The sequence below is a fragment of the Pinus tabuliformis genome, chromosome 6, assembly GCF_031772625.1.
Source record: "Pinus tabuliformis cultivar Carrire ecotype Pingquan chromosome 6, CPIR1, whole genome shotgun sequence".
Taxonomy (NCBI): Eukaryota; Viridiplantae; Streptophyta; class Pinopsida; order Pinales; family Pinaceae; genus Pinus; species Pinus tabuliformis.
In genome coordinates this window covers 1,287,139,088-1,287,211,176 of record NC_142292.1, presented here as the reverse complement: position 1 = coordinate 1,287,211,176, position 72,089 = coordinate 1,287,139,088, and the positions used below count along the sequence as shown (strand labels likewise).

General features: G+C 38.9%; 1 pseudogene; it reads right to left on the bottom strand.

Moving 5' to 3' along the window:
- Positions 1 to 21,156: 21,156 nt before the first annotated feature.
- LOC149263333 (casein kinase 1-like protein HD16 pseudogene) lies at positions 21,157 to 24,536 on the bottom strand (annotated as a pseudogene).
- Between the last annotated feature and the right edge of the window lie 47,553 nt (positions 24,537 to 72,089).

Here is a 72,089-nt window from a genome sequence, read left to right as displayed (position 1 = left end):
CTGTCCACTAGCTGATTTGTTGATGATGCCCACTAGCGGATTTGAAGATGCCCACTAGCTGCTTTTGATGATGTTGTCGAGACTTTCAATTTGAAAACCACCCGTAATTCCCCCCTTTTTCAGCTAAAGGGAGAGACAATCAATTGCATTTGATTTCTGAATTCTGAACTCCCCCCCTTTAGGTGTAGGAGAGTTTCATTGTTGTACTCCCTACTTTCATGTGCATGAGAGTACCATCTTCATTTGACTAATGGCTGCAATAGGTGAGATTGAATTCAGTTGTAAAACTTATACAATCATTTTATTGTTGATGACCATTCCCAAGGATCAATCCATGCGTAATTGATCTTTAATCTTGCAGGTTGGTCTCGTTTGCAGCATTTCTCTGATGATTGATTCCGCTTACCACAATGGTGACAAGGATGGAGATCAAAACAATGATCTTCCATGTGAACTTTTCTTTAACAATTTTTGCATGTGGGTTTGTCTTCCACTTTCTCATGGCTTGTTGATGTTATTTGATTAAGAAATCCGGCACTGATGAACTTGATCGGATTAGAAAAATCTGGGATATGCAAGTTGTTTTCATCTTTGTCATATCCTAATCCTCATCGATTTTTGTTACATTGGAGTTCTTCCCATGGCTTGATGATTGGTTTGGAATAAGCAAGTTCAATTTGATCATGAACAACTTCTACATTTGAAGTTGTTTGGATGAGTGACTTGGAATCAACATATTTATCTTCATCTATATGGTTGAGAGTCTTGGAAGCAACACTCTTCTGTTGCAGCTCATCTCTTTGTAGTTGCGACTCCAGTTGAAGGAACTCAATTGTTTCATGTGCATGTTATAGATTCATTAAAATATCAACAAGAGTTGCTTTGCTGATTTGCACCATGTCTTCCGCAGTTGAGAGGATCAAATTGTTAAGAACCTGTAACAACTGAATTCTTTTTGCCATGTGAACTTGCTGGAACTCACACTCGCTTGCTTTTAATACTTGTTGGATTTTTAGAACTCACTCGCTTGAATGCTTGAGCTTGCTTGCTTGAACTCATGCTCGCTTGCTGTAGATATGAACAGGCTTGATTGTTGTTTGAATATTTTCTTTCATTAAAGTTGAACTCGCTCAGTTTCAGGCTCGCTTGATGTTGGGAACTTTGCACTTGCTTGAACTCATACTCTTGATTGATAAAAAGAAGGGTGTCGAATACTATCGAAAAACACCCAAGAGAAACGTTTACAATGATTTGAACAACTCAGTGAAAAACAATGGATTCACTTGGTTTAATTGATTCCCTATCAATGCAAATCTTGGGTGCCGGTTTCAACCGAGAATGCACCCTTACAATTCAACTCAATTTGACTTTGATTACAATCCAACTTACAAATTATGATTTGCAAGTTACAATTTTGTATTGAGCTTATTAAAAAAAATGGTGCAAGTGCATTTTCCAAAAAATTGCTGTTGAATTGATGCAAATGTTGTTGATGTAGATGACAACTTCATTAACTTGATTGTATGTTGATGTGGAATTTTCTTTGACAACTTGATTATGTATTGCTGCTTCTTGATTGCTTGTAGTTTGCTTGATTACATAAGCTTGAATGGAATTGATTATGTGCAAGCATTGCCTTAATTTATTGTGTACTTCTTGTGTACCATATTAGAAGGATAGTGTCAAAACTAGACATAAAAAATAAGCTACATCAAGAAGCATGCACCATCACAAACATACACATGGTGTACCTAAGATCCCCTTATTCAATTTCGGGTGGATCTAGGACACATCAACACCACAAAAAATGTCTTTATTAAGTATTTGAGTACATCAACCTTTCATCTTTAAAACATCTTCATTGAAACTTCTCAAGCGCAAAGTTTGAGAACTTCTTGGAGGTAAATTGTCTTCAAAAAAGTGGAAGTTCACTCGCTCAATATCTCTCACTCACTCTATTTCTCTTCGCTGCAAGGTATACACAACTCTTCCATAATGCTAAACACAATATTTTTATTACAAAGTCTCTCAACTTGGCTTGGCTCCTTACAAATTTCATGGCAGTGATAACAGAAAAAGGATCGATATTATCTTCTTATCCTCGACAGATATGTGCATTTCTTTTTCCACGCAGCAACTGCAATTCATGACCACAAAATTGGGCACAATTTGCTACCAGCCAGTGAATCATACTCTTTAAATTATACTAGTTGATTTCACAATCTCTCTCTTTAATGTCCAGCGCAGGTCACCACTTAGCTACAATGCTCAGACGTCACGACAAGCACAAATTTCACAATATCACATTCCCTCTCGCCTAGGGCTATTTGGCTCTGATACCACATGTAGAATATTTAACAAAATTAACATACAAAAAAAATATCAGAGACGTAGAAATGGCGGAAAATGCCTCAGCCTTACTGTATTCCTCTCATTCTAAATGTAATTGTTTATGATACACATATAAATACATGAGGAAGTTTGTCTCAAGATAGTAAGTCTATCTTGGACACTATGGTTGAGCAAATCTCTCAACCAAACACTAATCTAGGAGCCTAACTAGTTGGAGAGAATCTCTCAACCAACTAGGCCTAAATTGACTCCTAACCATGAGGAACAAACTCAATCTAGAAAGGTAGGAATAAATCCTAACTTTCATGATTTTAATTAATTTAATTATTTGGACTTAGAATTGTTTTCATCACATGAGAGTGAGGCTAACACTTAGTTTTGGATGGCATATTTCCTTAAGTGGGAAGATATTGGATATGGATAGGTGGCGATGAGGGATCTAATCATGCTCCTATTTGAGTACAAATGGAAAAGAGGGAGCTAACCCGCCAACCCATTTCAAATTTAATCCCATGTGGAGGTAACGTAAGGAGTTATGTAATATAATTCATAAAGGATGGAAAATAAATGATACGAATAGAGGAGAAAACAAAATGGTCTAGTTCCATAATAATTGACATAATGTCAGACTAAAAATGAAGTAATGGTCATTTAATTTTTTTTGCGAATTCCTAGACACAACTAAGGGATGTTGTAGTAGGTTTTAAGGACCTCTTAATTATCAATAAGAGACTAAAAATTAATGAACTTGTGTTATCAAAATTTAAACATTTATAGAATGAAAGAGAAGATGTTAAAATGGGAAGAAGCAAAGTAATGACATAAGATAGAACTACATGGTTAAAGAGGGGGATGAGAACATTAAATTTTTTCATAGATTTGCATAGGATAGGAAAGTTTGTAATACAATTTTGTCCATTTAAAATAATGACAATGTACTTTGGAGAGACCATGGGGGCACTAATGTCTTATTGTAAGAGAGTATATAGGAACCATATAAGGGAAAAAATAAGAGAGGTATTGGCCCTATCATCTTGCCATGGAAGAATGGTTATGGATTCCCATGATAGATTCGATGGCATTAGTGGAGAGCATGAATATAGTAGAGGTTCTTAAGTTATTTCAATAGAATAAAAAGCCTAAACCAATGGGTGGATATTGGAATTCTTCCTTGAGTTCTATGACCTAATACGTCTAGATTTCATGACTCTAGTGGAAGAGTCAAGGTGGAAAGTAAAGTACCAAGGTCGTTCAATTGAATGTTAATAATAAGCATCACAAAGAAGGATTCCCATCTTCCTTCAATGAATATTAAATTATTGTGTGATTGCATTTATATGATAATATGCACGACAATGGAAAATTTTAAGGATGAAAAGTTATCTTAAAGTTTAGAAACCTTAGCGAACCTCACTAGTACATAATATGCAATATGTAAAATGTTTGGCAATATTTTTTGTAAAAATATTCAAATTTCTACTAAATTTATATAATCTATATATAATTTTTTGGTGATTTTTAAGATAAAATAATTTTATACTGTAAAATTTGGGTGAATCATATTTGCTAAAATAATGAATTTACCCATTTTTTTGGGAAAAAATGGAAAATTAGCCCACCTACAAATATTAGCCCCTAAAATTTTCCCTATCCAAGACCACGACAAGAAAGTTAAATCCTTCTAAAGGCATAGCTCTTAAGTAGTTTGGATTCCTTGAGGATAAAACCATGATGTATGCAGTTGGATTAGTGTAGGGCACCATACACTCAATTAAAGTTAAGAACCTAAAAACCTTTGTGGTTAAGATAAATCTCTCAGAGGCACATGATAGTAAATTGGTTATATTTGAGGATGATGATGCTTCATGTTCAATTTGGAGTAAACTTTGTCAAGTACATGGAAAAGTGCTTCTCCTTGGTTTCCTTTGTTGTATTAGTGAATGGAGCAACCTCAACCCTTTTTAAACCTGCCAAAGTATTTTGATAAGGATGCCCTCTATCTCCAATGCTTTTCCTACTAGTAATGGAATGTTTCAATTGATATATAAAGGAACTCAGGGAGGATGGCACCATGAAAAGAATCAAGGTAGCAAGAGAGGAGGTAATATCTCACCTATTAACCATTGATGATATATTGATTTTGTTGGCTTAGGTCAACCAGAGAGAACAAGGTAATAAATAAAGCCTTAAATTTGATTTGTATGGCCACATGAATGGATATTGACATTTAAAAATCAACATTGTTTTTCAACTAGGCATTAGGACAATAGAAATAGACCAAACTATTTAATAAAGTTTCAAATACCTAGGGTTTGAAATAAAATAAAATCATTATATGACAAGGGATTGGGAATGGTGATTAGTATAAATATGGAAAGGGAGATAGTTTCATGGTACAATTAATGGCTCTCTACTAGTGGACATATTACGCTAGTCAAAGTAGCACTCGAGGCCACCCTAATGCACTGGATGTCACTCTTAATTCTCCTAAAAGGAATTATAAACCACATCTAGAGGAGATGTATTTCCAATTTATAAGGGCCATGGATTAAATTATATTCATATTTTTGGAAAGAACCCTGCTATGATTACAATAAAGAGTAATTAAAGGTAAGTATATCAAGTTCCTTGATATAAAAAATGGATTTATAGCTAAAGGAAAAATGCTTTCAAAGAGTTAATAGTATGGAGCACTGTAACAATGTATTATATAACCATCAAAAACCATTTTACATGCCTCGTGAGGGATAGAAGCAAGTTGAAATTGGGATTGGATTTTAGGCGGGAGGCCTTTAGAATGAGTGTTGGCCTTCTATATTTATTTTCAAAATAGGAGTATCCACAGTCTTAGGGATGTATATTATAATGAAGAAATTCCCTATAATTAGGGTTATATGACCAATAGAGTGGTATAAGAAATTTAACTACTTTATATACTTAGTTAGGTTTTCCATGTAACTAATTGGGACAAGAAAAGAAAAGAAAAATACCTATTATTGATGGTTGATCCCTTGTATTTTTTGTGAAAAATCTAGGTAATATTGTTGAAGCTCTAAGATTTTATCTAGATTTTCACACAAACAGGAAAATAAACTTCCTCAAATCCCTCATTGAGCATACAAATATGAATTATAATAAGGATAAAAATCGATAAAATAAATTTATTATTAACTTATTCTAACTAACACAGGGCAATTATTTCAACCTCAAATCCTAAAATTAAAAACAAGTAATTAAACATATTTCTCAAGGATTTGAGGTAGGGGGGATGCACAGAGAGAAGATGGATGTTCGTAATTTAATTAAATGTGAAAAACAATGAAACCATATACTCGATTGATGCCTTAGTCACCTAAATTGGATTCCTCGTGCTTGTACCACTTAGTATCAACTTGTCCTTCGCTTACAATTTCCAACATTACTATCACTGAAAAATAAAAAAGATGTTTTAACCCAACTCAAAGTTAGAAAAAAAACTCTGAACCAAGAATCTATGATGAGGGGAAAACAATAAAAATATTGGGCAATTCCTCTAATATATACTTGTTCGAATGGGTAACACCCCTTTTCCCAGCGTAAAACTCTAATTATACCATGAGAAGGTAGTTAAATTAGTTAAGGATGGAGATCGAAATTGTATAGGTGTATACACTCTATTATCCCTACTTAGAAGCACATTTTGTTCATTTATTATTTTTTGGGCTATTTTTAGAGATACTTATGGATTTGATGAAGGAGACTTGCAAGCAACATGCAAGTTTCTTCAAGGAAAGCCACAAGCATTAGATTCAAGGGTAAAAAATACATGAAATGGCTAGAATAATGATGGCATGGTCATCAATAAATGGAAAATTAAGCATCATAGTAAAAAATGACCAAATGAATCTATAAAAATGTATTTAGGGAAGATGTGAGGGAGATAGTCAAATGAGGAGGATTTGGGGGAGTTGAGAAACCTAGTTGAGGAATGGGCTTTGTTTAGAATGATGTTAATTGAAGGATCAATTCATATCATTGACTGACATGAATTTTTAGTTTGAAGCCCCAATTGAAACAAAGGGTAATATAATATAAATTTGGGTTATACGGTGGCTTGCATATGAGGTTTAAGGGTTGATCCGAAATAATGATGGCATATTTCGTGGAAACTTAGGGTACCACACAAAAAAAATGTTTTGGATCAACATAAAACAAAATTATTACATAAGAGAATCTTCAAAGTGAGTTTGTGAGGGGCCAAGAATATTCCTACTATATAGCAAGTTGGGGATTCAATGTATCATCTACTTATAACTGGCAACTATAGTTTGGAATTATGGTACATTGTCAATATTTTAACATGTAGGAAGGATGAGTGGCATAAAATGATCTATTTTAAACTTTTGAGGGATTCCTAGAAGACCCTATAGTAGGTGAGCACCATTCATCACACGGGCTCTCAAAACAATAAGAAATTATCATATATTTGCAAATATTTTTCCAATTTATGTGCATGCTTATTATAGGATAGTTTTTTCTTACAATGATTTCCCTAAGGTTATAAAGAAGAAGCACCTTAGGGTAGTGAAGCCACTATAAGTGAACATATCACTAATTTGGGGTTTTTTATGATGGTGCCTCAACTAACAATCTAGGAAAATGTGGCATCAAAGATGCCTTCTTTCTGGTAGAACATTATTGGATCACCTTTGCACATGGAGTGAGGATATATACAAATGACATGGAAGAATTAATGGATGTTGAAATCCTCATGATGTTGGCATATCAGCTTAGTGAGAATGAACTCCAATTTTTTAGTGACTCTCGAGTAGTCATTAGGCAGATGAAAGGAGAAGTGGTAAGTATAAATTTGGATCTAAATAATCTACTTAAAATGTATTAGGCTTGAAGGGGCATTCCAACTATATCTCTTTTAATCAGATTATAATGAGATCAACCAATTAGTGGTATTCCTCTCAAAGGAAGCCATGGAAAATGAGTTTGGAGGGTTAAAGTAGTGGAGTACATATATGGAGAAGCAAGGCTAGTTCAGATGAGAAGGATCCTTCTACGATTCCATCATTGAAGACAAATATAAAATCTTTTGATGACCTATTTTAGATTTATGTTTGCCTTTATTTTTATGGACATGCAAATAGATGTTAAAATCCTGTAGACAACATGCTTAATTTATTAATTGTTTTGAATAAATTTCTCAAATGTAAGCCACATATGGTTACATGGGTGCAAATTGTTCTTTGTTTACTCTATGAAGCATTGCTTTAAGTTTCTTTATCTAAAACTTAGATATGGAGATAGGATGGAAGCCAATACTTTGATATAAAATAGTGGGGGGGATCTTGAAAAGTTTTCCTTGCAATGTGTGTGTGTGTTCAAAGGAAAAGCATGCTGATTATGGTACCTAAACCAATATGTATATGATATATCACTTACATACTCTCTTTATCTTCACACACACATTTAGAGAGAGAGAGAGAGAGAGAGAGAGAGAGAGAGAGAGAGAGAGAGAGAGAGAGAGAGAGAGCCACACAATATTATAGAGGTAATTAGTTGGGACAATTGATCTCAAGACCCCTTGCTTGTGTTATCACTCTAAAATTTCCCTAGAGTTGTTATCCTGTGTCAAAAGAAAAATTAGAGGCAACCACAAACCTACTTTTGAGATCAGGATCTAGCCTTCCTAATGCTCAGAGAGGGCCCTCTCGTTATGATTTAACTTTGTTGAGTTAATTGATTTTAGGCTAGTTATTTAAGCTTTGATTGGGTTTTGATTTTAATTTGGTGGTGGAATCATTGACTTATATGGATAGAGGGATGTCCTTTACCATTGGACTATGGGGTCAAATGTCAAGAAAACAAGATTGAATCAAGTTCTAAAGATAGTGTTTACAGGGGAAGGTAGTTGAGTAAATTCAGATCTTTTAGGTTGGAGGGTGAAGTGGTTTTCAATCGGGGTCAAGGAGTAGTCAAGGGTTCCTCAAACCGGATAATGAGGGAAATGATAGAGGTCAATCAAAAGTAGGGAGAAATGAAGGATTCCCTACTCTGGATATCAGAAGAAAACATTAAAATGAATAACTGTTCAGGACAGAGTGTACTTAAACAAATTCTGTAATATTATTCCAGTTATTTTATTCAATTTAGATAACATGCAAGTATGTGAAACACTTAAGTAGATAAAAATTTGACAAACAAAAAATACTTCACTGAAGTGGCCCAACACATGAATCCTGTAATGTAATGCCTTTATTACTTAGTCCAGTCTGCTGACTTGAAAAAATGGTACAATGAACCCTTAGGTTTCAGATCAATACAATTATAGAAATGTTAAGCAATCCACACTCTATACTTCGAATTATGAAGTATTTATACAAAAATAGTTACAAAATATCCTAAACTGTTCTTTAGGATTTATTCAAGGAAAAAAAAATATCTTCACGTAAGAAGATAGAGACGGATATGTAGCTGCAACAAGCTGTCCTTGTTTATTTGGCTTGTTAGATCTTTTGCTGCCTTTTCTCCTTTCCTCTTTGTCTTCCACACTGACTGTTCTTTTACTTCGCCTTTTGACTAATACTCTTTGACTTAGCCGATCTGTTGCTTTTCTTTAACTGCGCTGTATCCACTGTTTACCTTGCATTTTCACAGTAAACCATTTAATTTTTCCCAAGTCTCTATATTTGGTAATTTAATATTTACCATTCTTCTGTAGACTTCATCAAATTTTGTGTATTTTTCAAAGGTGGGCTTGTTTACAAAAAGATGTTTTACCTCATGCTGGAGGTAAAAGAGGTTCTCAAAAGTCTGGTACATAACCTTTCCTGTAGGCATCCCTTTCATAGAGGAACTATTGGTTTGCTCCCTTGCCACTTCTTTAATTTTCTTGTTATAGTCTTCATGTGGCATTAACTTGTCATTTATTACCAATGGATTTGGCAGACCTTTCTGCCTCAAAGCATCAAATTTGACCATGAACCTGCCTATAGCTAGCTCCATGGTTTGGAATTTATCTTCAAGCTACATCATCAAATTCCTCTTGGTGATTACCGTCTTCACCTCTAGTATAGTGCCAGTCCTGTCAGCTATGTCAAGTTCCTGCAATTCATATTTATTCTTTGGGTTAAGGAATTGGATTATTCTTGAGGCTTCTTCTGGCATATTTCCAAGTTCGGCCTCAACTCTTTGAATTGCTTCACTAGCCTCTTTGACTAAATCATTTTGTTCAAAGATAACTTTTATAGATGGCCAAATATCATTGACATAGTCAATGATATTGGCCCATAGCTTCTCTTTTGCTTGGGAAAGTGGCTCCTTCAATGTTAATTCTTTTTCCAAGTTCTTTATCCTCTCAGTCAAATTGTTTGACTTTTGTATTTCATTTTTATGCATAATTTGAGCCAATTTCTTCTCATCCTTTAGAATTCTTATCCGTTCTTTAAGTCTATTTACTTTAGTGGTCTGAATGGACATGTCCTCCATGGATTTGACCAGTTTACTTGCTTCATCACTTGGATGAGTTGCTACTTTTGGTGAACCTGTTGCTGATGTAGTTGATGTTGCAGTTGGCAGTGCTGTAGCTAGTGGAGCTGTTTGAGCCAATGAAGCTGCCAAAGTCGAAGGAACTGTTGTAGTAACTGTAGGGATAGCAGTGACAGTAGCTGTCTCAAGGCTAGCTTGTTTCAGCTATATTAATCTGTCCAATTCATTCTCCATTTCTTTCAATTGAGCATTTAATTGAAGAATGAGATCCATCATTTCATCCTATTGGGTTTGGCTTTCTAGGACCTCCTTGGTCTGCGGATGTTCAGAAGGAGGCAAATTCAGTTGTTTCTTCAAAGCAGAAATATCCTCATTTTTCTTCTTTATTAGTTTTTCTGCAACCTTGATATCATTTGGATTATATCCAATTTCAATTACCAAGTCTTCCAATGACTTGATTCTATTATCCTTGGCCTATGAGGATGCCTTCTCTAGCTTAAATTGTGTTGTGATGTTGTCTAGAGAACTTTGAAGCTTGTGCACACTCATTGCTTTGTTAGTCATTGTAGAGTAAATCATTTCACCTGCCTGCTTATGGAATTCAATTTGATCAATAGGGTGAACATCCCTGGCCAAAACTTCAAACTCTGTCTTCCTGTAATCTGTTGACGATCTAGGCTGCTGAACTGTAGGCTGCATAAAGGTCATTTGCATTTGACCAGTTTTAATGTCAAAGGCCGATATTAACCTATTTTGATTGGTAGGTGTTTGTTTGAAGTAATGGGCATATGTTTCAACCTTTAATGCCTCATTCCTCAACTTGATTTCTTTGTACTTCTCTTTTATACCTTTCTCTTTATCCACTGGTTTGTTGGATGAAGAGACTTCAATACTAAGATGTTTTTCAATAATTTGAGTATTTTAGGTAGAAGGTTGATGCGTTTCCTCTGAAAATGCTGGACCTTTACTCTTTTCAACCATTGTGTCAGTATCAATGATTTAAATTGTCTCAATGGTGTCCTCTTGCTCAGTTACAAGATTAAGCTTGGGCTTCTTCCTGTATTTGATTTCAAACCTGTGATCTGTAGTATCCATTTTGGAACTAGAACCTTCTTCCCTGGTTCTTTTTACATTTCTGTCCTACATGGATGGAGTCTGTAGAATGGGAGTAATACCCATTTTTTCCTGTAGGGTTGGAACCTACAGAAAGGAACTAGTATATATCTGCTTTTCCACATCTATTAAGGTATTTTCCACATCTATTAAGGTATTTTCCAACCACTCTCACTGGTTGGCATATCTTTCAATATTTGGCCTGGACTCATGCATAAAAGGGCTTAATTTGAACTTGAGCCTTAATTTGTTTATGACTCCATTAGGGTCATACTGCCACATGAAACTGCTACTGAACTTCATCTGTTGTAAATTTTTCTTCACTTCTCTTCTAGCTTCCCTATTATTACAAATAAAAGGGCCCAATTGGTTTTTGATTTTGAACTGTGTTTTCTTCCTAGCTGACAGAAAATTGACCTCATCTAAGTTTATGATCTGCCTGAAATACTTTAATGCAAATATCCTCATGGGGAGGTATTTGGGCAGCTTGTAGAGAATGAGATGGAATCCATATATCCCGATTTCTATGTGGTCCTAGTATAGATACTAGTCTCCCACTCTACTGTTTTTAGACAACTGTAAAACTCTCTTAATCTCATCATTGATCCTGGGTTGATTGCTACTCATTAGCATGTTTACAACTTGATGAACAAAGGAATCAATGAACTCTTTATAACTAAAGACAGTGGAATATCTTTGGATTAATGGTGTCCAACTTTGTGTAGAGTTCAAGTAAGGCTTCAATGGAAAGTGGGGTCTCATTTGGGTTTGGATGGATCTGCAACATTTGATTTATTGACTCTGCAGTAATGGTGAATAAAATATATTGGTTAGGAGAGACTATGGATCTTTGACTTGGGACATAGCAAGCTTGGCATAAGTGGATGATTTCTGGGAATAGGTATACTTGTGGGAACAAGTATTTGGGAAAATTTGATTCCCATAGGTGAATGTCATCATTCTGGTTTAGGAATTTATCTTTACTCCAACAGTGGAGTTTCAGTAGATGGCTAGGGGAAACAATGTCTTTAATTTGAAAATCTTTGTCAGCCAATGGGAGGTGGTCAATATCTAGGTGAGGGGTTTGCAGGGGTCTTACATCCAGAGTGCTTTGGGAAGCCATAATTTGGTTTATTCAACTGAATTACTTTTTCTCTGGCTTTAGGAGTAAGGTCAGAAGCTCTGGAATAGTGGGGAGGGTAATTACAGTCTGTAGAAAAGGGATTTTGGATGCATAGTAAGGTTTTCTTCAGTCTAGCAAGGTTTTTTAATTAATTTAATTAATTAACATTTTGATAATTACTGTGCATAGCTTAAATTATAGGGCCGTTTTGGTTCTTTCAAGAATACTTGGAAAATGACGATTTGGTGCGCAGACAGGGTTCTGTGGTAGCAACAGAGGTTTCTGAGGCTTCAATTGTTTATTTGCTGCTTCAATTTGGTGTCTGCAATGTCTTTTGGTTGCAAAAGGTGGTTAAAATGGTTGCACAAAGGTTTTTTGTAGTGAAAATGAGTGAAAAGAGTGAAAGGGGGCTTTTTTCGGCTTTTTAACCAACAACGGTTACATTTTGGCGTGAGATTTGGTAAATGAATAATGGGTAGTTTTCTTTTACACGGGGAGGCAGTTTTATGCCATATCGCACCACTTTTGGGTGGAGGGTGGTATTTTTCGCAAGCACGCGATATAACCTGGTGCCGCCACGTAGCGAAACAATGCTCGGCCAAAACCACGAATCTCACGTGCTTTTGGACCTTTAATTGTCAGATGATGAAACTGCGCGATATGGATATGCACCGTTGGATCTGGAGGTGGGAGATTAGAGGGCTATCGTGTAGTTAGGTTTCACAGACGGAGTTGGGATGTGGTTGTCAGGGCCCGAGGTTAAATAATACAGTGGGTTTAATACTTTCTAAGGTTTAGTGAGGGTCGAGAAATTATAGTGGGTGTTTAAATATATAAAGTGGGATTTTAGGAAATAACTTAGGATAAAGGGTTTAGTGGGTTTCTAAGGGAAAAAAGAGAAATTAATAAGGGGGGAATGTATTATTTGTGATGGGAATGGGTTTCACACTAGGGAAAGGGGTTTTGGGAAGGGGGAATGGTTTTTAAAGGGTAATGTCTAGGGAAATGTGTGAAACAAAGGGAAAAAAGGTCAAAATGAAGGGAAAGGGTTTTTACAAGGGGAAATGAAGAGGGAAGGGGTGCTTTGGAACCAAGAAGGGGACAACATTAGGGGATGAAAAGTAATGAAGGGATAATGAGGGGAAATTAATAAACTAAGTATGTGGGGGTCTAGTGAAATGAGGGGAAATTAATAAATAAGCTTTAGTGAATGTCCTTTCTCTTTGACAATTCCTCCTACACATGAAACATAGGATTAAGCATGATGAAGGTGATTTTGACTTAGCAACCTTTTGCACTTGCAAAACTTCTTCTACCTACCCTTTATTTACCCTAGCATTTTCTCTTCATTCATTGGGTGCATTTGAGCTTGCTGACCCTTTATTTCTTTTTCTTTGATAAGTAAACTATCTAATTCTAACCTTATAACTTCCATTGGCTCAGATTAAACTAATGAGCTCATTATTATTCTCTACTTACCTTCTGATATGCCAATGTTAAACAATTTGGCTAGATTTTTCTTCTCTATATATCAACATGAAATTTAAATCATGAATGAATCAAGATTAAACTATTTGACCATCATGGATTGTGGCATTTTTTGACAAGCTGCACACAATCTTATTTTACAAAGTAAAATAAAAAGTAGTGGCATTTGAATTTGCACACTTTCATGATCTATTCTTATCTCTTTTTTTTGGGGTTCATATTTTTTATACCTGTTTGATCTTTTTCTTTCTTTTAGTCCTTTGAGTATTATTTTAGGACTTGCCCTCTTTACATTTTTTATTTTTAATATGGGAAAACATTTTGCAGAAAGAAAAAGTATGTACAATATTACAAGACTAACCATAGCCACTTCAAATTATGAATTCTATTATTATAGGAACCTAACAGTGGCTCCACATGGGGATGGAATTTCCTGGTGAAATGTCAAGAAATTTAAGATCAATAGTCTTTGAAACTTTGACTGTAGTTGCCTTGTAACTGCTCCTCTATGATTTGCTTTATTCATACATATGATGGTACACCTTTCAAAGCTCAGGGCCTTCTCTTCGGGCTTCAACCTCAAAAGATTATCATCCAATCCAATCTAAACTTTGCAATGTTATGTACAATGAGCAGAGTAAATAAATGAACTAATGTTAATCTGGGGACAAGTAATGCTTCAACATTCTACCATTGACTGGTCCACCTAGTAGATCTGTTCCATCTAACTGTCTCAAGAAAAATGCATTGTTACCTTTGTAACCATAAATGATATAAGGGCCTTGCCATAGGAAATCAAATTTACCATGTTTACCCTTTTCTTCTCTTCTAGAATCCCATTTGAGTACTTTGTCACCTATGTAAAAATCATCAGCTTTGGTTTTCTTATCAAAAATATTTTTGATTTTATCTTGGATCACTTGGGATTTGACATAGACTTCTTCTTTGGTTTGCTGCAAATGTATTGTCTGATTTATCCTCCTTTGGATATCATTGGACTCTACCTGCAGTTCTTGAATCATTTTCATCACTGGTACTCCTAAAGAAGATGGGAAAACAACATCCATTCCATATACTAGCTGGTAAGGAGATGTACCAATGGATTTTTTGGTAGTTAGTCTGTCTGCCCATAAGGCATTAACCAACTTTTTGTTCCAGGTCTTCTTGTTGTCTTCTAGAAATTTCTTGATGATATTAACAAGGATTTTGTTTGAGGATTCTGCAAGTCCATTACCTTGAGGGTAATAGGTAGTGGAATGGCCAAGGGTAATGTGATATCTGTTACAAAAGTCTACCATTTTCTTGGATTTGAAAGCAGCTGCATTATCAGTAATGATTTTTGTGGGCATCCAAACCTAGAAAGGATGTTGTTCTCAAGGAATGAAATGATGACAGAGTCTGTGGCTTGTATAGAAGGGATGGATTCTATCCATTTAGTAAAATAGTCAGTGGCTGTCAAAATCCATTTATGCTGGGTTGAGGATGATGGGTGAATTTCCCTAATGAAGTCAAAACCCCATTGTTGAAAAGGAATTTCTGTGGAGATGGGTTTGAGAGGTAATGGTAAGAGTTTCTTTTTGCCTTCAAATATTTGGCACTTGTGACAGGAGGTCACATATTTCTTGACATCTGCAAAAAGGGTGGGCTAGTAAAAACCTGCCCTTAAAATCTTATCAACAGTTGTTTTCCAGTATAGGTGTCCTCCACAATCTCCTGCATGAAATTCTTGCATAACTTTGTTAGCTTCATCTTTTAATAAACAATTCAATAAAATGCCACCATTATCTTTCCAAAATAAAGCATTGTCTATGATACAATATTTCATTGATTTCATTTTCAAAAATCTACCTTTAGTTCTAGATAAACTAGGAGGAGCTTGTAAGTTTAGTAAAACAAATATGATATCTGCATACCAAGGTGAATCTATGAAAGCTTCACTGATTTTTGGAGTCACCATCTCTTCCTGATCATCTAGGGAACCAATGAAATTTATATCTAAGGCCTGACAATGCAATTCAGCCATGAGTTTAGCCAAACCTTGGCCTTTGATAAGTTTTGTAGGCTTTATTTCAATGTCATATTCCAAAATGGTGGAAATCCATTTGCCTCTCTTTCCTTTAGGCCCATTCTGTGTTAAGATGTCCTTTACTACTGAATTTGGAACATATGCAATGATGTGTGAGTATAAGATGTACACTCTGAAATATTTAATAGCTTTCACTAAAGCAAGTGCTTGTTTTTCCATTATGTTGTACTTTAGTGTAGCATCTCTCAAAGATTTGCTGAAAAATGCAATAGGCTGCTCATAACCTTGATCATTCTTTTGCAACAAGATTGTTGTAATAGTATGTTCTGAAGCAAAAGAAAAAATTATAAAATCTTTTTTGAAATCAGGACTTATGAGGACTACAATTTTAGTAAGGGCTTCTTTGATTACCTCAAAAGACTGTTTAGCCTCTACTGTCCACTTAAGTGCTGAATCTTTCTTTAACATGTTATTTAATTCTTTGATTAATTCTGCCAAGTTAGAAATGAATCTTCTAAGAAAATTTATTTTACCTAAAAATGATTGCAATTCTTTAATGTTCCTAGGATGACTGATGTTTAGGATTGCCTCTATTCTAGCTGGATCTATTCTAATTCCATATTTTGATATTATGTGTCCCAAGAGTTTACCTTCTTCTAGCCCAAAGAGTGTCTTTTTGGGATTCAAGGAAATACCAAATTTTCTACATTTAATAAAAACTCTTCTTAGGTGATCTAGATGTTCATTATCTGATTTGGAAAACACTATGATATCATCTTGGTAAACAACTAGAAAGTCATGGATTTCTTTTGCAAAATCTATGTCCATTTCTCTTTGGAATGTTGCTCTAGCATTCATTAATCCAAAAGGCATCTTTAAATACATGAAAGTACCCAGCCCCGAGGGATAGCTCAAATGGTCGAGTTCCCGTTGATAGTACTCTCCCGGTTTGGGAGGTCACGGGGTCAAATCTCCTCGACGCCCTCGGGGTCAGGCCTGATGGCCGTGCAGCTTTACGTGGACGTAGCGGCCCACCTCCGGTGCCCCGTGAACCACATCGAAAAAAAAAAAAAAAAAAAAAAAAAAAAAAAAAAAAAACATGAAAGTACCCCAAGGAGTGGTAAATGTAGTCTTTGCTTGATCCTCTAGTTGAACTAAGATTTGGTTGTAACTAGAGAATCCATCAAGCAATGAAATTCTGTATGACCCTATTATCCTCTAGATAATGTGGTCCATTTTAGGGAGGGGATAGTTATCTTTTAGTGATACTTTGTTCAAGTTTCTAAAATCAACACAGAGTTTGATTTCTCCTATTTTCTTTCTTGTGGTGACTAAATTAGAGACCCAATCTGAATATCTAATTGGTGCTATGATTTGTGCATCATACATCCTTTTTACTTATTTTTCAATTAATGGCATAAGAACTGGATTAATTCTCCTAAGCTTTTGTTTAAAGGGTTTCTGATCTTCTTTGATGGGTATCTTATGTTGAATAATGCTGGTATCATAAGACTTGAGGTCTTCATAACTCCAGGCAAAGACATCTTGAAATTCTTTAAACAAACTTATGTATTTCAACTTTTCATCTGGAGGTAATGCTTTGGATATTTTGATAAGCTTGGGTTTTTCTTTTGTTCCTATGTTACATTCTTCTATCTGATATTAAAGGCTCCATTTTTAGTTTTTTGGCTACATCATTTGAGTCAAACAAATCTTCTAATGGAACTAATCCCTTTGGAAAAAAGTTATCTTTAAGGTTTAAAATCTCAGAATTATCATTAATTATTTCTTCTATTTCTACTCTTTATAAGTTATCTATTTCTTTAGTGAATTTAGTGGGTTTATCTATATCTAAAGCATTTATATCTATTTCACTATTTATAATGTTATCTACTATATAATCAGTATCTATGTTACAGTTTTGTAATTCTCCCTCAACGTTCATGAAATCATAGATTTGAGAATCTTGTGAAAAAATCTGCCAATATTTTAGATTATCAGGGATAATAGGTCTATGTCTTACTTTTGCAGTGTACTGGTGATTGTCTGAAAAGGTAATCTGCAAGTGCTAGCAAAAGTAGCCAAACTGTGAGCTTGCATGTTCTGTTTCCTATGAATAGCATCAAAATCAATTTCAAGAAGTTCCTTAATCAGATCTAGAACAGTCTCTCTGTATTGGCTAAGTCTGGGATTATTCACAGAATATTCTCCTTTAATTTGTTTTATGATCAATTCCGAGTCTCCCATGATAGAAAATCTCTTGGCTCCAAGTTTTCTTACAATTTGCAGTCCTAAGATTAAAGCTTCATACTCTGCCATGTTGTTTGTGCATTTAAAGTTTAATCTAAAGGCATGACCTTCAGAATGATTATTTTCCATGTTATGAATCCAAACTCCTGCACCTGCCCCTAATCTATTTACAAAGCCATCAAAATCTAAATGCCATAGAGACTCATGTGTTATGTTTTCACTATCAGGTGCTTTGTATTTTTCTTCTACAATTGTGATTTCATTTTTTCCATTGTTTGAATTATACAAGATAAATGAGTCCATATCAGAATGCATGGAGTATATAGGGTAATTCTGTGGTTTTTCTGAACTACTTACCATGTATTTCATCAAGGTTTCTCTATAAAGCTTTCTTTGCTGACCAAATACAGAGATGGTAGCATATGACATGTCTAACTGTAGAGATCCCTGCAATTTTTCTCCCCATGAGCGAGATAATAGCATTCCATACTTGGGTGGGATATCAACAACTACTATGTCCATAACAATACTCTTTGTTGGGCACTGGACTAGAGTCACACACAAATATTTAATCAGGCCAAGGCATTTGACTTGGCTAGAATCAAAGGAAAACAGGTCCTTGTAGGGTCTGGTGATATCTAAATTTAATCTTTCCATGATTGCTTTAGGCATTAGGTTATGGGATGCCCCTGAATCTAGCATAACATTATGTAAGATTTTATCATGAACATTTAAGATAATATAGAATGGAGGGATACCCCCTTGTTGATGTTTTCCATTTACTTATGGACCAAATAATAACTCAGGTTGATCATCATTAAGGTTTACAGCATCTTTGCCTTCACCTATGTTTAGTGTTTCAGTGATTTGTGCTTTGTATGATTCATTTTTCACTAGCTCTATCAAAGGAACCAATATTTTCAATTTGGCTATCTCAGTCTTAATGTTGAATGACAATTGAGTTTTGCCTGATTGTATGGGATCTTCCTTAGAAATTGTGGTCTGTGTACTTTTATCTTCTTTATTAGCACTTGGTAACTTAGTTTGTGTACCTGTTAGCACTTGAAATTTCACCTCAGGCTGAAAAAGGTAAACTCCAAGGCAACATCAAACCACTTAGCCTCGTAGCTAGCCCTACGGGGCAGGAGAGGGCTCTCTCCGGTCTATCTCAGTAAAGATATTCAATGGGCGAGATGACCAATAGGGAAACACTGATTTTAGGCTAGTAAACTGATAAAAAAGGGTTTTTAATAAAATGATGGGGTTTTTCTGGCTGCATGGGGTAAAGAAACAGCTTGAACAGAGAAATGTAATCAAACCCAGATTATCTCCTGAGGCAAGGTAGGCAAGAAATTAACACAAAATTTAGATTTAAATGGAATGGCAAGACTGTTGAGGAGCTGACAAGGGCATAGCAGATGAATCCTCGTCAAACAGAGGAAAACATTGAATATGAACAAACTTATAGGCATAGCATAAAACATTATGAATTCTACCTAAACTCTTCATTTGTTCAATTAGAAATGATCATGAAGTGAAATGAAACATAACAGATTACATATGAAACAAAATGAAAACTTATGCTAAATTATCATACCACAGGAATCTCAGAAGTCAGAGCTGTTTTTTCATTAAACTCTCTGCCAAAAACTGTACATGGTAAGCTCTCTATTCTCCAGCACACAAAACTCTCCCCTCTCTTTTTTTTTTTTTTTTACAAATGATTTTTAATACATTAAATAAGATTGTTGTAGGAGAAAACAGATCAACCCAAAAACCTTTGCGCTGTTTCACCTGAAGTTACATAAATAGAACATGTAACAACTTTCTCCTCGAAAATATCTAACCACAAAGCCTAACAATTGGAGCGCAAACCCCATCGTATTGACTAACTGAGGTCATAGATAAGAACGAATCCTATTCATCTGGTAACAGGTGTCTTTGTTTATTTTTGGTTGAAGTGAAGGGCCAGGTGTCAAGGACGTGAGCCAAATTTTTATAGTTGACAAATCATTTTTGGATATTTTCCCAAACCTTTCGCTCTCCTCGAGATTTCTCTTCATCATCTGTGGATGTTCCTTTAAAAATCACAGCTTTCCCACGTTGCTCTAGCAGCTTAAGAGCCCGGATTAAAACTATGCGATCAATGCCAGCAAGCTCTGTTTCAGCAAAAAATGCCTCCAATACGAATGCAACCACCAGGTTGACAAGAAACAACACCGTTATTACATAAAAACTGATGAAGTACAGCAGTGCCCATCACGTTCCAATAATTTGCACATAGCCCTTCATCCAAATTTTCCAGTTTCCCATGACCAATAGATTAAAAAGAGTGACCATACCACTAGGATAGTCATTAAAGTTGAAGACTAAGTAGTCATCATTTTTGAGACTTGTCCCTTCCAGTTTAGGATTGTTTGCATAGACAAGGCCACCAAATAACTGTAAACCGAGGGAGCAATAGAGACACATTACGCAAAAGATGATGGCAAGATATGGTGTTAAACTGGGAATAAGGTTTTGTCCTTCACGCCAATAAGCATCAAAACCAAATGAAAATATCTTAAGTGCCATCTCCACCACATAAAGTCAACCAAACCAGAACTCAAATTGTTGCCAAATGTACTGGTCAGAATTGTTTTCAACATCTAACATTGATTCAATGATAACTGTTATCAAATTTAGCAAAAGCATGAAAATAAAAATGTAATCAAAAGCCTTGCTCTTCACAAAGTTCTTAATGCAAGTACACGGTGCTGAATGGTAAAAGTTTGGACATCTCTCAAGCCACGAAGGCTCAACCTCTTTCTCAAACCTAAAGGAGATGGCATCAAAAAGATTTGTAAATTCTACCTTATTTATCTTGAAATCATGACTATCATCAAGCTCATAAAATACGCAGTCGTAGTCTTCTTTTGAGATCTTTGGTAGGGTCCGATATTCATTCAACTCTTCAAAGAGTTGAGCACATTGATCTTTGTCTAGAAAGCCACAACCATGTACATCCAGTAGATCGAAAGCTAATTGCAGTGTATCTTCTCGCAAAGTGTCTATCTCAGCCATTTGTTTTGCAAGCTGAGATTAAAACAAGTAGTGTCCGAATGCAGTCCCGTAATTCTATCTCTGCTATTGAAACCCGATCGAGCAGTATCTTTATCATTATTCTCATCAAAAAACATCTGATGCATAGAACGCAGTGCATGTAGCATGCTGGCAAGAGCGCCCTCCATCTCTGCTTCATCTCTCATTGCCTGTGTAACTGATTGACCTTGGATATTATATTATCGACAACTTGAGCTAAAGAAATGGTATCTTTCCATCACCATCAGATTTGATCTGTAAAACCTGAATTTCGAGACATGACAACACCCCATCTACCCCCTGCAGAAGCCATAGAAGTAACATAGGATCCCTCTCTCCACTTTTTGTTTATCCATTTAAATGGAAAAGAATCGCTGACCTTGTAAGACTGCTGCGTGTACTGTGTGCCTTTAGACATTACTACCCGGGAACTCCCACTGTTGGCACCCGCAATTACACTTATGTAATAGTTTTTCTCCCATTGTTCCATGATCCATTCCTTGTGAAAAAAGCACTGAGAAAGCTCATAAACTTGTGCAGTGAATCCATTTCCCGCATCCATAATAAGAGCCCACAAATTTGAGCAAGAAGCTCACTACTTATAAAAAGGCCATCTTCATTTCCTTTCTCAACATGCTGTGTAAGTCTTGTATCAGCCACATTATAGTGGTATCTCTGTTTTCATTGGCCGACAAGCATTATAAACACTGATCCATTGTGTAGCAGGCATACCAAGCCGAACCTTCAGATCAAGAACTGCTTCAGGAATTCCCTAACTCAAGCGCTAAAACCTACATAACGTAAATCCATGTGCCAAGAAGTCTGCAGCAGAGGTTAAGCAACAAGGTCGCAGGCATATGTTTGTCAAGAGATTAAAGTATGCCTTTCATTCCAGCGATTCCTTGGCTAAGTAACCAGATCTGAGCAACCAAATGTATGGAGAGTTGTATAACCAAATGACAACTGTAACAAGACAGCTTCTAGACCAGATCAAACAAATGGACATGATTGCTGATGATGTTTTGTTTTCTTTTGTTTGTGCTTTTGCAGAGATAGGAGCTGAGGAAGCTGCTACCTTTTGAAGAGCTGGAGAATTTTGAAACATTTTGACAAATTACATATTCTAAAAAAAAATACATTTAATGATTTCTTCTTCAAAATAGGGTTTTGAAGAAGAATCAATCTCACACTGACTTAACAAGATGGAGTCTAACATCGGCTCCACTTGGGATGGCAGCTGCCGCTTCGTGGAGGTGCCAAGAACCGCAGAACTTTGGGAGAGCAGACAATGCCTCCATCCATTGGGCAATGGAGTCATCATCGACACAACTGAAACTGAACTCAAACTGATTTGATCTCAAGACTGAAATGACTGAAAAACGACTTAACAATCTTCAAGCAAACTAAAACAAGATGCTGCCCTTATGGCTGTTTATTTATTTACAAAATCTACTCTAATCTGCTGTACAAACAATAGATCATGTAATACTGAAATGCCAGATTAACCATTCAAGTAAACCTGAAAATGATGCCGCTTGAGAATGCTTCCGCCAGGACACAGATGCAATTGCTGGCAGCCCTTCATGCACGTACTGAGCCTGGTCACGTACAAGACAACCTGATCTATCAATCAAACTGAAAAATGTGTCCATGTATGTTGCCATTGGATCGCGGAAGCCGGACTCTGTTGGCTGCCCCAACTCTGCAACACATACCTCCAGCTGCACACTGTCAATGTAAACATCTATAGGCGATTCTATGATTTCTTGTTTCAATGGAGGAAGGATTTCCAAGAACTTTTTAGGGTCTTGGAAATCATATGACTGGATCTGCTCATCTAAACATTGAATCTCCTTTTCGATTCTTTCAACAATTAACTCACAAAATTTAGTTTTGAAGAACTTTGAAGATTTCAACCATTGAAGCAAGGTACTGAAAAAAGCTTCATCAAATTCAGAATTTGCTAACTCATTTCTTATTTCTTCTACACCTTCACACAGGGCAAGGTTTGCCACATACTCTACCATTGCATGAATGGATCAGCAAGCGTTGGAATGTCTGGATCGAATTGGAGTCGCTAGGTGAATGGTTCAACCTACATATGTATTTGACTGCTGTCCACCATCAGCATCAGATCTGCAATGTGATTTCATGTATTGGGACAAGAAAATCAACAAGTCGAATGTTCTCCCCAGTATGGTCGCCAATATGTTAGCACTTGAAATTTCACCTCAGGCTGAAAAAGGTAAACTCCAAGGCAACATCAAACCACTTAGCCTCGTAGCTAGCCCTATGGGGCAAGAGAGGGCTCTATCCGGTCTATCTCAGTAAAGATCTTCAATGGGCGAGATGACCAATAGGGAAACACTGATTTTAGGCTAGTAAACTGATAAAAAAGGGTTTTTAATAAAATGATGTGGTTTTTCAAGCTGCATGGGGTAAAGAAACAGCTTGAACAGAGAAATGTAATCAAACCCAGATTATCTCCTGAGGCAAGGTAGGCAAGAAATTTAACACTAAATTTAGATTTAAATGGAATGGCAAGACTGCTGAGGAGCTGACAAGGGCATAGCAGATGAATCCTCGTCAAACAGAGCACAACATTGAATATGAACAAACTTATAGGCAGAGCATAAAACATTATGAATTCTACCTAAAATCTTCATTTGTTCAATTAGAAATGATCATGAAGTGAAATGAAACATAACAGATTACATATGAAACAAAAGGAAAACTTATGCTAAATTATCATACCACAGGAATCTCAGAAGTCAGAGCTGTATTTTCATTAAACTCTCTGCCAAAAACTGTACATGGTAAGCTCTCTATTCTCCAGCACACAGAACTCTCCCCTCTCTTTTTTTTTTTTACAAATGATTTTTAATACATTAAATAAGACTGTTGTAGGAGAAAACAGATCAACCCAAAAACCTCTGCGCTGTTTCACCTGAAGTTACATAAATAGAACATGTAACAACTTTCTCCTCGAAAATCTCTAACCAAAAAGCCTAACAATTGGAGCGCAGACCCCATCGTATGACTAACTGAGGTCATAGATAAGAACGAATCCTATTCATCTGGTAACAGGTGTCTTTGTTTATTTTTGGCTGAAGTGAAGGGCCAGGTGTCAAGGACGTGAGCCAAATTTTTATAGTTGACAAATCCTTTTTGGATATTTTCCCAAACCCTTCGCTCTCCTTGAGATTTCTCTTCATCATCTGTGGATGTTCCTTTAAAAATCACAGCTTTCCCACGTTGCTCTAGCAGCTTAAGAGCCCGGATTAAAACTATGCGATCAATGCCAACAAGCTCTGTTTCAACAAAAAATGCCTCCAATACGAATGCAACCACCAGGTTGACAAGAAACAACACCGTTATTACATAAAAACTGATGAAGTACAGCAGTGCCCATGACGTTCCAATAATTTGCACATAGCCCTTCATCCAAATTTGCCAGTTTCCCATGACCAATAGATTAAAAAGAGTGACCATACCACTAGGATAGTCATTAAAGTTGAAGACTAAGTAGTCATCATTTTTGAGACTTGTCCCTTCCAGTTTAGGATTGTTTGCATAGACAAGGCCACCAAATAACTGTAAACCGAGGGAGCAATAGAGACACATTACGCAAAAGATGATGGCAAGATATGGTGTTAAACTGGGAATAAGGTTTTGTCCTTCACGCCAATAAGCATCAAAACAAAATGAAAATATTTTAAGTGCCATCTCCACCACATAAATTCAACCAAACCAGAACTCAAATTGTTACCAAATGTACTGGTCAGAATTGTTTTCAACATCTAACGTTGATTCAATGATAACTGTTATCAAATTTAGCAAAAGCATGAAAATAACAATGTAATCAAAAGCCTTGCTCTTCACAAAGTTCTTAATGAAAGTACACGGTGCTGAATGGTAAAAGTTTGGACATCTCTCAGGCCACGAAGGCTCAACCTCTTTCTCAAACCTGAAGGAGATGGCATCAGAAAGATTTGTAAATTCTACCTTATTTATCTTGAAATCATGACTATCATCAAGCTCATAAAATACGCAGTCGTAGTCTTCTTTTGAGATCTTTGGTAGGGTCCGATATTCATTCAACTCTTCAAAGAGTTGAGCACATTGATCTTTGTCTAGAAAGCCACAACCATGTACATCCAGTAGATCGAAAGCTAATTGCAGTGTATCTTCTCGCAAAGTGTCCATCTCAGCCATTTGTTTTGCAAGCTGAGATTAAAACAAGTAGTGTCTGAATGCAGTCCCGTAATTCTATCTCTGCTATTGAAACCCGATCGAGCAATATATTTATCATTATTCTCATCAAAAAACATCTGATGCACAGAACGCAGTGCACGTAGCATGCTGGCAAGAGCGCCCTCCATCTCTGCTTCATCCCTCATTGCCTGTGTAACTGATTGACCTTGGATATTATATTATCGACAACTTGAGCTAAAGAAATGGTATCTTTCCATCACCATCAGATTTGATCTGTAAAACCTGCATTTCGAGACATGACAACACCCCATCTACCCCCTGCAGAAGCCATAGAAGTAACATAGGATCCCTCTCTCCACTTTTTGTTTATCCAATTAAATGGAAAAGAATCGCTGACCTTGTAAGACTACTGCGTGTATTGTGTGCCTTTAGACATTACTACCCGGGAACTCCCACTGTTGGCACCCGCAATTACACTTATGTAATAGTTTTTCTCCCATTGTTCCATGATCCATTCCTTGTGAAAAAAGCACTGAGAAAGATCATAAACTTGTGCAGTGAATCCATTTCCCGCATCCATAATAAGAGCCCACAAATTTGAGCAAGAAGCTCGCTACTTATAAAAAGGCCATCTTCATTTCCTTTCTCAACATGCTGTGTAAGTCTTGTATCATCCACATTATAGTGGTATCTCTGTTTTCATTGGCCGACGAGCATTATAAACACTGATCCATTATGTAGCAGGCATACCAAGCCGAACCTTCAGATCAAGAACTGCTTCAGGAATTCCCTAACTCAAGCGCTAAAACCTACATAATGTAAATCCATGTGCCAAGAAGTCTGCAACAGAGGTTAAGCAACAAGGTCGCAGGCATATGCTTGTCAAGAGATTAAAGTATGCCTTTCATTCCAGCGATTCCTTGGCTAAGTAACCAGATCTGAGCAATCAAATGTATGGAGAGCTGTATAACCAAATGACAACTGTAACAAGACAGCTTCTAGACCAGATCAAACAAATGGACATGATTGCTGATGATGTTTTGTTTTCTTTTGTTTGTGCTTTTGCAGAGATAGGAGCCGAGGAAGCTGCTGCCTTTTGAAGAGCTGGAGAATTTTGAAACATTTTGACAAATTACATATTCTAAAAAAAAATACATTTAATGATTTCTTCTTTAAAACAGGGTTTTGAAGAAGAATCAATCTCACACTGACTTAACAAGACAGAGTCTAACAGTACCAACAATTTTGTTTTGAATTTTCTTGTTTGGAATAGTTTGAGTAACAATTGAAGTTTGAGTTTCAGCTGAAGTTATGTCTACAATTTTTGGGTTGGAAGTCTCTTGAGTTCCTCTAGGGAGAATTTGTAGAACTTTGGTCATTGGAGCTTATGCTATTTTTTTAGTTTGGGTTTGGACTGATTTCTTAGTGGGAACTTTTGTATTCTTTTTGCTTCTAAGGCTATACTGTTTGTGAACTTCATAGATAGCAGATTCATAGCCTTGTTTGTAGTCAAAGGACTCTCCAGATTCTAATTGTAATTGTTGTAACATGTACAATTCATGTTCTTCCTGAGTAAGAAAAACAACATCTTCATTTTTAATCCCTAATAGGTTTATCTGGGTGTCCTCCTCTTCTTCATGGTTTTGTGAACCTTCAGCATAATTTTCCTGGAAAGGTGGTCTAACTTGTTGATCAGGTATAACATCTCTTGTTTTTCCAGTATTAGGATTTTTCCTAAAGTTGGGGTTTCTTATTGGGGGTCCTTGTTGATTTTCCCACTGAGATTTTCTTTCCATATTTTCTAATCTATCCATTATCCTTTCTACACTTTTAGCTAAATTGTCTATCTTACCATCTGAAGTGGATGGTTCCTCTTTAATGGTAACTCTTTTCTCATTTCTCATCCTAGCTCTCTTAGCTAATAAATTGGCTTCTACACTAACAAAATTACTTTTCATTTGTTCCAATGTTTCAGGGTTCCTTTCTCTCAATTGGCAAGACATATCAGTGTCAAAACCATCAGGAAATTTGATTAGTGCCAAGTCTGGTGGAGGTTTTATATTTACAGGGATTGCATTATAGATACTGTTGAACCTAGTACAATAGTCTTGAACAGATTCATTAGGAGCTCTTCTAATGTTTTCATATTTAGACAATATTTGTAAAGGGTTTTTCTTTCTTTCCCATATATTGATAAACAATCTATGGAAAGTAGCTAAATTAGCAATATGATTAGCAGGTAAACCTTCAAAACCATTGTTTGACATCTCTTGCTAGTGTTTGGGAAAATAACCTCATTTACACATCAAACTCATCAATCTCATGTAACTCAAAACAATCAGTCATTTTATTCACATGCTGTTGGGCGGTATATTGACCAGTAGCATCAAACATAAAGATTTTACTTTGGTAGTCTTGGGGCATGGCATGTAGTTGAGTTGGTAAGACCAAAGGTGCATATATGTCTACCATGGCTAAGGCTTTGGTTTGACTAGGGGTAAAGTAGTGGTGCTTGAAGAAGAACTTGAGATGGCTGTAGATGAACTAGATGAACTTGAGATGTTTGGTTGGAGAGGAATTTGAGACATGAATGGTTTTGTGGAATGAACTGTAGTGGATATTGTAGGTGAGGTGGTAGTAAATGAAGCTGTATTTACAGTTTTTAAAGAATTCGTAGAAATTTCAGGGGTAGCAGTAGTTAGGGTAGCTAATTCAATTGATTTTTGAAGATAGGATTCATCTATATGCCTTATCAAAGTTGAGGTTAAAGCTTCTAGTTTGTCAAAAGTATCCAAAAAATGTTGATCTAAATCATGATGTATAGGAACCTTTTTTGATTCAATAAATTGAATAAAATTGGGGTCTATTACAGTATCATGAATTGAATTTTCAGATTTGGTACGAAACAAAGAAAGCTCAAATGATAAATCAAATTGAATATCCTATAAACTTGATAACTCTTCAGGGAGTGAATTTTCTTTAATTAATTGACTACTACTTCCTTGAGTTTCTACCTTTTTTGGTTTTCTTAAAATTTTGTCAGGATCATCAACTATTATAACAAGGTTTGGATTTGGATGTGCCCTGGTATAGTCTGTTCTTTTGGAAGCTAGGTTTTTTTTTTTTTTTTTTTTTTTTTTTAAATGAAACTTTTTAACAAATATAAAATGACCTTAAGGTGAAGAGATTAGATTTTAAGATTTTCTTTAAGGTTTATCAGACTGGGGACTATCGCCAGTATGGTCGCCACTATGTTATCACTCTAAAATTTCCCTAGAGTTGTTATCCTGTGTCAAAATAAATATTAGAGGTAACCACAAACCTACTTTTGAGATCAGGATCTAGCCTTCCTAATGCTCAGAGAGGGCTCTCTCTTTATGATTTAACTTTGTTGAGTTAATTGATTTTAGGCTAGTTATTTAAGCTTTGATTGGGTTTTGATTTTGATTTGGTGGTGGAATCACTGACTTAGATGGATAGAGGGATGTCCTTTACCATTGGGCTATGGGGTCAAGTGTCAAGAAAACAAGACTGAATCAAGTTCTAAAGATAGTGTTTACAAGGCAAGGTAGCTGAGTAAATTCAAATCTTTTAGGCTGGAGGGTGAAGTGGTTTTCAATCGGGGTCAAGGAGTAGTTAAGGGTTCCTCAAACCGGATAATGAGGGAAATGATAGAGGTCAATTGAAACTAGGGAGCAATGAAGGATTCCCTACTCTGGATATTAGAAGAAAACATTAAAATGAATAACTGTTCAGGACAGAGTGTACTTAAACAAATTCTGTAATAATATTCCAGTTATTTCATTCAATTTAGATAACATGCAAGTATGTGAAACACTTAAGGAGATAACAATTTGACAAACATAAAATACTTCACTGAAGTGGCACAACACATGAATCCTGTAATGCAATGCCTTTATTACTCAGTCTAGCCTGCTGACTTGAAAAATGGTACAATGAACCCTTAGGTTTTAGATCAATACAACTATAGAAATGTTAAGCAATCCACACTCTATACTTTGAATTATGAAGTATTTATACAAAAATAGCTACAAAATATCCTAAACTGTTTTTTAGGATCTATTCAAGGAAAAAGAAATATCTTCACGCAAGAAGACAGATACAAATATGTAACTGCAACAAGCTGTCCCTGTTTATTTGGCTCTGCTGTCATATCTTTTGCTGCCTTTTCTCCTTTGCTATTTGTCTTCCACGCTGACTGTTCTTTTACTTTTCCTTTTGACTGATACTTTTTTATCTGATACTCTTTGACTTAGCTAATCTATTGCTTTTCTTTCACTGCTATGTATCCAATGTTTACCTTGCATTTTCACAGTAAATCATTTAATTTTTCCCAAGTCTCTGTATCTGGTAATTTAATATTTACCATTATTCTTTAGATTTCATCATCTTCTGTGTATTTTGCAAAGGTGGGCTTGTTTACAAAAAGATGTTTTACCTCATGCTGGAGGTAAAAGAGGTTCTCAAAAGTCTGGTACAGAACCTTTCCTGTAGGCATCCCTTTCATAGAGGAACTATTGGCTTGCTCCCTTACCACTTCTATGATTTTCTTGTTATAGTCTTCATGTGGCATTAACCGATCATTTATTACCAATGGATTTGGCAGACCTTTCTGCCTCAAAGCATCAAATTTGACCATGAACCTGCCTATAACTAGCTCCATGGTTTGGAATTTGTCTTCAAGCTGCATCATCAAGTTCCGCTTAGTGATTACCTTCTTCATCTCTAGTATAGTGCCAGTCCTGTCAACTATGTCAAATTCCCGCAATTCATATTTATTCTTTGATTTAAGGAATTTGATTATTCTTGAGGCTTCTTCTAGCATATTTCCAAGTTTGGCCTCAACTCCTTGAATTGCTTCACTAGCCTCTTTGACTAAATCATTTTGTTCAAAGATAACTTGTATATATGGCCAAATATCATTGACAGAGTCAATGAGATTGGCCCATAGCTGCTCTTTTGCTTGGGAAAGTGGCTCCTTCAATGTTAATTCTTTTTCCAAGTTCTTTATCCTCTCAGTGAACCTGTTTGACTTCTGTACTTCATTTTTATGCATAATTTAACCCAGTTTCTTCTCATCCACTAGAGTTCTTATCTGTTCTTTAAGTCTATTTATTTCAGTGGTCTGAATGGACATGTCCTCCATGGCTTTGACCGATTTACTTGCTTCATCACTTGGATGGGCTGCTGCTGTTGTTGAACTTGTTGCTGATGTAGTTGCTATTACAGTTGGAAGTGATGTAGCTAGTGGAGCTGTTGGGGCCAATGAAGCTACCAAAGTTGAAGGAACTGCTGTAGTAACTGTAGGGATAGCAATGGCAGTAGCTGTCTCAAGGCTGGCTTATTTCAGCTGTATTAAACTGTCCAATTCATTCTCCATTTCTTTCAATTGAGCATTTAATTGAATAATGAGATCCATCATTTCATCCTGCTGGGTTTGGCTTTCTAGGACCTCCTTGGTCTGCGGATGTTCAGAAGGAGGCAACTTCAGTTGTTTCTTCAAAGCAGAAATATCCTCATTTTTCTTCTTTATTGGTTTTTCTGCAGCCTTGATATCATTTGGACTATATCCAATTTCAATTACCAAGTCTTCCAATGACTTCATTATGTTATCCTTAGCCTGTGAGGATGCCTTCTCTAGCTTAAATTGTACTGTGATGTTGTCTAGAGAACTTTGAAGCTTGTGCACACTCATTGATTTGTTAGTCATTATAGAGTAAATCATTTCACCTGCCTGCTTATGGAATTCAATTTGATCAATAGGGTGAACATTCCTAGCCAAAAATTCAAACTCTGTCTTCCTGTAGTCTGCTGACAATCTAGGTTGATGGACTGTAGGTTGCATAAAGGTCATTTGTATTTTACCAGTTTTAATGTCAAAGGCTGACATTAATATATTTTGATTAGAATGTGTCTGTTTGAAGTACTGGGCATATGTTTAAGCCTTTAATGCCTCATTCCTCAACTTGATTTCTTTGTACTTCTCTTTTATATCTTTCTCTTTATCCACTGGTTTGCTGGATGAAGAGACTTCAATACTAAGTTGTTTTTCAATAATTTGAGTATTTGAGGTAGAAGGTTGATGAGTTTCCTTTGAAACTGCTAGACCTTTACTCTTTTCAACCATTGTGTCAGTATCAATGATTTCAACTGTCTCAATGGTGTCCTCTTGCTCAGTTACAGGATTAAGCTTGGGCTTCTTCCTATAACTGATTTCAAACTTGTCATTTGTAGTATCCATTCCAGAGCTAGAACCTTCTTCCCTGGTTCTTTTTACATTTTTGTCATGCATGGCTGGAGTCTGTAGAATGGGACTAATACCCATTTGTTAATGTAGGGTTGGAACCTGCAGAAAGTATCTAGTATCTATCTACTTTTCCACATCTAATAAGGTATTTTCCACATCTATTAAGGTATTTTCCAACCACTCTCACTGGTTGGCATATCTTTCAATATATGGCTTGGATTCATGCATAAAAGGGCTTAATTTGAACTTGAGCCTTAATTTGTTTATGACTCCATTAGGGTCATACTACCACATGAAACTGCTACTGAACTTCATCTTTTGTAAAATTTTCTCTGCTTCTTGTCCAACTTCCCTATTATTAAAAATAAAAGGCCCCAGTTGGTTTTTGATTTTGAGCTGTGTTTTCTTCCTAGCTGACAGAAAATTGACCTCATCTGAGTTTATGATCTACCTGAAATACTCTAATGCAAATATCCTCATGGGGAGGTATTTGGGAAGCTTGTAGGGAGTGAGATGGCATCCATATATCCTGATTTCTGTGTGGTCCTGGTATAGATACTAGTCTCCCACTCTACTATTTTTAGACAACTGTAAAACTCTCTTAATCTCATCATTGATCCTAGGTTGATTGCTACTGGTTAGCATGTTTACAACTGGATGAACAAAGGAATCAATGAACTCTTTATAACTAAAGACAGTGGAATATCTTTGGTCTAATAATGTCCAAAAGATGACAGATCTTGGATGGCTCTTAGTGTCTAACTTTTGGATGCTGACTGGAAACTTGTCTGACTGAAAATATAAGAACATGTGAAACAATACTAAAGAGTATTTGAATACTCTTTCATTTGGCAATCTGATAAATTGCTCATGGATTCTATCTGCCAATAACTAAGCAAAGTTAAAAACTGTAGCTGGAGGCTTTCCTGGGCAAAAAATAGAAAGGAAAGCAAGTATAGCCTCATCTACATTCTCATCAGTGGTGTATCCTAGAATACAAGAGAGCATGGTTATAATTTTTCTGGCTCTTCGAGAGAAAATGGTGGCAGCATATGGAGGACTATCTATGGGAGTATGAGACCCTTCTATGATGAAAGTCTGAAATATTTGAGCTCTCTTGGGAAGGTCTAGATTTGTGTAGAGTTCAAGTAAGGCTTCAATGGAAAGTGGGGTCTCATTTGGGTTTGGTTGGATCTGCAACATTTGATTTATTGACTCTGTAGTAATGGTGAATAAAATCTCTTGGTCAGGAGAGACTATGGCTCTTTGACTTGGGACATAGCAAGCTTGGCAGAAGTGGATGATTTCTGGGAATAGGTATGCTTGTGGGAATAAGTATTGGACAAATTTGATTCCCATAGGTGAATGTCATCATTCTGGTTCAAGAATTTATCTTTACTCCAACATTGGAGATTCAGTAGATGTCTAGGTGAAACAGTGTCTTTAATTTGAAAATCTCTGTCGGTTAATGGGAGGTGGTCAATATCCAGGTGAGGGGTTTGCAGCGTCTTACATCCAGAGTGTTTTGGGAAGCCATAATTTGGTTTATTCAACTGAATTACTTTTTCTCTGGCTTTAGGAGTAAGGTCAGAAGCTCTGGAATAGTGGGGAGGGTAATTACAGTCTGTAGAAAAGGGCTTTTGGATGCACAGTAAGGTTTTCTTCAGTCTAGCAAGGTTTTTTAATTAATTTAATTAATTAACCTTTTGATAATTACTGTGCATAGCTTAAATTACAGGGCCATTTTGGTTCTTTCAAGAATACCTAGAAAATGACGATTTGGTGCGCAAACAGGGTTCTGTGGTAGCAGCAGAGGTTTTTGAGGCTTCAATTGTCTATTTGCTGCTTCAATTTGGTGTCTGCAACGTCTTCTGGTTGCAAAAGGTGGTTAAAATGGTTGTGCAGAGGTTCAAGGTTTCAAAATTGGTTAACAGAGGTTTTTTGCAGTGAAAATGAGTGAAAAGAGCAAAAGGGGGCTTTTCAACTTTTTAACCAACAACGATTACATTTTGGCGCGAGATTTGGTAAATGAACAGTGGGTAGTTTTGTTTTATGCAGGGAGGCAGTTTTATGCCATATCACACTGCTTTTGGGTGGAGGGCGGTATTTTTCACGAGCACGTGATATAACCTGGTGCCGCCACGTAGTGAAACAGTGCTCGGCCAAAACCACGAATCTCGCGTGCTTTTGGACCTTTAACTGTCAGATGATGAAACTGCACGATATGGATATGCGCCGTTGGATCTAGAGGTGGGAGATCGGAGGGCTATCATGCGGCGAAGTTGTACGGACGACGTTGGGATGTGGTTGGCGGGGCCTGGGGTTAAATAATACGACGATTTTAATACTTTCTAAGGTTTAGTGAGGGTCGGGAAATTATAGTGGGGGTTTAAATATATAAAGCGGGATTTTAGGAAATAACTTAGGATAAAGGGTTTAGTGGGTTTCTAAGGGAAAAAGGGAAATTAATAAGGGGGGAATGTATTATTTGTGATGGGAATGGGTTTCACACTAGGGAAAGGGGTTTTGGGAAGGGAGAATGATTTTTAAAGGGTAATGTCTAGGGAAATGTGTGAAACAAAGGGAAAAAATGTAAAAAAGGAGCGAAAGGGTTTTTACAAGGGGAAATGAAGAGGAAAGGGGTGCTTTGGAACCAAAAAGGGGACAACATTAGGGGATGAAAAGTAATGAAGTGATAATGAGGGGAAATTAATAAACTAAGTATGTGGGGGTCTAGTCAAATGAGGGGAAATTAGTAAATAAGCTTTAGTGAATGTCCTTTCTCTTTGACAATTCTTTTTACACATGAAACATAGGATTAAGCATGATGAAGGTACTTTTGATTTAGCAACCTTGTGCACTTGCAAAACTTCTTCTACCTACCCTTTATTTACCTTATCATTTTCTCTTCATTTATTGGGTGCATTTGAGCTTGTTGACCCTTTATTTCTTTTTATTTGATAAGTAAACTATCTAATTCTAACCTTATAACTTCCAATGGCTGAGATTAAACTGATGAGCTCATTATTATTCTCTACCTACTTACTGATCTACCAAGATTACACAGTTTGGCTAGATCTTTCTTCTCTATGTATCAACATGAAATTTAAAACATGAATGAATCAAGATTAAACTATTTGACCATCATGGATTGTGGCATTTTTTTAACAAGCTTCACACAATCTTATTTTACAAAGTAAAGTAAAAAGTAGTGGCATTTGAATTTGCACACTTTCATGATCTATTCTTATCTCTTTTTTTTGGGGTTCATATTTTTTTATATCTTTTTGATCTTTTTCTTTCTTTTAGTCCTTTGAGTATTCTTTTAGGACTTTCCCTCTTTACATTTTTTATTTTTAATATGGGAAAACATTTTGCAGAAAGCAAAAGTATGTATAATATTACAAGACTAACCATACCCAATTCAAAATTATGAATCCTATTATTATACGACCCTAACAACTTGAAATTCTAGCGCTTAACCACTCAAGCTAACCCATCGGGCTACATGCCTATGTGTGTGTGCATTTGTGTTCATGCGTGTACACACACAACTAATAGTTGGGTTAAGCTTATAATAACATTGGTAAATATACTAAAATTATCCATCAAAAGGATTGTTAGAGCTTACACGTCTATGGGGACTTCAAAGTAACAATATGTTACCTTAATGGAAAAATTTCAATGTAGAATATAAGTATTAAAATTTTGATAAATCATTATTCCAATGACAAAAATTGAGTTCTCTTTGATTTAGTTCACATATGTATTTCAAAAACATAATATAAAAGTTGATTCCTCATCTAAGAAGCTCATCTTAGGTGAGAATGATGATGTTATTAGATCACAACAAGGGTTTTATCACAAAATAGCCCCCCTTCCAATTATTAAAACATATGCCTCTTTCTCTCTTTTCTTTGTTGGTATTTTATTTCATGATATGTAAGTTCCAATGATAAATTGATTTTTAGATTTTTTTTTTTATAAAAATAATATATTTAAATGTCTAAACTTTATAATTTTGAAAATAAAGTATTATTTTTTATTAAATTATAGATATTAATTTATATAATAAAAAAATCATAATATTTTTTTTAAACAAAACACAAGTATTGAATGTAATGCATATTTTTTTATTTATACAACACATCACAAACTTTTAATATATATAACAATATTGAGAAATTACAATTTCATCATATGTTGTACTTGTACCATTTCTTTAACAAAAAAATGTTCTACTCATACCATCTTGACCATTGTTGGTGTTTATTCATATTATACAATTTGATCATATGTTGTACTCGTACCATTTCTTTAACAAAAAATATTCTATTTATGCCATCTTAACCATGGTCGGTGTTAACTATTCATATTACATTGATAAACAAACTACTAATTTATCCATGTTTCGACCATACATCTAAGTTAAGATGGTTATAACTAAGAACTATGTATTTGATAAGTATTTTATTAAATTCAATTATCATGTAACTTTGGAAATGTGGCTTTTGTTAAAAAAAAATGTTTCCATAACGAATAAATGCCAACAAATTGAACATTGTTTCATATTTTCTAGATGTAGTAATTTTTATTACAAATCTTAAAGCCATATCTTTATGCAATTAATTTTGCAAACAACAATTATGTTAATTTTTTCATGGTAGGTTATGGATGTAGTGGTATCTTGTTTCTTAAATATTCAAGTTACACACATACATTTTTTTTTCTCAGTAAAAACTAATTCTATTAAGAGGACGTATGGTACAAAATGAAGTTACAACCAAGAGAAGCAAGAAAACGGGCAGCCGGAAAGGATAGACTATCCACCTCGGCCCCTAAGAGAAAACAAGAAGAGAGCAGTGCTAAGGAAGAAGAAACAAGAAGAATAGAGGAACAAGAGCAGAACAAAGGATTCTACCCAACATGGGTAGAATCAACTATTCGACATTTTTTTCCTTTATTTTTACCAACTTTGACCCAACCAAGATGACTCTGCTAAGTTGGCATGATTTGCAAACTAAGGTGGGCTGACGGAGAGGTCTCCTTGTCTGAATCTGAGGGAGAGGACTCATGAGTTCTTTTATGTGAGTTTGGTGGGACAGTCGAATCCTCAGGACCAGTCGAGGGCGGATCCTGTGCCAGCTTTGCATCCATTCCTTCCTCATCCCCTTCCTCTTCATCTGAGCTGGAATCAAAATCGTCCATGGGGGGAAGATCATGAGGCTTCCAGCTTTTGGATTTTGGCTTAGGATTGGCTTTCTTCTTTTGGGCAGGCATCATGGGACAAGAGCTCTGAAGGTGCCCTGTGTGATGGCAATTTCGGCAGCGAAAGGCTGTGTTCTTGTAATCCAAGGTCTGAGTCCAATGGAAGTCTCCAATTTTGAGATTAATCTGATCAGGTAGACCTTTGCTCATGTCTATTTCTGCACATATTCTGGCGAAGGTGTATATGCCCTTTTCCCCTCTAAAGGTGTCTATGGTGTCGCGCGGAATGAGTCGATCTTGCGGACAAGATAGACCTTCCTAGAATCTAAAGAAGACCTAATGACAAGCAAACCAACCAGACACTATCTTTCTCTAAATATGTTTCAATAAACAATTAGCAAACAAGTGTTTTTAGGGCCTACCTTTGGTCCAACGCAAGCTTGTGGATGCCCTCGCTCCTTTGATCCAAATGAGCTCCTTTTCACGAATCTGCAAACACAAACAAGGCAAACACATTAAATAGAACCTGAAAAACCAATTGCATAAAACATATTTAACATGAAAGTCAAGGAGTCCATGAAACAAATAACATAAGATACTTGTTGAGAAAAATGAGTTTGATTGTATTAATTCAAAAGAAGTAGAACCTTACAACCTTTACCTTGACGTTGTACAAGCTCCTCCCAAGGTCCAACAAGATGTCTCCTCTACTTTGACAAGCTTCACTCACTCTCCAATGGAACCAAGAGGTATGTGATCTCTCCTCTCAAGCTCAACCAAAGAGTCTCAATTTCACCAGCATTTACCCTCAAAATGTTCAGCTTCTAACCTCCCTAGACCTCACCCCAATGCCTGTATTTATAGTGCAATGGAGGGAAGTTACTAGGTCCTCCTTCAAAGGGATAAAGCCCTCCTTCAAAGGGATAGCTCCTTTAGTCAAGGGATTAGCTCCTTCTCTTTTGGGATGCATGAACCACCTCAGAGCGAACAATCCATGTCAAAATTCCTTCTAGAAAACTCTAGAATTAACCCAAAGTGAGTTTTTTAAGATAAAATTTGTGCCTTTTGACTTTCACAGGGGTCCGCACCTACACCGTTAGGAACAGAGCGGGTAGGTACGCAGCTTTTGTATATAGAAGGTGCGGGACCGCAGGTGACCATGAGAGAAAGTGCGGAACCAGAGTTACATTGATTTTTAATGTCTTTCTCCCATTTCTAAAGCTTGATTTGAAGAGCTGAGGTCTTAGACTTGCTTAGGAGGACAGTACAAGTGATGATAGACCCATACTGACTGCAAATAATCGTGGTGACGATATTTTTGTGTAACAGATTGCCCCCTAAAGTGCGAAGTCTGTAGTAGATGAGGATTTCATTTATCATATAGGAAGAGTGAAGTACTTTATCATTTCGAGGATTATCTTGTGGAGAGCCCGGTCGGAACCTGTAAAAACATTCAATGCAAGATATATATATAAGATCATATCATTGCTGAGGTAGGCATTCCCATACTCAGATCAAAACTAACTAGAAAACTATCTATTGCTCTGATACAGGAATGATCTTGTAAAACATCATAAGTATAGACTCGTGTGAACACAGTATGGATGCAGCCATCTGTTTATGAATAGTACACAACATAATGAATACAAAATTCCTCGCAACCTGGATGGTGGAAACTAGATGCAGGTTCTTCATTTCTATATCCCGAAATAGTACGATTCTATCCATGCGAATAAATGTGTTGAAGTCGAACATGGTAGAAACCACTTGATTACCAGTCAATGATGTAAACTGTTAACAAGTGTGAGAGAAACCACCAGTGATGTCAATGGCTCTCAAAGTACCCAGTACAATCCATGAGATGTGAATAAATGTGTTGATGTCGAACATGTCACGGAATCCTTCGATCGAAAGTCAATGATGTAAACTGTCGTCAAAGGCGAGAAACCTGCCCTTGAGGCATGCAGATTTCAAGGTACTGACGATTCCTAGATCATCTTTCTAGATAATGTGCTGATGTCGATAGAAAGCGACCCGTCGTAGGCAAGCCCACAACACGAAATCATAGATCAAGTTGAAGAAATTTAGTTGCAAGGACTGACTCAGGGATGGTCAAGATGGATGACAGATATTTTGCAGATGAATGGCTTATTGGCAGTGACCTCTTGAACACATAATGACACGACAGATGGCTTGGTAACAATTGACCCAAAGTTAATACCCAGAAACCGGCTGAAGACTTTCAATGTGGTTTGACCAAATGTTAGGCAAAGGATTTCCCAACCCAGGTGAATGAAAGTGTCGTGTTCAAGAGTGGTTACAAAGTATGACAAACAGACTCATTTTTCTCCCTTTCCCCCACCATTTCTGGCAAGTACCTCTTTATTTTTGACAAGATTGAGGAGGATAACATTTTCTTGATTATAAGCTCATCCTTCGGATGAGTCCAACTTAGTTTAGATTCGAACCCTAAGAAGGAGTGGTTCGTTCCTATTTGTAATTGAACAGGTCCTTTACTGTGAAATTTTAACGAGTCCAGCATAGGAGAAACTTGGCGTTTTTCAATTTTAGAGAGTCTGAAAAAACTTAAGCAGACTCCAGGGTTGACCTTTTTCGTAAATTTGTGTCTCCCAAGCCCGAAAAAGTATAAAATAATTCTTGAGAGAACCGCTTGATCTTTTACGACCAAGGAGTACTTTTCGTTATTAGTGTCACTGATCCGAAAAAGTAAAAAAGCGATCAACGACACGTCGTTTTATGACCAATATCAAATTCGAAACGACAAAAATCCGACAATCTTTTCATGTTTTTACGGTCGGAAAAGAGCTGTAAGTGGACCGTCTTTTAATTCCATTTTAACGAGTGTAAAAGAAACGCTCGGTAATCTTTTCATTTTTTAGGAGTCAGAAAAGGGCTTAAAGATGACTCTACTTGTTTTTTCGTTGAAAATGATAGATTTCGCCTGAATAATCCTTCATTCTGCAAAGAAACACAAACATTACTCATACCTGTTTAAAATGGATAAAAGCGTTGCAAATTACCTTTTCAAAGTGAAACATAAACAAATTTGTGATTTATTTATTCAAAAACCTTATAAAAAGGGCTTTTGTCAATTCATTTTTACCGTTCGAGTTTGGTGAGAAAATAGTGCTTTTGCTTAGAAAACTTCCCGTGAAGATTGTGGAAAATCCAGCCGTCGGAATTGAGCGCCGTCTTCTCCAGGTAATCCACATCATCCCACTCTTCACTTTCAACCATTTAGTTTTTTGATTTACTCCCTCATTTCATTTTTTGGGAGGGTTTTTAGGTGCAAAACCCACGCGCGGGGGTCCGCAAGTTTACCATTGCGGACCCGCGGACCCCGACTTTTTCTCCATTGGGAAAAAGCTCAGGGTCCGCACCTTCCGTGTAGACAAAGTGCGGATCCACGCACTGTGTCTAACGTGGAGGGTGCGTACCCCGCAGCAAGGGTTTTGAACCCAAAATTCCTCAAAAATGGACCAATCAAAATGTTTTCTAGCAATCTAATTAATCTTTATACTTGATGCAGAGAGTATATCATGCTAGATTGGCGTGAACGAGAGCATGAGGACGTGGATACCACCGCATGGAATCATCAGCCTTCACTTGATGCTTTGAGGGCGTGCGGATTGTACAAGTTCTGGACCATTCCTGGCATGAGGGCTCAGGTGGACTTTTTGCAGTGACTGGTTGACAGATGGAGCATACAGGACCAATGCTTCTTCATTGGCGGGCACCGGCTCGAAATTGAGCCGGAGGACATTTATTTCTTGACTGGTTTGCCTAAGAGAGGTGAAGACTTGACTCTATACGGGACTAGGCCAGGTGGCCAGTCTGTCAATAGCCTCCGACTAGAGTACTGCAACAGCGAGGCTAAAGACAAAGGGATAGACATAAAAACCATATCCCGTCCTGAGCTCATGGTGATTGCGTTTACTGTCACCAGAATTTGCGGAGCTGCCGCATTACATGTTGCCACCGGATCCCAGATGCGTATGGCAGTTGATTGCTTTCAAGGCACCATCTTCAACTGGTGCAATGCTGTGCTGGCCAATGTGAAAGGCCAATTGACCAGGGCCAAGAGTGGACGACTAAAGACCTTTGGTTATGGGGCTTTGGTCGTGAGTTTTGGCCTGGAGAGGGTTCCTATGCTGATCCCACAGCATCTTACTGTTGGAGCTGGGCTTCCTCGAGAGCCCAAACTGATGCAATGGGTCGCAGTCATGGCCCGTCACCCAGACGAGAGGACAGAGGTTGCTCGGTTCAAACCTGAGTATTTCCAATGGTTGGAAAACCAGGTTTTTGCCATTCATGACTTCCCTTACGCTGGGATAGATTTCCGTGGTGACCCAGACATGGTTCTTCCACCAGGAGAGCAGTGGGACGAGTCAGGCAAAATCCTTTTCAACTTTTCCTATTTTAATTTTTTATTTATTTATTTTTCCATCGTCTCAAAAACTGATAGTAAAAATTTCAAATGCAGATGTGGGTCCACAGCGACCAGCCGCTCTATAGCCTTTCGAGAGGAGGCAACCAGTTGCACCTGCGCCAGCCCCACAGGACGAATCAACAGAGGTTTTGGCCGAGTTGGAGGGTCATCTTGAGCGCTTGACAGGGGATATTCCTGAGACCACTATAGACGACATTCCTCGTCGACTTCAACGCTATGTGATTGGAGTCCCGGGACCTTTTAGGAGGTTCCTTTGCAAGGTGGCTTGGGTAGTGGTTTCTTATAGAGATCATCACCAGTGATAGGATAATTGCCTTTTGTGGGCACATGTGACATTTATGTTTTTTGTACTTATCATTTTTGCCGATCATAAGGTGTTTTTCAACCTATGATCGAAGACGATGTATTTTTTGACACACTCCTATATATATATATATATATATATATATCACTCTTACCGACTTATCTTGTAAATCATGTTATGGAATGGTTTTAAATTTACATGTATGATTATTGCAAATGTCTATTTAACATTCGAGAAGCAATTGCATCTGCTAATGTATTTAAAGACCTTGGAATATGCTGATATTCAATGTAATCAAACTCACGTTCTAAGAGACGCACTCTCAAAAACAATCTTAATAACACTAGATTTCTAATGGCATACACTCTATTAAGCTGTAACACAACGAGTTCAGAATCTAACCTCACTATCAAACTCCGAATCCCAAATGAAATAGATTCAGACAATAACTCAATCACTGCACTATACTCTGCAATGTTGTTTGTTGTTTGACCGAGGCTTATCCCATGCATAGAAACTAACTCGTCAGAGGGTGAATAGATAACCCAAGCTGCGGAAGAGATGTTCCGTGTATTACGACAAGCACCATCAGCAAATCCAATGTATGTTTGGAGAGGCATCGACATCTGCAATATCAAGAGTAAAACCAAGATAAGCAGGAATAATGACGGAAAAACACTCTCTAAACTAAGCACACTTTTTAAACTAAAACACACCAGCTAGAAAGAAAAAACTATCCTAACTAAAAATCTCCATACCCATTCTTTTAAGCATAGTACCTCTTCAAGTAAAGGCCATTTCTGGGTTTACCCAAAGAGTCCCCATCAAAGTCTACCAATTCATAGGCCCCTTTTGCTAGCTTTCGCTTAACAATATAGGGACCATGCCACATAGGAACGAATTTCCCAGCGCCTAATTTATCATTAGCTTGATCATACAATAACACTAGGTCTCCTTCCGAAAAATTTCGAGGGGTCACATTCCGATCATACTGAGATTTCATACGTTTTGCGTGAGTCTCGATCGCCAATGCAGCATCACGTCGATTCTCATCTAATTGAGCTAAGTATAACAAACGCTTTTCCTCTTCGGAAGTAGCTGGAAGTAACTCGATGGCCATTTGCAGTGACGGGATTTCGCACTCAATGGGTAACACAGCTTCCAAACCATAGACTAGTTGGAAAGGAGTGAACCCTGTTGATGTTTTTACTGAAGTTCGGTACGCCCAAAGCGCTGAAAATAGCATGTTGTGCCAATTCGACCGATGAATCCCAATGATTCGTCGGATCATGATAACTAAAACTTTGTTGATGGACTCAACCAGACCATTTGCTTGTGGATAATAAGGAGTTGAACTATCGTGACGTAAACCAAGCTGGCCTGTAAGTTCGGTCATCATAACGTTTCGAAAATGACGCCCATGATCAGTGATTATCACTTGTGGGACACCAAACCTAGCAATTATATGATTGAACATGAAAATTGCAGTTGTCTTGCCGTCTGCCTCGAATGTAGGCATCGCCTCGGCCCACTTAGTAAAATAATCTACCGCAAGGATGATATACGCATGCCCCCCAGCCGAGTGAGGGTTACATGTAATAAAATCGATACCCCATTTCGCAAAAGGACCAACTACAATTATAGGGTGGAGAGGAGCAGGTGGAGCGCGCATCTTACGATAAAAAATCTGGAAGTTGTGGCATTTTCGGACCGCCGTAATACAATCTTTGAATAAAGACGGCCAGAAGTAGCCAGCGCGCAATATCTTTTGGGCTGTGGCATACCCAGACATATGACCGCCACATGCTCCAGAGTGACAGTCATTTAGAACCCTTTCAGCCTCTTCGTGAGTTAAGCAACGTTGAAAAATAGAATCCGCCCCACGGCGATAAAGAGTATCTCCAATAATTTTGAATTGTTGGGACTGGAAGCGAATTTTCCGACGTTCCGACTTTGAAATTTCTGACCGAAAGGATTGGGTCTGGAGATAGACGATGATATCCCCATACCACGGATCTAAAGTGCTGATTAGAAACAAAGATTCGTCCGCAATGGGCTCCTCTGCCACAGTTTCCGTGTCAGCACGCGGGAAGTCACACATTAATTCTGCAAAAACTAAAGATTTCTTAGACTTAGATTTCTCAAACTCCAAGTCGAACTCCTGCAGGATAACGATCCATTTAGAGTACTTGCCCCCTAGCAATTGTTTGGTCAAAATATAGATCATAGGGTTGCAATCCGAAATTACCATAGTTTTACGTAGTAAAATGTAGTGACGAAAACGTTGGACAGCTTGAACGGCTGCCAATGCCAATTTCTCCACATGTGAGTATTTTAGCTCAGTTGGATTTAACATTCGACTAAGGTAATATATCACATGTTCCATTCCGAATTCATCTTCCTGAACTAAGACCATTCCAATGGTGGAATGGGAGGTGGAGAGATACAAAAAGTAATCATGGTTGTAGTTGGGAGGATGCAACAACGGTGCATGCGTCAACGCGTGTTTGAGTGCATCAAAAGATTTCTGAGCTATCTCATCCCAAGAGAATTGAGTGTGCTTTTTCAACAACCGTGTAAAACCCTTTGTAACCTCGGCATAGTTAGGAATGAATCGTCGTAAAAAGTTTGCTTTCCCCTGCAAACTTTGGAGTTGGCGAAGACTCGAAGGAGGAGGCAAATTGATGATAGCTTCGACCTTCGAGGGATCAACGCGAATGCCGGCTTTTGAAACTACAAATCCCAGCAATCGACCCGTTTCTATACAGAAGACACATTTGTGTGGGTTCAACCGAATACGATAATGCCTACACCTCATAAAGATTGCTGGTAAATGGACGAGGTGATCAGCTCGATGTAATGAATGAGCAGGCAAGTCATCAAGATAGGGTTGCACAATGTGCTTGATGTCATGAAACGCATAAGACATCGCCCTCTGAAAAGTTGCTCTGGCATTCTTAAGCCCAAAAGGTAATTTGCAATAAGAAAATGTCCCCCATGGAAAAATGAAAGCCGTTTTTGGTTGATCGGCAGGTAGAATGTTGATTTGATTGTAGCCGGAAAAACTGTCCATAAAGGAAAATATTTCCCTGCCGGCACAATCATCAATGATTTGATCGATATAGGGAGTTGGGTAATTGTCCTTTGGACAGGCTCGATTAATGTCCCTATAATCGATGCATATTCTTATTGTTCCCTGTTTTTTGTTAACCGGAACAATATTCGATACCCAATCCGTTAACAGGATTGGATAAATGAAACCTGCTTTCAACAGTTTCTCAGCTTCTGCTTTAATTGCAGCAGCTTTTCATGGGTGAATCTGACGCAAACGTTGCCGGACGGGTTTAGTGTCCGGGTAAATCTTGATCTCATGAACAACAATCGCGGGATCAATTCCTGGCATTTCCTCATAGGACCAGGCAAACACGTCGTGGAATTCTTGAAAAAGGGCCTTATATAATTGAATTTCATCATCTGTACACGAGGCGCCTATACGAATGTTCTCAACAATTCCGGGCTGAACCGAAATGTCAATGGGAATAGTTCGAGAGATGTTTCCCAAATTTAACTCTGAATCGGGATGTTTCATTGGATTCTGAGGTTCCTTGACATATTCAGTCGTAAAGATTGATGAGAAATCATTTTCAAAACGATTATCCTCAGGTAAAAACGAAGATCTGTGATGGAGATCTTCCCATGGTAAATCATCTACACATAGGATTTCACGAATTTGCTCATCAGAGTGAACAAGTTCAGAAAACGTAGTTAAATCCGAGGTTGATGTGAAAAGTGATTCCTCTCAGACCACATTCATTAAGTCATTTTCGGTTGAACACGGGTTGGCAAAAGACTGCACGGCTTCATAGGCAATTTCATATGGACTTAAAAGGCATGGAATTACCAAATGAGTCTATTTCAGATTCAGAAGGAACGATCCAAGGATCGTCATAAAAAATAGTATCTGATGTAATCATATGAATGGTTGCAAATGAAGATGATGCGTTGATTGGAGGAAAAGGAAAAGTTCCCAGTAAACCGGCATCTTTAACTAATCCTACTCCAACATCCTTATATGGGATAGTCGTTTTACCGACATGTTGAATACTCTCCGAAGAGGCTGGGTCGGATGAAAAGTAAGCCAGCTAGTCTATTGTTATGATCTTTCCATTATGTGGAAACTTTATTACTCGGAAGACCGATGAAACGACCGCTGTCATAGCGTAAGACCAACTTCAACCCAATAGAAGGTTGTAATCTAGAGGGGCATCAACCACCTCCACATCTAGATTAACGATTTTTCCTTCAACCCCTATAGGCAAATCCTGTAGAATGCCAAAAGGATGAAACCCACGGCCATCAAAGGCCTTAAGAATTGTCGGGGATTGATTTAGTGAAGGAGAACCAAGCGATCTCCAACACTGTATCAACATAATACACATTGAGGCTCCCTCATCAATTACAGTCCGATGAATAGGCCTGTTTTTGACTATCACTGGGATCTGGAAAGCCATTTGATGAGGCAACCGTGGTGTACTATTTTCTAGATCGAAAATTATTAGGTTCGGGTCCTGAACATCAACAGCTCCTATAGCCGACAAAAGTAATTTATGCTGTGCTGGGCATGATTGCAGCACTTCCAAAGCCGACATTGTCGAGGGTGAAACAGCTAAATCCTCAACAATATTATAATTCTGGGCCGCTCTCACATGTGGATTGAAAGTAGACTTTCGAAGTATACCCTTGGCGGGCGGTTTGATTACTAAGTCCGGGTTAGGTTTCTCGATCTGTAGTGGATCGGAACCGGGAGTTGAGGTTGATGGATTAGAATGAGAAGATTCTGCTTCTTTACCATCAACAGGACTCTTACTACTATAATCTTGCGACCGAGTCGCAATCCTTACATGGGACATCATCAATATGGGTTCTTCATTGGCACTCGAAGAAGAACCTATCATCTTACTGTCTTGACTTGGAAATGGATCCTTCAAGACAACAGGAGTTTGGGAACCTTTGATGATCTTCGCAACCTCTGCTCGATGAGGGCAGTCTCTTGTAAAATGTTCTTCGTCACAAATGAGACATGGATAACAAGGTTTGCGCTTTTCATCATTGGATTCCGCCTTTTCAGGTTTCTCCTTTGAACTTTTGTCCGTTTTATTCTTCTTCTTTCCTTTCTTCTTCCCACCGGATTTTGATTTAGCTGTAGATGACTCTACAACGTGAATATCAGTAGAAACCTCTGCAGAAGAATCTCCTATCGGGGAATCAGGCAAGGTTATGATAGGAGAAGAATTCTTGGAAGACTTCTTCTTACTTTTAGTGTTAACCGTACCAATCATACCGTCAGCGGCATTAGATCCCGAAGGAGCTGCAGTGATTTGATTTGACTTGGGAAGATCGGGGATCTTTTCGTGTAACGTACCTGACTGAGTATAGACCAAGTCAAGGTACTGTGCTTGAGCAATCACTTGCTCCTCAGTAACAACTTCGGCTTTAGCAACATCTTCAGTGATTCTTGGCAACAAAGATTTTACAAACCACTCAGCCAAGATTTGATCCGGAATAAATACCTTCACTAAACGTCGTCGACGCCTCCACTCATGAATATGATCTGAAATATACGTGGATGTCGATTGTTTTAGCGAAGTTAACAATTCTGTGCCATTGTCATATCTGACTGGCAACTGAAAATGAGTTAAAAACGAGGTAGCTGACTGACTAAAATTATAAAAAGTGCCTCGCGGTAACTCAATGTACCACTTGGCCGCGAGACCAATTAGAGTGCGCTGGAAAAGTCTAAGATGGATCGAATCATCTGTGATGGAGTTAGACGCACACCAGAGGTGGTAAGTCATCACATGGTTCGAGGGGTCCTCTCCAGATTTACCTTCGAACTTGGGAATGTCACTGGGCAGTTTATTCGGCATTGGCAGCCAAAACGGAAGATAATTAATCGGATCGTTCGTTAGGCGTGACAAATCAGGTAAGTCCAAAGTTGCGATAAATGGTAACTGCCGATTAGGATCCCTAAAACTTTGGGTCATGAGACCAGCCCCAGGAGGAGGATATCCAGGATAACTAGGAATAGGAATCACGTTCGGGATATTGTATCCTCCCAGAAAACTAGGATTAACCGGATCGTACTGGGTTGTTGATAAGTGTACCCAGGATACGGTTGATACTGATAAACTGGCTGCTGGACAGCAGGACAGAATTGGTACTGTCCTTGGTACGGTTGATAGGTGAATTGTGGTTGACTTGTGACAACCGTACTTAAACCAGGTTGTCCTACAGGCATCTGAACCATAGTTTGAATCGTAGATCCAGACTGTGGTAAAGATGTTTGAGGAGTAGATACAGGAACAATAGAAACCGGAGCTGTCGATACTCCAGAAGTAGGTGGGGTAGATTGAACAGATGTTGCGGCAGTTGCAGCAGTCGTTTGAGATGGAGTACGAGGCGCAGTAGGCCCAGACTGAGAAACTACTGAAGGTACAGAAGTTTGAATATTAGACTGGACTGGTTGCTGGGGTGAACCAGAAACTAAGGGTTGTCCAGTTTGAGATGACCAATGTACATTTGGCTGCAACACCTGTTGAGTTTGCGATGGATCCCACACTACGTTCATTCCGGGGTACTGACCCATAACAGGTTGAGAATATTGAGGACCATAACTAGGTTGAGGGTAGGATTGATAATTGAAAGATACATTTCCTGTTCCTTGAACATAAGATTGACCTTGGGGTGGTTGGAAACCTTGGTTCGAGTACTGACCTTGGGGTAGATACCCCTGAGGCGCATACTGATACTGGGGTTGACCTTGAGGTATAAATTGATACTGGGGTTGACCTTGGGGTACATATTGAGTTTGGGGTTGACCTTGAGGAACGTATTGTACCGTAGGTACATATTGTCCTTGAGGTTGCCCCCCAGGCGTTAATTGAGGCTGCCCCCCAGGCGGTAACTGGCCACCTTGAGGTTGAGAATTGGGAATAGAACCTGACATCATAAGAATGTCTTCTACGCTCAACGGATTTGAACCATTGTTTCCAGTGAATAACCCTTGTTCAATGGGTTGAGGAGATGCTCCCGAAAAAGTACCAGAAATTGACTGATACCCAGAGGGAACAGAAGGACCGCCGTACAAAAAAGATTCAGGCGTTTGAGTAAACATGGACGACTGACCTGACATATTTACAGGAGTATAAAAACCTCTAGGATGATAAGGAGCACGAGGTGGTGAAAAACTTAACGCTGGGTTTTCCAAATAATTAGTCAAAGAAAGATACCAAGTAGTACTTCTAGGTGGACTGTAAAAAATTGATTCACGCTCCCTTAGATCAATAACAGGTTGATTTTCAGGGATAGGGATGCCTACTTCTTCTTCCGGCGCAAGTTCTTCAATAGCTATCAAACCAGAAGGAAGATTTTCAGTGATTACTCTTTCTACCCTAGGTGAATTAGGACCACTAGAAGTTGGAGAGACAAACCCCGATGTTGGAGTAACAGGTTCAGATATCTCAGGTTCTTCACCTATATCACTAGTAGATGAAAAACTACCAGCAAGTTCGGAAACCGAAATAGATTCAGGATTATAGCCTATTACTAGAGTTTGGTAATCAGGATGTACAACCAACGAAGACTCTCCTTCTTCAGGTGACCCAAATTTACTGCCACTAGGAGTTACGAGGACTTTCAAGCCTTCAAAATGGCTCGGGACTTCTTCAGGAGGTTGGCCCCAAAGTCTACGGGACTTCCTCAGTAAATCAGCCACGGCTACAAACTCAGGAGACTGGCCCCGAAGTCTGCGGGACTGTCTTGGTAATTCAGTGACAGTTAAAAACTTTTAACTACTTCACACGCAAAGAAAGTAAAATCTCAATGAAAACCACCTAAAGCCTCTAAAGAACCAAACAAATTTGAATCACACGCCTAAAGAATCTAGAGATCAAACACACACAAACAGTAACTTTCCGGACCGAAAACACTAGTTGGTGATGAAATCCAACGTCGCAGAATTCAGTACAGAAATGGCGGTTGGAACAGTTACCCCGGCAACCTGCTTAATGAATAGACTGGACCAAGTTCCTCCACTTAACCGTCTCGAGTGAAGTGAACCCCCCAGAAAATCCAAGTGAGTCTAGCCAACGTCTGCTCCAGGTACAGTGGGATCTTCCCACCACTGTCACCTTAGGAAGAATCCTAAAGAATATGGTCACTAAGGCTACCAACTGAGACAAATACACCTGGGGGAACAGTCTACAATCTGATACACACGCAAGGGCAGAGTAGCAAGCTCAATCCCCTTGAAGGCTCCTTGACATAATCCAAGGTTTACCGACAAGTGACCCCAGGCTCCTCGACAATGGTTAATCCGAGGTTTACCATTTTTAATACGTGAATATCTGGCGTCGTTCCCAATGAGGAAGGATTGATTCCCACACTGGTTTGGACACGATCTCGTGCTTCTCCTTTAAGAGGAGATTTCCCAGAGCATAAATGCAACAATTGGATTTCTTCCTACCACAAGATACAACTACTTGTTTGTTTTCACTGTCTTGGAGAGTTAATTACTCTCCTACTCCAAGACACTAGTCTAAGCTAAGTTGGTGTATCAGAGCCCTAGAAATAAAATGTTACTAGGTGAATTTTACTTTAAGCGTTAATTTTAGTGGTTGTTGTTTAAGTCAAGAGGTGGCAGAGATGAAACTCGTGGTGTAAAGACTCGACTCGAAATCACTAAAAAGATGCACCTAAGATGATTTAGACAATCTTTTCTCTTCAATGAACTTCTAAACTAAGAAAGAGTTTGAGAATGCAAATACTTTGTAAACACAAATCTTTCTCAATTAAACAAATTAAAAAAAGAGCTTTTCCTTTCCAAAGCACTCAAAAACGAGACAACTATCTATTTCACACAAATTTCCCTTTTCTTTTCAAAGCACTCAATCACTACAAAAAACAAACTTTTCAAAAGAGATTTTTTATATTTTGTAAATAAAACACTCAAAACTAATGAAAATGACTAACTTTGAGAGCTACAAACTATAAAAAACTACTTGAAGTCAAAGCCTACTAAAAGTCTTTTTGAGGATGTTTTACTTAGCTAAATGTGAGCTAAGGACTAATTTATGCAGAATCACAATTAGTCAAAAAACAACCAATCTTTCGTTTTCTTTTTTAAAAATGAAAATTCCAAACTTTCAACTACAAGCTTTTCGAAATTTTGAAATGAGAAAACTCAAAGCGGATTCCTCAACAAGGGGAGATTTCATAAATGGTCAGACTCATAAGAAGATTGGTAGACACCAAGGTAATCTGAGGTCCCTACGGCTTCTAAGCTCAGAGCCACTACACAACCAAAAACGAAAAACAAACCCAACAAGCAAAATTCCTAGGAATTCCACCTAAAACCCTAATGCTAATGAAATCAAACCAAGGAAAGTTTTTGACAGGGAACAAGCAGGTCTGGGCAATGGCTAAAACCTACAAACAAATTCTAAACTGATAAAAAAGAGAAAAATTTAAAATTTTTCAAATTTTTGACAGGGTACGCAGGCAACCTGTTTACACAGGTGCGTCTACGCTCTGTGCACAAAGCAAAAGTGCGTACTAGTATGCACTGTGCTTAACTCAGAGGGTGCGTACCTCTCCCAAAATTATGAAAAATGAAAACTAACTCAAAATTAATTAAATTCACCCAATCCCACAATCATCAAGTCAAAAACAGAAACAGAAAAATACAGTTTCTCAGGTCAAAGTATAGACAAAGAAAACAATCAAGTCCCCAGCGGAGTCGCCATTTTGTCGCACGGAATGAGTCGATCTTGCGGACAAGATAGACCTTCCTAGAATCTAAAGAAGACCTAACGACAAGCAAACCAACCAGACACTATCTTTCTCTAAATATGTTTCAATAAACAATTAGCAAACAAGTGTTTTTAGGGCCTACCTTTGGTCCAACGCAAGCTTGTGGATGCCCTCGCTCCTTTGATCCAAATGAGCTCCTTTTTGTGAATCTGCAAACACAAACAAGGCAAACACATTAAATAGCACCTGAAAAACCAATTGCATAAAACATATTTAACATGAAAGTCAAGGAGTCCATGAAACAAATAACATAAGATACTTGTTGAGAAAAATGAGTTTGATTGTATTGATTCAAAAGAAGAAGAACCTTACAACCTTTGCCTTGACGCTGTACAAGCTCCTCCCAGGGTCCAACAAGATGTCTCCTCTACTTTGACAAGCTTCACTCACTCTCCAATGGAACCAAGAGGTATGTGATCTCTCCTCTCAAGCTCAACCAAAGAGTCTCAATTTCACCAGCATTTACCCTCAAAATGTTCAGCTTCTAACCTCCCTAGACCTCACCCCAATGCCTGTATTTATAGTGCAATGGAGGGAAGTTACTAGGTCCTCCTTCAAAGGGATAAAGCCCTCCTTCAAAGGGATAACTCATTTAGTCAAGGGATTAGCTCCTTCTCTTTTGGGATGCATGAACCACCTCAGAGCAAACAATCCACGTCAAAATTCCTTCTAGAAAACTCTAGAATTAACCCAAAGTTAGTTTTTTAAGATAAAATTTGCGCCTTTTGACTTTCACAGGGGTCCGCACCTACACCGTTCGGAATAGAGCGGGTAGGTACACAACTTTTGTATATAGAAGGTGCGGGACCACAGGTGACCATGAGAGAAAGTGTGGAACCAGAGTTACATTGATTTTTAATGTCTTTCTCCCATTTCTAAAGCTTGATTTGAAGAGCTGAGGTCTTAGACTTGCTTAGGAGGACAGTACAAGTGATGATAGACCCATATTGACTGCAAATAATCATGGTGACTATATTTTTGTGTAACATATGGCTAGAAAGCAACCTAGAGTATTGTCGATCCCTTGGAATACAGCAAAGTGCCATAGATGCGCCGGGAGATTAGGAAGTCTGACCCAGATGGGGAGCTTGGTGATGATTGCTGTAGAGGGATCGAAATCTAGGAACCAAGGGTGAGGAATAAACCTGCTGAGCCCCAAAACCATGGGCCTTCAGTTAATTCTTTTTGGTAGTCCTCACCGAGAGCAAACACTACAATGAAGAAACCCTTTGAGCATAAAAGAACCTTGCAATTGTTGGTCCAGTTAGAGTGAATCCATTGTTAGAGGTCTGCTGTGCATGGCCATAGCCTATTGAACCTACAAATAATGGCATGCTCTGCATACTTTTGGATTTTCTCATCCAACGTTGGATGCATTATTTCAATGGAGGGGGTTTCCTCCATTTTGTCCATCAAAAAAGGTTTGGGAGCTTGAGCTGGTGGAGCTGTTTTCTTGGGCATCTGAGCATGGACAACATCTTTGTATGAAAAAGCCGCAATTGAAGATGACTATCCAATAGCTCCCCCTCTCAAACGAAGGGTAAAAATGATGGAGGCATTTCTCTTAATGCTGTAAAAAGAAAGGGGATAAAGATCCTCAAGTTGTTTACCTTCGTGGAGGAGTCGTTGAGATGCAAAGGGAATCCCCAGCTTGAATTCTAGAATTTGCTTGAGGTCCTGCACTAGATCCGAAGATCTCACCCATTGTAGCAGAGTTTTGCCAGAAAGGAGCACAATCTGGATCTGGAACGAGGCAAAGTGGTCATACTTCTGCTTTCCTCTGCAAATCTGAGATGAGAGGAAGCTGGTGCTTTGGAGGGCCACCTTTTCCTGAACTTGCCACAGGGGCTTGTGAGAAGATGTGGAGAGAGTCCAATGGTCATTGAGTTTGTCATTTATTTCCGCCCAAAAGAGCTCCCAGATGCTCCATCCAGGCAGATCCAGGAAGCTGAAAGAATTCTGAATATGAAATACAGAGTATCGACTATTCTGGGGAGACAGAGGAGGTTCTAATGGGGATGAGTAGCCTTCCAGAGCGTAAGATTTCTTCCCAAGAGCTGCAGCCTGAGGAGAAGTAGGATTATATTCTACATTTCCGTCCTTAACCTTTGCATCTGCTATCTGAAGGGGGCGGCTGTTACGATATGTAGCAGCAGAGGGCCGAGATCTGGCTACACCATTGTCCAGGGCGGAGCAGATTAGAGGGAGGTGAGCTCCCAGAAGGGAATGGAATACATACGGTTCAGCATTGAAGGAAGAAGCCGACATTCCATGTCTGAAGCTCGCATCGCCATCTTCTGCAGGGCCGAGCAAAGGTCAGACGTCGGCTGAAGGAAGGGAGGCGACGACAAAGAGATTAGGGTTCATCTTCGAAGCTCAAAATAGTTAAATTATTATTGATCTACACACACGCATTAAATATATTAGTAGTATGTAATTATGTTTTCATATAATAGGTTTAAAAAATTAAACTAATTTTTCATCTTAGCCGAATTGCGCTTTGGTCCATCTTGAAACCCTTGAAACCCTAGTTGACTCTTCTCTACAATTCTGTTATGGCTAGCCTAGAGGGGTTTCCTCCCCATCTGCCAGATGAAGCGGCGACCTTTCAAGCCTTGATTGTGTCCCTTCCTAAGAAACTCAAAAATAAGGAACAATTGTCTAAGTTTGTTAAAAGGGTGAAATATATCCCTTATGTTGTGTTTCTTACAGGATTTTCTTGCACAACCTTGGCTTTCTTGAACAAGGTATTGGTTGGGAAATTTACTAGGATGTGGTCGTCCCCAAAGTCCATGGTGAAATGGACAAAGAAAACCTCGAAGCCGCTCATGAAAGGTAATATTGGTATCTACGCTTTTGGGAGTGTCTTTTTCACCTTCCTATTTGAGTTGAAGGAGGACAAATATGTTATCTTTAGAAACAACCCATACTTTTTGGGGGCTAGGGGCATGTAGTTGAACAAATGATATCTTGATTTTGGTCCAGTTGAGGATATCCCAAATGTTGTTCCTTTTTGCATTAAATTACCTAGACTTCCTTTATCTCTCTGGAGTGATGACTGTCTTAGGGCAATTAGAAATGGGTTAGGAAAATATTTAGATAGAGCCAAACCCAAGGGAGATTAGTTTTCTTGTGCCAATATTTGTGTGGAATTCGACTTGGAGAAGGGATTACCAGTTGAAATCAACCTCACCATGGGGGGATGAAAACAAACTTGTATGACATGCAAGCAATCTTTTTTAGGCATGAGAACAAGTACCATCTCACCAAATATGGGGTGGAATATATTATTGGAGCTCACCGCATGAGAATCAATTCAACCCTTGTCAGTGCAGGATAGATGAAGAGACTCATCAAATCTCACAAGAAGTGTATGATCATGGTTGTGAGAGAAAAATATGTTGAAGCATATAATGCTTTCAAAGGTTGTAATCCTTCTCATAGGAAATAAATGTTTGATATTGTCTCTAATTATGATGAGATTTTTCAGGAACCAGTTTGATTTCCTCCCAAAAGAGAAATTCAACATGAGATTCATATTCAACAAGACGCCCCTTCGTCAAATGTGGGCATGTTTAGGATGTCAGCTGTGGAAATGGAAGAAATCAAGAAGTAGGTATAAGACTTGTTGGACCAAGGAGTCATCAGACCTAGCTCATTCCCATGTGGTTCATCGATTGTGTTGGTGTCGAAGAAGGATGACACATGGAGAATGTGCATGGATTATCGGGCTCTCAACAAAATCACTGTGAAAAAATTATATCCTCTCCCTCATAAAGATTATTTACTTTATCAATTGAAGAATGTTATTTATTTTGCTAAGTTGGATTTCTGTAATAGTTACCATCAAATCAGAATTGTAAAGAATGATGTATGGAAAGCTGCCTTCAAAACGAAGCAAGGAATGTTTGAGTAGTTGGTGTTGAAATTTGGGAAACTATAGGAAAAATTTCCCATGAGAAACCATAATTCCCCAGGGAGAACCCAAATACCCAAAGGAAATCCTATCTTGCCTCAAAGAGGATTTATTTTGGTTAAAAGGAAAACTTAATTGGATAAAAGAGAATTATTATTATTATTATTTTGATAGCAATTTGGGAAAGAAATTATTTGAAAAATATATTTAATAATGAAGAAATTAAATTTGTATTTCCCTCGATAAGTCAACCTACCTCCAATAGTCGTGGCCTTTTGTACATTGTAACAACTATATATTTGAAGATAACTCTCATTCTTTGTTGTGGTTTGTAATGTGTATCTGTGGTTGCTTGGAACAGTCTCTTGATGGCACACAATTCTTTGTGATAACTTGCATCTAATCAACAGTGGTTCATATTGTATGGATGGCTCATAACTCAATCATTATACTTTGGCTCGATGATTATTTGTGGCATGCATTTGAACAATGGCTCGATGGCATGCAATTATTTATGGTAGCTTGCATATAATTAGCAGTGGTTTGCATTGTATGGATGGCTTGTAGCTTAATCATTATACTCTAATTCGATGATTCTCAGTGGTACGTATTTGAATAGTGGCTCGATTGCACGAATTTTTAATAGTGGCTCACACATTGCATTATAATGTCTTACACGCTTTGAGACTTGCATCATAGTGGATCACATAACTCTGACATCATAATGGATCACATAGCTCTGGCATCGCTATGTTATATAAAATGGACTGCATAATAGTAACATAGCTCACATTGCACAATGACATAGTGGCATCACTCTTAGGCTCACATTTGATTATTATTGTGGCTCACTAAATCTGAGCTTTGATTATATATAGTGGCTCGTATACTCTTTTCCTATGGCTTGAAATATTATGTAGCTCACTTTTTATATTCGTAATTTGTGTGGATCGCAATGTTTGTGATCTATTTATCTTGATGATCTATATAAAAGTTATATGTACACAACCATACATATGACGTGAGAAAATGAACTTGTTGTATGGACAATGCCCTTTTTTATAGTGTGATAGTGCTAGATCATCAGTAACTTCGACATTATAGTAACCATGATATAACAGTGATATAATCAATAGAGGAAACAACCCTGATAAATCTAACTAGTCAGGGTTTTTCTAATCAGTGACATTATGGAAGTGACCTTAGTCTTATATGATGAGAATGACCATGTTTAGGGTACATTATGACAATAACCTTTGATGGAAGTACATCCGCGATGATGACACTTAACAATGATGGCACCTATCCTTATGATTCTTGACAGGTATGATTCATGATAACAATTGACAGTTTTGATTCGACACGGTGATGATTTTCCTTGACAATGAGGGAACTTATTCATATGATATGGATGTTACTTCTTGTGACAATGATATGGCAATAACTCTCTACAGATCAGATAGTTTAGTTCACAAACATAGTTGTGAACTAACTTGGTTTGGCCTTAGGATGCCTATTGTGATTGATGATGATATCTCAAGATTATTATACTTTGTATCTCAGTTTAAATTTGATGAATATCTAATAGAAGAATAATCTAGTTGGGTTTTCCTCCTTGTGGGGTTTTTCCTTGGTCTCTGACCTAAATCCTAGTGTCTCTATTGTGTATACTTTTCTTCTTGTTTTCCTTATTGTTCCATTGCATTGTTGATGCTATTGTTCTTTCTATGTAATTGTTACACAACATTTTGTCACTGTCCCTGCACTCCCCGTCCACGATCTTGGAGGACTTCTACAGTGAACCCTATATGATTTCCCACCATGAAGAAACTCCCAGTATGTCCCTCTTCATGAGTAGAATAATTCCCTTTTGCATCATTTCCCAAGAATCTTCCTTTTATCCAAGTTTACAAGACCGACTCTACTGACCAGTTTCCTCCTCACGCCGATTTGCAGAGATTAAAACTAGCACTATCACCGTACGGAGCGACTGAGCCGTTTTCCAATTGTGCCGATCCTTTTTTGTCAAGTTTTTTAAATATGCAGTCGAAGCTTCCAGGTCTAAAAGCTTCGTATCGAAAGTTTGGTAGATGGTTGGGCTAGATGGGGCCAAAGAAGTCAGTTTGGGCTTCTTTCCTCTATTAGGATGGAACAAACCCAAGAGATAAGGCCTTCTCCCATGATGAGAGGAACCATCTCCCCTCCATCCAAGCTATATGAACCTGTCTTTTCACAAGCTAAATTAGTTTTGGAGTGAGTTTGAATTATCAGCAAGACATCTATAGCTTGTAGTTTTCTAGTGTATGTTTGAGGGAGAATAGTGTGTTTTGGTTTGGTTTGAGACTAAAGGGAAGAGGCCTTAAAACTTCCATTGTTGGGGCTATCCATGAGATGCTAGCAGAAGTGTGGGAACCCAGATACGTCGGAGGAGACCAACAACGTCAAGGCATTGGTTGTAATCTCTTTCTGATTTATATGAATACAACTATTGATTGATTTCCTACATGAAGTGTTATCTTACATCTTTATGGCTTAATGTTCCTTGACCTGTTAAGTAGGTTGAATACAATATTGTATGCTATCACGTTTGTTGTTGTTGTTTGTTTGCTTGTTTTAGGTATTCGAAGGAAGGAAATGAAAGATAGCTGGAGTAAGGAAGTAGGATCATCACCAAGCGAAATAGCGTTCTAAGAGGTAGGCCCTCTTATTTAATTCTATCTTAAAGATATTTTCCATAGATTGTTTGTTTGTGGCTAGACCCGCACTCTCGGGCTAGAGGAATTTTTTGTGTCCGCACTAAGAATTTACATACACCACAAATTGGCGACTCCACTGGGGATCCAATCCTTCTGTTTGATTGATTGTCATTTTATGGTTTTGTGTGAAATTTTCTAGTATCACCATTTCCCTTTAGTGTTCTCTGCTTTGCCTGGTTTACTGCTCTGAGCCTGAAATTTACAGTGGCAAGTCTGGTTTTAGCCTTTGAATTTTTTATTTTATTTTTTTCCTTGAATCCTTGATCAATGCGTTTATTTTTCTGACAGTCGCGCTGATCAGCGCGAGTTTCTCAAAAATAGTCGCGTCGACCCCCTTCTGGCGCTTGTTGTCAGTTAGGCAGTCATGTCGATTCCTATAGGTGAAGATCAGGGTTTCCCCTAGATCATAACCAGTGTGTCTTGCCCTTCTGATTTCTGTCTCTTAGCCTGTTTTGATTGTGTTCTCCTTGACTGGAAAGTCCTATTAGCTTGGTTTATATGCTGGTTTGGTTTGCCTTTTCTTCACTTGGTTTTTTGAGTTCTTGGATGGTTTATAACCCTAGGGCATCTAGGTTATCATCCATTCACCTGTTTGTGTGCTCAACAAGTCAAGTCGATAGTCAAGTTGCTCCTTGCATTTCGTTTGTTAGTCCTTTTGTTGCTTTGATTTCCATTTAACAAGTTTGAAAAGTTTCGTTTGTTGATTGAGCGTCTCTTTTCGGGCATAGATCACATTGCTCATCTTGTTTTTGGTTGAGTCTTTGCATCATTAGTTTGAAAAGAATTCTCTTTTGTGCTTTTCATTTGCTTGTTGATTGTATTGGAAATGTTTCATTGAAGTGTTTGTGGAAGATTCGTTTTCTCATTTCATTGAAAAATACATGGTTCTAGTTTGCTGAATCAATATGTTACATTAGTTAGCATCATTGAATACTAGAGTTGCATCCTCATTTGCATTGGAAAAGGAATGAATTCTCTTTACTAGTGAAAGGACTACTTGAAGTGCGTTTGATAGGAAAGATAGGAATTGGAAAGATTTTTTCATCATTTTGTTTTCAAAAAGTGAAATAGTGAAAAGGTCATTTTGCTTTCAATTGCTTGTTTGTTGCATTGAGTGTGTTTTCTACTCTCATTAGTGTAAACAATTCATCGAATTGAAAGGGTCTTGTCTCATTTAGCTGCATATAGGAGTTTTTCAAGTCGCATCGATAAGGCCTGAAAACTGAGACATAATTTCAAGATAAACTCTAAAATGTATTCAATTAACCTAAGGCGCATTTGAAACCTAACGATCACATTTAGAAGGTCTAGGCTAGAGACATGTTCTGACGTCTTTAAACCTAGTAGCTGTCGTTCGCTTCGGCACTAGACAATGCTAGTACGAACTTGTGCTCCCGTACCGTCGTGTATATAAAAGGGAGACCCCACTAGGTTGCAATACTTTATAAATAGGAAGCCGAGTCTGCTGCCTTGTAAACGTGATACACCGAACACAACATTCGAGGAGATTGCTTGCCCATACTTCTCGGTTCGCCAGGAGGTATAATTTAGTTCACAGTTACTTGGTAATCCTTTTTGCCTAGATCATCCTGAGTAGTCATTTTGATCTTTTTGAATCCCTAAATACAAAAGATCACCTGAGCGCTTGTCCTTTCGAGCTCGTTTCAAATCGAAAGTGATAGAGTCACCTTTGCTTCTTTCTCGACTCTTAAAACATGAAAGAGCACCAGTTTGTTTTTTCATCTTAAAAAATTGTTGCCCACGATCATATAACATTCTTGTTAGTATTTTTTTGGATCACATTGTGAGTATACCTTTAAATACATTTTAAAGCCTTGGAATCAATCTCTCTCTTCTAGTTAATAGAGACAGAATCATCGTGGATGAACCAACCGATTCGCCTAGTTCCTCTTCCTCTCCTCTGTCTGAAAGATCATCTGAGAAGGCTTTTCCTGAATTTCTGCAATCACTTGAGGACCAAGGTGTTTAGCTTGGAATTGTTCTAAGTATTCAACCTTTTTCATCTCTTCCTCCCCCTCCCTCAGATACTGGGTCACTTTCTGACATTGGCCCAGAATCTCCAGATAATCCTATCTAGACTCCCGAGAGTCGGCCGACTTCTAAAGGTCAGCTTGGATTGGTTGTTTATCCTCCGAATCCTTTGTTTGATCCTGTTGTGATATCACCGTAGCATCCATATAGTCTGTACGATTAGCTGGCTATTCCTTTGGAATTATCCCCTTGAACATCTTTGGTAGTCCATCGTCGCTTGTTTCCACCCATGGAATTAGAAGGCGAAATCCCAGTCTCCTCTCCGGGTCACTCAGAGGTTTCCACTCCACACACAATCAAGGAGCAGGAATATCCTTTCCCTCCTGAAGGTTTCCCTTACACAGGAAGCATTCCGACCAGTGTTCATCCTGAGTTACCATGTAATTACATGACTTTAGCTTAGTTGGTTTCAGGCATGCCTACTACCTTATCACTATATCACAACCCTATCTGGGCATCTGGCGTTATGCCTACCTCAGGTCTGTTCATTCAGAAACTGACCTCCCAACCAATGGTGCATTTAGCAGTTACTTTGGTCCTGATGCAACCCACCATTCCAAGTCCTCTTGTTTCATCGGTCCAAGTAACCCGTCCAGTTCAACCGACAGTCTCGAGCCATGTATCTATCAGTTCTTTGATCGCTCCAGTAAGTGGACAGGCTATGTCACCGCCTGGGGGGCAAATTCTGAATGCTTCTATGATATCTGGCACAACCAGTGTGAGTGGATCACAAGCTCATATGGTTGGAATGAACCAACCCTCTTCGGGTGCCATTCTAAACCCTGTTGGTCCTGCTGGATCGAGTAATGTCCAATACCAACAGCTGAATCTTGTTGGTCCATCTGGGTCAAGTAACATCCAGTACCAACAACCTAATATGGCTCAAGTTCAGTACCAACCTCCTTATGTTCCATATGGTTCACAAGCGATGGTTAATCCTCCCTACATCCCTTAGCCTAGACCTTATGTCCAACCTGGTCCGTCCGATACTCTTGGTGGATATAGCCAGATGCAATTCAACAACTTTCAGGGGGTCATTCCAGGAACTGTTCAAGTACCTTTGCAACAACAAGGACATCTTCTGCAGTAGTAAGGGAAACCTTCATTGCAACAAGGTCCATCCATGCAGTAGCAAGGCGAGATGATGTCACAGTAAGGACAACTTCAACAACCATAGGGGCAACCCTCGCAATAGTTGCAACAAACCATGCAGCCGCAATCCTCCCAGCCTATGCCTTCGCAAGGTGAACCTCTGCAGCTGCAGGGACAACCTTTACAGCAGCAAGATCAACCCTTGCAGCAACAAGGTCAACCCGGGTAGTAGCAACCTGTATACTCATATCAACAGGGTCAACCTTTGTTAGGGTCAAGTATTGCAGCAGAAGGCACAAAATCCTTACATCCAAGGGTAATAGGTTCAATGTCTTTTTGTCCAAGGACAGCAAGTCCAAAATCCCTATGTCCAAGGGTAGCAAGTGAAAAATCCTTACGTCCAAGGGCAACAGGTCCAAAACCCTTTCGTCCAAGGGTAGCAGGTCCTAAACCCTTATGCTCAAGGACATCAGGTGCAAAATCCATATGTCCAAGGTCAGCAGGCTCAACAACCTTTTAACCTGTATGTTGCTTATCAACAGCCTATGGCCGGATAGTTTCAAGGCTTTCAAGGTCAGAATCCTCCCTATGGGCAAGGTAACCTACAGTGGGGGAAAAATCAAATGCCATATGGACAAAATCCTCCACTATGGGGACAAAATCCTTACCAGCAGGGATGGGCCCCGCTAGTTGGGCCCCCTTATCGACCTCAAATGCCTTTCAATACCCAATTGTCGTTCTTGGCTACATTAGAATTGCCAGATGTGTCTAGACTCATGAATGACCTGATTCTTCATTCACCATATTGGCCTCCAGTTCCATCCAAGATTTTGAGCGATTGTCCGAAGTTTGAAGGAAAAGTGAAAGAGGATCCACAAGCCCATGTGATGACATATCACCTTTGGTGCTCCTCGAATTCCTACGTTGATGATTCCATTCGTCTTCGGCTTTTCCAACGAACTCTTATAGGTGCTGCAACCAAATGGTATATTGAGCTACCTCGAAATACCTATCATGACTTTAATACTCTCACCATGGCCTTTCTTACACATTTCCAGTTGTCGGTTTGCTATGAAACTGACACCCATCTACTAATGTTGCTCAAGCAAGACACTGTGACCCACATCTCCGATCACATCCATGAATGGAGACGTAGGCGTTGCCTAATTAAGTTTGAGATTGCTGATTAGTTGTTGACCGAGTGGTTCACCAAATCATTCATCAACAAAATTGCTGAGGACATTGCTATGGGTGGATGCGTCACTGAGGAACAAGCCATCGCGCGTGCCCAGTATCTAGACCTCGTCTATTCACAATTTGACATGTTATATGATGTGTTACCCGATGCGCCCAGACCATCATTTGATCTGATGACATCTAAGTCTTTGGCTACACCTCCTGTTGATGGAGTAATTGGTTCAGTGACTCAAACCCTTGCAAAATCTTCTTCCAAACAGAAGTCGGTCTCCAACACTGCTCCTAATGATTCCTCTCGCAATTCATTAGGCTCTGGTAAAACCTCAGAGGTTCATGCTGTCCAGTCTACCGCAGTGGACAAATCCTCTAAAGGTAAGAAGAAAGGCAAAGGAAAGGGTAAATTCGATGCCCCAAAACAGGGCCCTCCTAAGTCATCTGTTGGTGATGCTTCTCAACGGAAGCCCAAATATCCATGCCTCATCTGCGAGGAGGATTGCTATTCTAAGGATTGTCCCAGGCGATCTGAAGTTAGTTGTTTTCTCAAAGGGACCCCAGCTGTCTTGAAAGAGCCCTTTCCATCCCAGCAGACCCAAATGGTAGACCAGCCTCAGTCATCTGCTTCCACAGGTTCACAAGTGTTCATGATGAGTACACTGATTAATGTGGCTACCAGGTCAAAATATTATCAGACTCCTACCCTGACAACAGGGAAAGAGAAAGAAGGTACCCCTTCTTCTTCCACCCCATCCAGTTCTATTCCTCTCCATATAGAGCGACCTAATCTTGATTCCGCCATTCGACCACCTTCTCGAGGTGTGCTATTGATCCAGGTGGATGTTGGTGGCCACCCACCTATCCCATTTGGACCCCCGCAACTATCTCTTTCAGTCTTTTCAATTTCCTAAATTGTAGCACAATTTACTATTTTTAGCAGTTTTTTGGGTCCTGAACTTCCAAAGCCGTTTTGAGGCCCTAAACGACGTTTTTTGGGAATCTGGGGCAACATGGGTCCATGGACCCATGTTGCCTCCCAAAGTGGTAGTGCTCGGATGGATCTTTCTAACGAGCTATCGTACGCGTCAAACAGAGATCGTATGCCAAAGTTACGACCCCGGGAAATTGATGTACCAATTTACCCAAACGGGGCCCACAGTTTGGCGTTTCATCTCCTAGGGTTAGGTTTTGGAATGTTAAGGGTTTTCCATTGTTTCTCAACAATAAATAGGCCTTCAAGCCTCATTGTAACACAGTTCAGAACAGTTCAGAGGCATGTAGCTGCACATCTCTTCTCAGAGATAGCTACCATCGCCCTAGCTAGTTTATTTCCATTACTGTTGTAAGCATATTTCAGTATTTTACATTAATGAAATGAAGTATTATTTCTGCTGCATCTTTGTGTTTATGGTTATCTCTGTATTTTATTGCGCTCCTGTTTAAATCCGGATCAGTGGTATCAAAGCGGTCTGCTTTTTCTCTGTTTTTCTTTGCATGTCCCCAACGAGGTCGAGATATAAGGAGTTAGGGCTTGAACTGGTCGAACCTTTGCAAGACCAGCCTCGCAAATCTCGACGACCTCCCATGGCGGATGAGAAGAAAGACGAGGGGACAGGAGATCCTATCAAAATCTTGCTCGAAGAAGCCCTCGAGCGGCAAAGGAACGCGATGATGGATAGCTTTGCGCAGATCCTTCAGCGGCTACCCAGAGGCGACGCATCAGCTTCCAACAGCGACTCTGGAAACACCACGCCGTTTAAGGTACAAGTTAATTTTGAAATCCCCATCTTCGAGGGTCAAATAGATGCAGATGCCGTAGATAAATGGTTAAATCTGCTAGATGGGTATTTTTCTGTTCATGAATTTTCAAGTCGGGAAAAGATTGTTTTCACTCTTCTCAAAGCAGCCCCCCACGTCAAGGACTGGTGGGAAACCTACTGCGAGCAGAAGGATGAAAGTACAGGCTCACTATTTTCAGCCGCACCCACTTGGAATGACTTCTGGGATGCCATCAAGGAGCAGTACTACCCTGTCGGAAGCTATGAGGAAAAATACATCAAATGGACCACACTGTGGCAGGGATGAGACCAAGATGTGCCAGAGTTCACAAACATTTTTCATACCCTTCGCACACAGTTGGGTATCAAAGATACTGAGCAGCATCTGGTACTCAAATATCACTGCTGCCTACACAGATACATCCAAGAAGAGATGGGGTTCTTGAACATCTCCTCACTCGGCACAGTATACCGATATGCTGTCAAAATCAAGCAAAAGTTCAAACAGAAGAAGCGAGACTTTGGATCTGCAAATCCGAAGCCCAAAGGACAAAGCCAAGGCGGGGTGACCCAAGACAACCCGTCGAAGCCACAAGAAAAGAACAACACCATGAAGCCGACGAAGGACACAGGGAAGTGGTGTGAGTTCCACAAGAGTCCCACTCATAACACAAGTGAGTGTCGGACCAAGCAGTCGCTGGTGGCTGAGTTGAAGGCTTCTGAATTAGATGCATGTTCCGACCCTGAGCCAGAACCCGACAAGGGGAATGGTAACGGGAAGCAGATCATTGATGCGGATCCCAGTGCCACTGTTGCCACCGCCAAGATCCAGAAAGATGAGCCCGAAAATCCAGAGGAAGGGGAGCGTCTTTTCCACTCACAGATGTGGGTGAAGGGTTCGCCGCTACAATTCATCGTCGATAGTGGCAGCCAAAAGAACCTCATTTCAGCAGAGGTCGTGAAGCGTTTGGGCCTACCGACTACACCGCACCCGTAGCTGTACAGTATCGGGTGGCTTCACGAAGGACGAGATCTGAAAGTTCGCCTACAGTGCCGCCTTCCATACATCATCAAGCCCTTCACAGACGAGGTATTGTGTGATGTTACACCTCTGGATGTTTGTGATGTATTATTAGGCCAGCCATACTTGTGGAGGCTACATGCTGTGTATTAGTCAAGGCCTCGTGCTGTCATTATTTCTTTGAGTAATTCATTATACAGGATACCAGAGGTAGCCCCACCTACTGCCACATCTTTGATCACTACCAAGAAAGGCAGCAAGCTCATATCACAGACCAGGAAATTCATCTGTCTGGTTCACTCCCAAAGTAAGGGGAAGATCGTTGCTACCTCCATGACCCCTGCAAAGGGTTCCTCCATGCAGCAGCAGCAGCAAAGGGATACGGTCATGATAGAACACAAGAACAACTTCTCCTCACCCACAGGGGTACCGCACAAGTTTCAGGTGGGCGACAAAGTCTGGTTGCATCGACAGAAAGAATGCCTTACCAGAACCCATCAGAAGCTCAGACCACTCCGACATGGTCCTTATAGCAGTACCAAGGCTATGGAGAACAATGCTTTGGAGCACATCATTCCTCCATTCCTTCGCTTGCACCAAATGTTCAATGTGGACCATCGTCGACCATGCTTCCCACCATCACTAGACACATCAGAGATTGCAGGACAAGTTCAGCAGATGGAGGAACTCAACGCAATGGGGACCATTTCTTCCTAAGGGGGGAGGAATGATCCAGGTGGATGTTGGTGGCCACCCACCTATCCCATTTAGACCCCCACAACTGTCTCTTTCAGTCTTTTCAATTTCCTAAATTGTAGCACAGTTTACTATTTTTAGCAGTTTTTCGGGTCCTGAACTTCCGGAGCCGTTTTGAGGCCCTAAACGACGTTTTTTTGGGAATCTGGGGCAACATGGGTCCATGGACCCATGTTGCCTCCCAAAGTGGTAGTGCTCGGATAGATCTTTCTAACGAGCTATCGTATGCGTCAAACGGAGATCGTATGCCAAAGTTACGACCCCGGGAAATTGATGTACCAATTTACCCAAATGGGGCCCACAGTTTGGCGTTTCATCTCCTAGGGTTAGGTTTTGGAATGTTAAGGGTTTTCTATTGTTTCTCAACAATAAATAGGCCTTCGAGCCTCATTGTAACACAGTTCAGAACAGTTCAGAGGCATGTAGCCGCACATCTCTTCTCAGAGATAGCTACCATCGCCCTAGCTAGTTTATTTCCATTACTGTTGTAAGCATATTTCAGTATTTTACATTAATGAAATGAAGTATTATTTCCACTGCATCTTTGTGTTTATGGTTATCTCTGTATTTTATTGCATTCCTGTTTAAATCCGGATCAGCTATGAAAGTCCTCGTACAATCCCAATGCTCGAGCCACTCAACTTTATAACATTGTTTAAGATTTGGCCCAAGCGCCATCAGCTATGTCTGCTCTCGAGGTCCTTCAAAGCTATCCTTCTCAGCGGAAATCATTACTGTCAGCTATTGAGGGTATTGATCCAGCTGACTCTAATCTCATTTGTTTTGACCTAGAAAACCACGTTCCACATTTACCTCATCAAATTGCCTTTCTCATTCAGGTGATCATAAATGAGAAAACCATTCATAGGACCGTCATCAATGAAGGTGCTTCTACCTGCATCATGTCTGTCGCTTGTTGGAAGGAAATTGGTTCTCCTACTTTGAACCAGTCCCCCAAAAATTTGGAATCTTTTGACGGACGTGATTCGCAACCATTCAGTGTCCTTCCCAACCTTTCCATTACTTTGGAGGGAAAGACAGTACACGTCAAAGTAGAGATTGTTGAAAATAATCTTAACCACAATCTTCTACTCGGACGGAGTTCGACCCATGCCATGCATGCTGTAGCCTCCTCCCTTTTCCATGTGATTCGTTTTCCCCGTGAAGGGAAGATAGTCACAGTCGACCAAGTGTCCTTCTTTGCCTCTTTTTCCTTGGATGGAAATGTTTCGTATGTAAAGCACACTAGTGCTCCTTATGAGAGTGTGGGGGTAGGACTCTTTAAAGATCCTGCCTTGATGGGTATTTTTCCGCTCCCACCTCCTCATGTTGCCTCTATCAACATGATTTTAGTCAAGTCTGATCCTTGGGTCATTCCCTCACCAGATCTTGTTGATACATGGGGCGAGGTTATGCCATTAAGCCCTGCCGAAATTAATTATGTGGAAATTGTTTCAAATTCACCTGCGATATCCTCTGATAATCCTATTTCAAGAACATCTCTCGATGCATATTCTTAATCCCCGTGGCTTGGTTCTTTGGAATCTACCGATCACTTAGCCGATACTTTTCTTTCTGATGAGAGTATTATGGAAATAATGTCTTTGGAGGAAGTACCTTGGAATGACACTCATCACCGTTCCTCGTTCTTTCTTGGCCCGACTGTCATGTCTACTTATCTCGAGAAGTTCCCTTCTCAGTTCCCAACCCTACCACTTCAGATGCTAATCATGACACATGAAGTTTGGTCAGAAGGGAACATGGGTGACATTACCCAAATGATGCCAATTTCTATTTCTGTCAAGCCTGGTGTCGTTGAAAATGTCCATATCAGGGTAACTTGTTCTCCAAATGAGCTCAAGCTCTATACTCATATGCTCCAAGAGTTATAGGATGTTTTTGCATGGTCATATGAAGAAATGCCCGACATTGACCCAAGTATAGTCGTGCACGAGATTCTAACTTATCCTCATGAGAAGCCCGTTCGTCAATGACTTCGTCTAGTGCACCCTAGAAAAGCGGTCGCCATCAAGGGTGAAGTTGAATTTTTTTTGAAAGATGGATTTATTTATCCAATCCCTCTTACCAATTGGGTGTCGAATATTGTACCGGTGACAAAGAAATAAGGCACTATCCGCGTTTGCGTCGATTACCGTGATCTCAGTCGTGCTTGTCCTAAGGATAATTACCCCACTCCTTTCATTAACCAGATCATTGATGAATGTGCTGGGAGTGAATTATTTTACTTTATGGACGGTTTTTTCTAGTTACAACCAGATAAACATTGCGCCAGCTCATCAAGATAAGACAACCTTTATCTGCCCGTGGGGGACTTTCGCGTATAAAAAGCTCCTTTTTGGCCTTAAAAATGCTGTGGCCACATTTTAGAGAGTGATATATTATGTGTTCCATGACATTTGAAACATCATTAAACCTTACTTAGATGATCTCCCAGCTCATTCTCGTAAACACCATGATCACCCTGATCATCTCCAGCAAGTTTTTCTTCGCTGCAGACACTACAACATTCGACTGAATCCGCATAAATGTGTCTTCTATGTCGAATCCAGATGACTCCTTGGCTTTATCATTTCGAAAGAAGGCATTTGCCTATATCCTCTTAAAGTTGAGGCCATAGTTTATTTACCCCCTCCATCTTCATTGCATCAATTGTAGAGTCCGCAAGGAAAAGAAAATTTCCTTCGTTGTTTCGTACCGAACTATGCTGAGCTAGCTTCAGGGTTCACCTAGTTGCTCAAGCAAGGAACCTCATTTATCTGGGATGAGGCTACCCAAAAGTCTTTCGATAACCTAAAGGCTATCCTCATCAATGCTCCTTTGTTGCACCCCCAAAACTATCATTGTGATTACTTCCTATATCTAGCTGCAACCTCTAGTACCATCACTATGGTGTTGGTATAGGACAATGACAAAGGCAATGAACATGTTATTTATTACCTTAGTCACAACCTCCTCAACACCGAAACGCGTTATGCCCATGTCGAGAAGTTGGCTTTGGCTGTGGTATAGGCTGTTCAACGTTTTCATCCTTACATTCTCCTCCACACTACCATTGTGATTTTTGAATGCAACCCCATTACCTACATCCTAACTCGTAAGTTGCTAGGGGAAAATATTCGAAGTGGATTGTCATCCTCCAAGAATTCGATTTGGTGCTCACTACTTCCAAATCTAAGAAATCATTGGTCTTCACTAAGTTGATTTGCTCCCTTCCCTCCGCTTCTCTTGCTGCTGGTGTTGATGAGAATCTCCTGGACGAGACTCTTTTCTTAATTAGCACTCTCGACCCCTGGTATGGTGATATCATCGTGTATCTCCATACATCCACTTTTCGGTTTGCGTTGACCAAGGATGATTGCCAATGCATTCGGCATCAATCTCAGCCTTACCGTATCATTGGAGATACTTTATACTGCATCGATTATTTTTGGCTCTCTATCTTCAAGGATTGCATCCTTGTTGTTCACAAGTGTTGTGAGTGCCAAATTTATCAGCAAAAAATGCACGCCCAACCCACTCACCTACACCCTGTTATTACCATTGGTCCTTTTTCCAAATGGGGCATCGACTATATGACCTGTAACCCTCATTCGGTTGGGGGGCATGGGTATATTATCGTTACTGTGGATTATTTCACCAAATGGGCCAAAGCGATGCCTACATACTCTGCGGACGGTAAAAAGACAGCTCAATTTCTATTTAATCGCGTTATTTCTAGGTTTGGAGTGCCTCAGGCCATTGTCACCAACCATGGCTCCCATTTTCGAGATTACATGATGGTTGAGCTGACTTCTACATTGGGTTTTCACCACGATGGCTCAACCCCATATTACCCTCAGGCCAATGGCCAAGTTGAAGCTATGAACAAAATCTTGGTTACGATGCTTCAGGGCATCATTGGGATGAACAAGTCAAATTGGTAGCTCATGCACTTTTCATCTCTGTGGGCTTACCGAACCTCGACCAAGGACGCAACTGGATTCACACCATTCTAGCTAGTCTATGGTCTGGAAGCAACTTTATCAATTGAGTGTGAAATTCCATCCCTCAAACTGGCTGACGAACTTCTCTCCAAGACCTCACCTCAGGAAGAGCGCCTCTTGTATTTAGAAGGACAGGATGAGATTTGCTGTCTTGTTGCTTTGGTCATCAAATCACAAAACAAGCGGGTCAAGTCCCATTCTGATCAATTTGTCTCTCCTCGAGCTTTTTCTGAGGGTGATTTGGTTCCTCTGTATGATCAGGATAATGATAAGCTGGGGGAGGGCAAGTTTGAACCCATGTGGGATGGGCCCTACATTTTTAAATGTGTGTTACAGAAAGGGGCCTATGAGCTTATTGACTATGAGGGAAATCCCTTAGACAAGCCCCATAATGGGATTTATCTCAAAAAGTACTATGCTTAGGTCATCTTTCATGGCTACTTATGTACAATAGTGTGTTATTCATTTTTGTGCAGTGTGGTTTGGTGTGTTGTTTTGAAAGCATATTTCTTGCTTATTATGTTTCTGCCTGCTTTGCTGATGTCGGTGTCTCCTCACATCGGTTTCGTAGATGGTGCTTGCCGTACCTAGAATCTATCATCTGCGGCATGGGCCATTTATGACCCCTGTGGTGAGTTGATTGATATTCAAGGTATTTGTCTAGGTCGAACAACTAATAACATCATTGAGTATAGTGCAATTATCGAATTGTTGTCAGAAGCTATCACTCTTGGCATCTGAGAATTGGTTGTCAACCTTGATTCATAGCTTGTTGTTATTCAACTCAATGGGAAATATTCTGTAAGAAACCCTCAAATATTGAGAATGTATCTACGTATTCGTCTATTGGAGAGAAATTTTGATTAAATTACATATCATCATATTCCTAGGCATATGAATGCATTGATAGATGCATTAGCTAATTATGTGCTGGATAGACATTTATGAAACATGTAAAAAATAAAAACAAAGCAATTGTACCATAGTAAACATGGAAAAATAGCATATATATATAGATATGTTGATAATGTTTGTCATAAATCAAAACCCCAAAAAATAATATGTGTGTTCAAATACATCTGTGGCTCGCACGCTTAAAAAATGTGGAATGCTATACCTATGAACTAACCGATATGATGCTCATGGTAGCATGTAACTGCTTGTACTACACGAGTCAGCAATTGGCGGATCCGATTTGATACCCCCACTATATTCTTACGATACTGGCGTGGGATGTCACCCATTTGGGCATACTCTAGGATACCATGGGTCAATCCCTTGAGGTTCCGCGTGATCTCCTCCTCATTATCACTTCCTTCCTGATAAGGAGCGACATCGAACTGCCGAGCAACGTGCCTGGAAATCGGGGACATCCCGGCAAGACGCTCTGGTCCAACATCTGCATTTACAAAATCGAAATGTCATGAATACATATATTTAAAAAACAATTAAAAAATCAAAAATCAAAATTGTTTGTTTTTACCTCCATCATCATAATCCTCCCCCTCTGGAAGCGGTATATCTAGATCACCGTGGAAGTCGGTACCACTGTAGGGCCAATCCTCTACTACGATCAGCTGTCACCATAGCCATGAGAAGAAGGCGAGCTTATAGGACATTTGTTGGCCCCCGGTAATCCTAGGCATCAATGCACTCCAACAAACCATCTGTGGGTTTCGTGGCAATGGTGGTTCCACCCCAGCAAGCTGGTAGTGAAATACCGGGACTCGCTCCAAAAAGAAGGTCACTATAACGGAACCATCGCATAATTTCTTCAGGTTTCCTGCCTTGGCTTTAGATAGATGGCGCTTCATGTTTACCTTCATGGCTTTTGCCCAATTGAAGATAGTCAGCGCTGTATAGTCGATAGCATACTGAAACTTTGACTTGTTGGTTTCATGTTGTGCTTGAGCCCCAACCACTCTGTTTATGGTCAACATCAACACTCTCAGCACAAGATCCCAAACATTCATGATCTCTATCTTGCCTCTTTTTGATTTAAGTGCTTTTGGGCAGTGTTCTACAAGTAACATGGTCACACTTTCCCCAATAGGTCTTGACCCATACAGATTGACTGGTTCCCCTCTTTGGGACAGTCCTGTAATGAAATAAATGTCGGAAGTCTCCAACTCCAGTTCTTGGTCTCAGATCATAAAGAATTCCTGATTGACATCCCAGAGACTGATCAGATACTATAGCAATTCGCATTGAGCCCATAGACTTGGTGTGAGGAAGAATTTGAGGAACCCACAGTTCCTTAGAGAATTCAAGCAAT